General features: G+C 50.1%; 3 protein-coding genes across 3 annotated transcripts; 2 read left to right on the top strand and 1 right to left on the bottom strand.

Annotated features, from left to right (window-relative positions):
- Nucleotides 1–6807: 6807 nt before the first annotated feature.
- BRWD3 (bromodomain and WD repeat domain containing 3) lies at nt 6808–25230 on the top strand. Its single transcript, XM_072124513.1, has 40 exons — nt 6808–7077; nt 7146–7204; nt 7608–7637; nt 7727–7786; nt 8681–8831; nt 9276–9374; nt 9500–9660; nt 9739–9960; nt 10246–10346; nt 10681–10751; nt 10843–10943; nt 11026–11066; nt 11891–11995; nt 12078–12231; nt 12475–12609; nt 12971–13099; nt 13179–13404; nt 13635–13793; nt 14040–14223; nt 14952–15045; nt 15129–15275; nt 15982–16058; nt 16145–16313; nt 16506–16622; nt 17100–17207; nt 17569–17693; nt 18160–18242; nt 18426–18537; nt 18634–18695; nt 19008–19163; nt 19242–19362; nt 19447–19572; nt 19934–20015; nt 20267–20323; nt 20415–20555; nt 20794–20946; nt 21657–21820; nt 21895–22022; nt 22102–22251; nt 22361–25230. Exons 1-40 carry the CDS (start codon nt 7068–7070, stop codon nt 23143–23145), a joined length of 5355 nt encoding a protein of 1784 aa, XP_071980614.1. The 5' UTR covers nt 6808–7067; the 3' UTR covers nt 23146–25230.
- A 9758-nt stretch (nt 25231–34988) lies between these two features.
- On the top strand, nt 34989–36058 carry LOC140076971 (syntaxin-3-like). The gene has a single exon (XM_072123785.1). The coding sequence runs from the start codon at nt 35135–35137 to the stop codon at nt 36020–36022; it is 888 nt and encodes a 295-aa protein (XP_071979886.1). The 5' UTR covers nt 34989–35134; the 3' UTR covers nt 36023–36058.
- Nucleotides 36059–45462: 9404 nt separating this feature from the next.
- Nucleotides 45463–54444, bottom strand: TENT5D (terminal nucleotidyltransferase 5D). The gene is made up of 3 exons (XM_072123387.1): nt 54335–54444; nt 48839–48939; nt 45463–46708 (listed from the first exon to the last, which is right to left on the bottom strand). Exon 3 carries the CDS (start codon nt 46685–46687, stop codon nt 45512–45514), a length of 1176 nt encoding a protein of 391 aa, XP_071979488.1. The 5' UTR covers nt 46688–46708; nt 48839–48939; nt 54335–54444; the 3' UTR covers nt 45463–45511.
- Nucleotides 54445–56512: the final 2068 nt, after the last annotated feature.

Genomic DNA, 56512 nt, shown 5'->3' with positions numbered 1-56512 from the left:
TCCCCGACTGTACGGAGGCCAATCCTTCATCATTGTCTACTATGATCTATGTACAGACTACCAGGCCCTGGAGACAACTCCGGTATTTGATGCTTTACACTGCAGCACTGCTCTCTACAGATGTTTCCTGCACTAATTGGTATTTCTAGCTTTCACATAAAAGTCACTGCTCATAAAAGAAAGTAAAAGAAACAAAATACACACAGAACCCACCATATCAAACCACTAGGGTTCTGGCAATGCATCTGGGCAGTAAACACAGAAACGCGTTTCGGACCAGTACTAGGTTTTGTCTTGATCTCTCTGTCATAGCAAGGTAGTGATGAGACGCGTGACTATTGCACAGGTGCCTTCAGCTGCCACGATAACAGGCCACTGTACCACACATCTCCTTAATATAGAGTTCATCATATTATTGGTCATAGTCTGTGTTGTGTTGGTTCACTTTTCTTAGATCTGCAAAGTTGCTGATTATTGGAACGCACAGATTTAGAGCATCGCAAACATACTGAACGGGTGACAATGCTGGCCACAAAATGCCACCAATTAACCGCACCAGTGATTATTGTCCGTAATAAATAATTACATTTATTTTTTAATTTAGACTCATCACTATTGTAATTCATATATACATGTATATTTGTATATATTTTAATTCATATTGGATGTATTTAGATATGATAGTAATTGTATATATATATGTGAGGATGGATTATGGTCATATAAATGTAAAGCATGTATTTTTACTTTGAAAGGATCATCTTCTTTGGATTTGACCAACACTATATGTTTGTTATAATTTAATTTACCTGCAGCGCATTCTCGCGGGACGCATGCGCATACTGGTGGCGTGTACGGGGTTCCGGATCATGGTGACGTGCTAATGATGCACGTCGCTCATCCTACGGGGTTCCGGCCTCCGGATGCGTGTGTGGTGACTGCGTTAATGCGCACGTGAACGCACCGGATCCATCCCTATACAGTTTAGGGTTAGTACAATTTCATTGGCCTTAAGTCAATTTTGTGGGCAGTCCTTCCTGTATATACTTGCCACTCACGGGCTGGTGGTCCGGGAGTCAATTCACTCTGGTAGGCACTTATTGTATAGAACGCCTGGATTGGCAAAAAATACTGTTTGTACTGGTTTGTATGCATCTCTCCCTCGATTTACTTACACTCACCGGCCACTTTATTAGGTACACCATGCTAGTGACGGGTTGGACCCCCTTTTGCCTTCAGAACTGCCTCAATTCTTCGTGGCATAGATACAACAAGGTGCTGGAAGCTCCTCAGAGATTTTGGTCCATATTGACATGATGGCATCACACAGTTGCCGCAGATTTGTCGGCTGCACATCCATGATGCGAATCTCCCGTTCCACCACATCCCAAAGATGCTCTATTGGACTGAGATCTGGTGACTGTGGAGGCCATTTGTGTCCAGTGACCTCATTGTCATGTTCAAGAAACCAGTCTGAGATGATTCCAGCTTTATGACATGGCGCATTATCCTGCTGAAAGTAGCCATCAGATGTTACAGGGTACATTGTGCTCATAAAGGGATGGACATGGTCAGCAACAATACTCAGGTAGGCTGTGGCGTTGCAACGATGCTCAATTGGTGCCAAGGGCAGGTCCAAGTGATACAAGGCAGGATGGATCCGCGCTTTCATGTTGTTGACGCCAAATTCTGACCCTACCATCCGAATGTCGCAGCAGAAATCGAGACTCATCAGACCAGGCAACGTTTTTCCAATCTTCTACTGTCCAATTTCGATGAGCTTGTGCAAATTGTAGCCTCAGTTTCCTGTTCTTAGCTGAAAGGAGTGGCACCCGGTGTGGTCTTCTGCCTCAAAGTTGGACGTACTGTGTGTTCAGAGATGCTCTTCTGCCTACCTTGGTTGTAACGGGTGGCGATTTGAGTCACTGTTGCCTTTCTATCAGCTCAAACCAGTCTGCCCATTCTCCTCTGACCTCAGGCATCAACCAGGCATTTCCGCCCACAGAACTGGCGCTCACTGGATGTTTTTTCTTTTTCGAACCATTCTCTGTAAACCCTAGAGATGGTTGTGTGTGAAAATCCCAGTAGATCAGCAGTTTCTAAAATACTCAGACCAGCCCTTCTGGCACCAACAACCATGCCACGTTCAAAGGCCTCAAATCACCTTTCTTCCCCATACTGATGCTTGGTTTGAACTGCAGGAGATTGTCTTGACCATGTCTACATGCCTAAATGCACTGAGTTGCCGCCATGTGATTGGCTGATTAGAAATTAAGTGTTAACGAGCAGTTGGACAGGTGTACCTAATAAAGTGGCCGTTGAGTGTACATTGCAGGTGTTATCCTTAGTGGTAATCTTCGTAATAAATGGCTGCCCATACCGTAACCTCATTGGATCACTCGATTCACATGGTTGACATCTGCAAACCAATCATGCCATAGACTCAGTGTCTTGGCCCTGTACAGCGAAAACATCTACATATCTGCTGCGATATCACCTCTCCAACATACCATGCGCCAATGAATATGAGCATTTGTCCACTTCTGTAGGTAATAACAACTCCAAAATAAATTGGAGGCAAAAAAACATTTTGCATTTCTAGTTTTGTTACGTGCATTTACCAGCAATGAATATACTGTACACATGAATATATCATACATATCAATAAACACCACACACTAATACATACCAGCTCTGCCTTCTACCTCTGTTTTCCTGGTGGACTCCTCACAGGTGTTCTGCTCCAACGGATACACAAGATGACTCCTCCACAGCCGCCATTTATGTCCTCCTTGTAGCAATTACCACCATAACTGCCCTCCATGTAAATGGGGATACCAGGTGCGATACCGGATCCTAAATACAGACAGTCCCCGGGTTACATACAAGATAGGGTCCAGAGGTTTGTTCTTAAGTCGAATTTGTATATAAGTCGAAACTGTATATTTTAGAATTGTAGATCCAGACAAAAAATTTTTTTGCCCCAGTGACAATCGGAGTTTCAAAATTTTTTGCTGTAATGGGACCAAGGATTATCAATAAAGCTTCATTACAGACACCTTACAGATGATTATTGCAGTCTGGGACCATAGTAAAGCATCCAGAGAGGTCACCAGAGGTCACAGTGGGCAGAGGGGTCCGTCTTTAACTATGGGCCGTCTGTAAGTTGGGTGTCCTTAAGTAGGGGACCGCCTGTATATCACATCATGTAAAAGTCTGGTGTGAAGGTGTCGCATTATACATATGACAAACCCATGATGTGCTACTGCCACCATCTGGACACATGACTGTACTGCAGGAAGAACATTGAATAAGGTGCTAGTTACAGTGTATTTTCACATGGAAATTGGATAATTTTAAAAGCATCTTGGTTTCCAAGCTGAGAAAACCACATTATAATAGAGACTTTCTTATAAGAGAGCTGCCTTATAGCTCTGGGGTCAACACTTCTCCCAGCACAGGTCCTTGTGGTCTCCGCTGCTCCCAGTACAGATCCTTGTGGTCTCCGCTCCTCCCAGTACAGATCCTTGTGGCCTCCACTGCTCCCAGTACAGATTCTTGTGGTCTCCACTGCTCCCAGTACAGGTCCTTGTGGTCTCCGCCGCTCCCAGTACAGGTCCTTGTGGTCTCCACTGCTCCCAGTACAGATCCTTGTGGTCTCCGCTGCTCCCAGTACAGGTCCTTGTGGTCTCCGCTCCTCCCAGTACAGGTCCTTGTGGTCTCCGCTCCTCCCAGTACAGGTCCTTGTGGTCTCCACTGCTCCCAATACAGGTCCTTCTGGTCTCCGATGTTTCCAGTACAGATCCTTGTGGTTTCCGATGTTTCCAGTACAAATCCTTGTGGTCTCCGCTCCTCCCAGTACAGATCCTTGTGGTCTCCGCCGCTCCCAGTACAGATCCTTGTGGTCTCCGCCGCTCCCAGTACAGGTCCTTGTGGTCTCCGCCGCTCCCAGTACAGGTCCTTGTGGTCTCCGCCGCTCCCAGTACAGGTCCTTGTGGTCTCCGCCGCTCCCAGTACAGGTCCTTGTGGTCTCCGCCGCTCCCAGTACAGGTCCTTGTGGTCTCCGCTGCTCCCAGTACAGGTCCTTGTGGTCTCCGCCGCTCCCAGTACTGATTTGGCAAACTCTGTGCAGCGATGCGGAATGTGTTGATGCTATATAAATAAAGGAATTATATATAGCTTGAAGAAGGCTCCAGGTCTAAGGAGCCGAAACGTAGCTTTACACATGCTGGAATAAACGAGTATTTTTTTGTTCACATTGAAATCTAGGAGTGCTGCCATTTTCTCTTATTCTACATGTGGAGGGACTTTGGTCCAAGTCCTGGGAAATGCACCTGAGTTGTATTAGTTCTATAGTGAATGCTGCCACAACTTTTGTTTGCAATAATATATATATATATATATATATATATACACATACATACATACATACATACATGGTTATGTCCAGAAATATTTGGCTAGTGACACAATCTTCATGGCTTGGGCTCTGCTGTGGTGTAATAAAGCTATGGTGCAATTGTAGATTTTCAGGTTCAATTCAAAGGGTTGAACAAAAAATATCCTGTCAAACCTTTAGGCTATATTCACACTGCCGTTGCCCACCCCTACCGTACCGTAGCGGGCAACGGCAGTGTACGGGGAGAGGAGGAGGAGCTCACCCCCGCCCCTCTCCATAGGAAGTAATGGCACACGGCGCCGTATTACAGGTAAAGATAGGACAGGTGCTATCTTTTTCCCGGGTAAGGAGCGGTACGGTGCAGCACCGTACCGCTCTCGTAGGGCGCCGTGCGCCCATTGCCGTCTATGGAGGACGTATATCGCCCGTATATACGTCCTCCATACGGTCGTGTGAATGTAGCCTTAGGATTTTAGAAACCTTCTACAAAGCCTGATTTCTATGGTTTCATGCACAAAGCAGTGAATTACATGGGGCAGATGGGGACACAATGACAAATCAGAGCCCGATTTGGGTGAAACTGACCTCAAACCGTTGTATTCACTGGAATATAAAATATAAGAAACAAGCAAAATAAGATGTACAAAGAAGAATGGGGGGAACCTCCAGCCTCTAGATTTGTAAAGCAGCAGCAAAAGGTGGTCCTGCAAATACTAACTGAATACATCAGCACGACACACATATCAATTTCTTTACCTTTTACCACTTGATACTTTGTTTCTTAATCAGATAAAATATTACAGAATTACATGGAAGTTTGTGTTTGTAATGTTGAAATATTAATAAAAGTTTAATGGGAGTCAAGACTTGCAACTTGCTGTATCTAACAATTGAGATGATTACCAGGCGTTAGTATCGTACATTCATACCACATGAGCCGCTCTTCAATCCTGTGCAGTCACCCTGTCACTAAAGTGTTTAAGATACAACGGTCAGGGACTGTTCTCAGCTCCGCCAATACTAGTGGATGGCAATCAACAGGGCCGCAGGATCCATGGATTGTGTATTATAGTTGTGCTCTGTGTGGTAGATATTGGGTGAAGAACCTGAATTGATACATTACATCTGACCGGTCAGTAACTACACAGCGCTCGACATCAATTGCCTCATCCGCAATTACCAGAACCGCTCCAGCTCCACTACACCTGGACCACAACCTCTACGGCTCCTCTATACCTGTACTATAACCGCTCCACTACACCTGGACCCTAACCGCTTCGGCTCCGCTACACCTGGACCCTAACCGCTCCGGCTCCGCTACACCTGGACCCTAACCGCTCCGGCTCCACTACACCTGGACCCTAACCGCTCCGGCTCCACTACACCTGGACCCTGACCGCTCCGGCTCCACTACACCTGGACCCTGACCGCTCCGGCTCCACTACACCTGGACCCTGACCGCTCCGGCTCCACTACACCTGGACCCTGACCGCTCCGGCTCCACTACACCTGGACCCTGACCGCTCCGGCTCCACTACACCTGGACCCTGACCGCTCCGGCCCCACTACACCTGGACCCTGACCGCTCCAACTCCACTACACCTGGACCCTAACCGCTCCGGCACCACTACACCTGGACCCTAACCGCTCCGGCACCACTACACCTGGACCCTAACCGCTCCGGCTCCACTACACCTGGACCCTGACCGCTCCGGCCCCACTACACCTGGACCCTGACCGCTCCGGCCCCACTACACCCGGACCCTGACCGCTCCGGCCCCACTACACCCGGACCCTGACCGCTCCGGCCCCACTACACCCGGACCCTGACCGCTCCACTACACCTGGACCCTAACCGCTCCGGCACCACTACACCTGGACCCTAACCGCTCCGGCACCACTACACCTGGACCCTAACCGCTCCGGCTCCACTACACCTGGACCCTAACCGCTCCGGCTCCACTACACCTGGACCCTGACCGCTCCGGCCCCACTACACCTGGACCCTAACCGCTCCGGCTCCACTACACCTGGACCCTGGAGTAACAGTAGGATATAGAAAGATCCAGTGCAGTGTGAACAGGCCCCTGTACCCGCGCCTGCGGCAGTGCTGTGTCACACACAGAGGCTCAGCATCACCTATTAGACAGTCTATGTGTGTGAGGCTCTGCTGACCGCGCTGCATGCAGGGAGAAGAATTTATGTATTATTGTCGGGGCCTCCTGGGACTTGTTGTCCGCCAGCAGCTGCCAGTCCTGCCTGAGAAACATCTGTGCGTTCCACTATGCGCTCCACATGACTACTCCCTATACCATAGAGCTACGAGCGTGCTAGATGGGCTGGCCCCTCTGTGTGTGGTGGTGATAGAGCTGCGGGCGGGGTGTAGAGCGCCCCCCTGCGTGTGACGATAGAGCTGCGGGCGGGGTGTAGAGCGCTCCTTGTGTATGGCGATAGAGCTGCGGGAGCGATGTAGAGCGCCCCTTGTGTGTGACGATAGAGCTGCGGGAGCGGTGTAGAGCGCCGTCCCGTGCCCGCAGCGCCCCCTGTGTGTGGAGGAGCCGCGCTGTGTCTCAGTGTCAGGCCGGAGGGGGCTCCGTGTTCCCGGGCAGCGCTCAGTCCCGCGGCCTCTATGGGCGCCCCGGAGCCGTGATCCCGCAGTGCAGGCGCCATGGAGGCCGGTAAGTACCGGGGGAGGGGGCGGGCTCCGGGTCACCCGCAATCTCTGACACCCGCTGTCTCCCCGCAGAGCTTTACTTCCTCATCGCCCGCTTTCTGCAGTCAGGACCGTGCCGGAGATCTGCCCAGGTGAGAACGGACAACACCCGAACCGGGTCACCCCCAGAACCGGGTCACTCCCCATATATAAAATAGAAGATGAATCGCCCGAACCGGGTCATTCCTCCCTCCCCTATAGAATAGAATCACTCGAAGCGGGTCACATCCACTCATCATCCACCCGCTCCGGGTCACACGATCTCTTCTTGTCACTTCACTTATTCTTTATCACCCGAATCGGGTCACTTCACGTTTACACACGGATTCTCCAAAAAAACTCGCTGCGGATCACCATTATGTGTCACCCTATGATCTCCGTTCCGGGTGTTTTGTAGCTGTGCCCATTCCGGGCCACTCGTACATGACGCCCGGTTCCGGGTCACCTCACACCCGTCAGTGCAACCTCCCGATAACCTGTGTGTTTGTGTTGCAGGCGCTGGCGGAGGAGTTAGAGGAGCACCAGGTAGGTTACCCGCTGGTGTCTTGGGTGGGGGGGGGGTTGGTTGTCGGTGTTGGGCGCCCCCGGTCTCACCGTCTGCTCTCTCTCCGCAGCTGATCCCGGAGCGCCTGGACTGGCAGGGGAGCCGGCACCAGAGGACGTACCCGGACCTGGTGAGCGGGGGAAGGGCGCGTGTTCCGGGTGTTACCGGGTCACTATTATTGTCCATTGTGAAAACCGGGGGTCGTGTGAGGGCAGCGGCAAGGGATGACGTCACCGCCGCTCGAGCCAATCACAGAGCCGCTTACATCAGGCAGTTATGTGACGAGGTCTCTGATTGGTCTTTGCCTCATAATAGCCGGCACCGGGCCGAGACTCCCGGGAGGGGGAGGGGTCACTGCCGGGACCTCACTGACACATTGTAACGAAAGAGAAGCCCCTTAGGTGACCAAGGGAACAAGAACAAGCTCACACTGATGTAATGACACCAAGGCAGGTCACAGGGAGAGCTGGGTGACAACTAGTATAATAGTCTCTAGGGTCACCCAGCTTTCCTGGAGTCTTAAAGTTATATAAAGACTCCAGGTGCTAGGCCTGCACTACAGGGGCTACTACAGGGCGATGGGGGGCAACATCACTGCCAGGGGTTGTGCAGGGGGTATCTAACGTGATCTGTGAGTCAGGTACTCACTGGAGGACGTATCTAACCTCTGATTTGAGGGGGACGTATCTAACCTCTGATGTGAGAGGGACATATCTAACCTCTGATGTGAGGGGGACGTATCTAACCTCTGATGTGAGGGGGACGTATCTAACCTCTGATGTGAGGGAGACGTATCTAACCTCTGATGTGTGGGGGACGCATCTAACCTCTGATGTGTGGGTTGGATACTTACTGTGGGGGGTGGGTAATATCAAACCTCTGATGTGTAGGTCGAGTATATGAGGGGGGTCTGTATCTAACATCGGATGTGTGGATACTCACTCTTGGCTGTATATAACTTTTGGCCACCCCCTCTGCCGCCCCTCCTGATCCTTGTCTCTGTTTTCTCTTTCTCCCCGTCTAGGTGGCCGCTAACTCGCATATTGCTCCGAACTACCTGCTGCAGATCTGTGAGCGCATAGGACCCGTCCTAGAGCAGGAAATCCCGCAGAGCGTCCCCGGGGTCCGCAGCCTCCTGGGGGTGGGGAAACAGTCACTCCTACGCAGGGCAAAAGGTAACTTTGAGGGGGAACTTAAGATGCATGACTGAGAGTAGGAGGAGAGCGGTGAGGGTCCTGGTGCTTTGCAGTGGCGCGGGGGCCGTGCAGTGACTGGAGGTGGCGCGGGGGCCGTGCAGTGACTGGAGGTGGCGCGGGGGCCGTGCAGTGACTGGAGGTGGCGCGGGGGCCGTGCAGTGACTGGAGGTGGCGCGGGGGCCGTGCAGTGACTGGAGGTGGCGCGGGGGCCGTGCAGTGACTGGAGGTGGCGCGGGGGCCGTGCAGTGACTGGAGGTGGCGCGGGGGCCGTGCAGTGACTGGAGGTGGCGCGGGGGCCGTGCAGTGACTGGAGGTGGCGCGGGGGCCGTGCAGTTCTCTGGGTTTGGGGGTAGGAGATGAGGGGTGCTGCATTGAAGATGGCAGATTTGATAATTACTCGGATGTTCTAATACATTTCTGTAGAATTTAGAAATTCGTCATGGAAGCCGTCAGGATACGCGGCTCTGCATCGGGGTCGCCCCCCAGAACTTCCCGCCAATTATGGAAGGCCACTCAGTGTGGGTGAGTTACATTATCCATGGATGTTGCTGTTAATGTCTGGGGGATGGGGGCAGCTCCATACAATCCCCCTTCTATTAACCCTTGGTGGCACAGATGATGACCCCCATGTCTTCTGTCGTTTGCAGTGAAAGTCGCCTCGTCACGGTCACTGACCGGCTGCAGCCGCTTCCAATACATCTTCCCCTGCTCGTCCTATCAGCACATGAAGATGCACAAGAGGATTCTGGGTCACCTGTCGTCTGTGTACTGCGTGGCATTCGATCGCAGTGGGCGGAGGATCTTCACAGTGAGTTCTACGTTGCCCTTGGACACGCCCACTAAAGCTTCTCCCCTGCTGCCACTGTACAGTGTCTCTGTTTTGCAGGGATCTGATGACTGTTTAGTGAAAATCTGGGCCACGGATGATGGGCGACTCCTCTCCACGCTACGAGGGCACTCCGCCGAGATCTCTGACATGGCTGTCAACTACGAGAACACACTGATAGCAGCCGGAAGCTGCGACAAGGTGGTACGGGTGTGGTGTCTGCGAACCTGCGCCCCCGTAGCTGTGCTGCAGGGTCACACCGCCTCCATTACTTCCATACAGGTGAGACAAGACAGCAGAGGATGACTGCAGGACAGGGGATACAATCTATTACTCTCTGTTATATGCCTTTTCAGTAGAGATATACAGAGCCCCCTCCATGACCTAGGGCTGCAGGGGTTTCTCTGTAACATCCATGGTGTGGGGCACAGGGGGTGCTGTATATGGGTGGGTTTGTTTCTTTACCAGCAGTGGGATCTGTGGGTGTCTCGCTGACTGCAGCATATTTCTCAATTTATAAGCGCAGAGCATTGATGTCATCACTGATTCTCTTATTTTCTTTTTCAGTTTTGTCCATCCGCTAAAGGTAAAACCCGATACCTAACGTCCACTGGGGCCGACGGCGCCATCTGCTTCTGGCAATGGAACGTGGACACCATGACTTTCAAGTAAGACTCTAGAAATGTCTGAGAATCCTTTTGAAGCCAAATCTCCCTCATGTTTGTTACAATGTATCAGTGAAGGTAAAATGTATCTGACTGGAATACAGGTGGAGAGGCGGGGGGTGGAAATGTATTAATACTGACGTTGGTTCCCATCTCAGTTTCCAGGACCTGCCTGGAGTAGATCTCATCTATAACATTCTGGCACAGGCTTTAGTGAATATAGTGGGCTACCTGGGGTCCATGTCCCGTGCCTCCCTCCCTTTTCAAAAAAGGAAGAGGGGGGGGAGTTACAATTGCCCATATAATAGTGTAACGCAGGACTCTTCTGACTTTGCAGCGATCGACCCCTGAAGTTTGCGGAGCGCTCCAGGCCGGGCGTCCAGATCTCCTGCTCCTCCTTCAGTTCAGGTATCTCTCTCGGTAGTGATAATGTAATGCTGTGCTGGGGGTCCTTCCGGTGTGAGACAATCACTCAGTCCTCCTGTCTTCTTTCCTCCAGGTGGGATGTTTGTAGCTACAGGCAGCACAGATCACGTCATCAGAGTGTATTACCTGGGCTCTGGCGAGCCAGAGAAGATCGCAGAGCTGGAGGAACATGTGGTAAGAGAAATGCGTCTGCTGACCCGGTTCACGCTGCTCTTTCCGCTTTTCCCCTCTAGTCACATCTCTGCTTTGTTTTCAGGATAAGGTGGTCGCTGTCCAGTTCTGTAATACAGGAGACCGGTGAGTCCCGCAATATAAAACTGAGCTCTGGAGGGTGAATCCAGATTATTGAGCTTGTCTGCTGTAAAGGATTTCGATTCACTCCAGAGCTGAGCTCACAACATTGATGAAAATTTGATGAAAGAGAATTTTCCCTTTTATGGTGATTGGAGGAAACCTACCATCAGGGATCTACCTAATAAGATAGATCGAATGGTAGGTTTCTGCTATTTACCTGACCCTGTCTAATCTTTACATTGAGTAGTTGCTGAGAAAAATCTTTTATTTATGCAAATGTACTGGGTTGTGGAGTAGTCTCTCCGAGGCGCGGGGGCCAAGGCTGCTTTACAGCTCGTTAGCCTCAGCTGATGCCACCTACCAGCGCCTCCTCGGCACACTCGTGCTGCGGACTTGTCCCGTGATCTGCCCAGAAGCTCCAGAGCTGAAGGGTAGCACCTCTTTTTTTTCGTGTACGATCTGCATACCACATGCGCAGATCTTTGGCCTCGGGGCAAGATTGCGGAGGGGAGCAGGGGCACGTAGAGGAGGTGCTGTTAGGTGGAATCAGCTGAGGCCATTGTGGTGTGGAGTAGCCTTGGCTCCCGTGCCCTGGAGAGGCTAGTCCACAACCCAGTAGCCTTTGCCGATCATTTGCATAAATAATAAAAAATTCTCAACAATTACTCAATGTTAAGATTAGACATGGACAGTGTGTAGTAGCCGATTATGTGATCTTTCTCTGGTAGGAGGGGTCACTAGTTTTCAGGGTATGTGCTCCAATAAGTAATGTATGTTTGTGGGGTGGGGGGTGCAGTGTATATAACGTTCTCTTCCATCTCCTGTAGTCTCAGCTTTGTCAGTGGCAGCAGAGATGGGACGGCTCGGCTCTGGCAGTATCAGCAGCAGGAATGGCGGATGATTGTGCTGGACATGAGCACCAGGATGAGTGGGTAAGAGGCAATGCTGCTCACATGGAGTTACAGCAGATCGTGTAGAGGCCGCAGATCGTGAGTCTGAACTTTATATCTTCAGGAGCAACACGACCGGCGCCGAGGACAAAGGGACCAAGCTGAAAGTGACCATGGTGGCCTGGGACCGTTCCGATACCACAGTCATCACCGCCGTCAACAACTTCCTACTGAAAGTGTGGAATTCCCACAGCGGGCAGCTCCTCCACATCCTAACTGTGAGTGATCGATACTTCTAACGCCCCCTGCTGGCTGAGGCATTCAGAGCATGATTTGTTCTCAGGGTCTCATTCAGTCATCCAGTAATCCTCCTAGATTGTAAGCTCTGATGAGCAGGGCCTTCATCTCATCAAGTTATTACTCTGTAATGTCTATAAAGTATACAATAATAGTGTGATAGGGTGAGGTGAAACTGAGTTATTGACTACCCATTATGTTGTCACTGCCTCATCTCTCTGCAGGGTCATGATGACGAGGTCTTCGTGTTGGAGGCGCACCCCTTCGACTCCAGGATCCTTCTCTCCGCCGGCCACGATGGAAATATTTTTGTCTGGGATCTGGAGAAAGGCATAAAGATCCGCAATTATTTCAACATGGTGAGTATGTGCTGGAGCAGCGCTGGTTCTTAGTGGTAGGGGGGGGGGGGGTTTATCTCTGTCCATGTCTGCTTGCTGTCAGTGAATGTGCACCCTGTGCAAACCTATTGTGCAGTCTCTAAAGGTCAGGGGCAGCTCTGGTTATTAGGCTGGCGGTTCTCTATGTAGATCTCTGCTTGCTGTCAGTGAATGTGGACCCTGTGTAGACCTATAGTGCAGTCAGTGTTCATCTACTGTATTGCAGATCGCAGGTCAGGGGCACGGTGCGGGTTATCTCTGTCCATGTCTGCTTGCTGTCTGTGAATTTGGACACTGTGCAGACCTTGTACAGTACAGTCAGTCTTTGTCTCCTTTGTTACAGATTGAAGGTCAGGGGCATGGCGCGGTGTTTGACTGTAAGTTCTCGCCAGACGGGCAGCACTTCGCCTGCACAGACTCTCACGGGCACCTACTGCTCTTTGGGTTTGGGTGCAGCAAAGCCTATGAGAAGGTGAGCACCATGGGGGTCCTGGGCCCCAGTTTCTGCTGTTATCTCCTCTCCCCAGCACTTACCCCTGTGTCTTGTGCAGATCCCCGAGCAGATGTTCTTCCACACCGACTTTCGTCCGCTGATTCGTGATGCCAATAACTACGTCCTGGATGAGCAGACGCAGCAGGCCCCGCATCTCATGCCCCCACCATTTCTGGTGGATGTAGATGGAAATCCACACCCTACCCGCTACCAGCGCCTGGTACCAGGACGGGAGAATTGCAAAGATGAACAGCTGATCCCACAGCTTGGTTATGTCTCTAATGGTAACGTCTGAACCCCTTCTAGTCTCTGGGGTGCACACATGTGGGTTGTGATGACTATGGTGCTTTAAATGTAAGAACGGCTGAAGGAGGGGGCTCTGTGCTGTTACCCCTGCTGTATAGAGGTGATGAATGGGGGGTGTAGAGTGGAGCCCCCACTGCGATATTGCATTGGGGTGCATGTAGACATGCAGATGTAGAAGACCTATTGATGTATACATTCCTATGATCAGGTAACGGAGATGTAGTAGAGCAAGTCATTGGGCAGCAGACGACCGGGAACGAGGAAAGCATCCTGGACGGGCTCATCCGAGAGCTGCAGAGAGAGCAGGACCAGAGACAGACGGAGGACGACCCACCCGGGGAGAACCCCTCATCTGTCAGCATCGGATGTAAGTGGACCACAGTCCCAGTCCTTACAGTGGGAGAACCCCACACATCGATAGACAGTACTATTTTGCTTGTCTGAATACACCAGATGTGACTTCTCTACCTTCTGTGCATGAGGACTGCTATAGCTGAGTAACCTGGGAGCCCTATTAATCGTTCTGACGCTTAGTGTGATCTTATACCCGGCACCCTAAGGTCTCCCCTATTTAATGACACATCTCTCACATTCTTCTTCTTGTGTCCTCCAGTTGTGAGGAGTCACAGTCAGGATCTGTCATCGCCACCCAATGTTGGCCTGCGACGCAGTGGACAGATCGAAGGAGTCCGCCAAATGCACGACAACGCCCCGCGAAGCCAGATGGCAACTGAGCGAGATCTAATGGCATGGAAAAGGAGGGTGGTGGTGAATGAACTGAATCCTGGTGTCAGCAGGTAAATGGGGGAGCGCACTGTATAACCACAGATGGGGGAAGTCATACTTGATATAAATATCCGTACACAATGACTGCACTAGTAGAACAGTGAGTGCAGCTCTGGAGTATAATACAGAATGTAACTCAGGATCAGTACAGGATAAGAAATGTCATGTATGTACACAGTGACTGCACCAGCAGCAGAATAGTGAATTCAGCTCTGGGGTATAATACAGGATGTAACTCAGGATCAGTACAGGATAAGTAATGTCATGTATGTGCACAGTGACTGCACCAGCAGCAGAATAGTGAGTGCAGCTCTGGGGTATAATAAAGAATGTAACTCAGGATCGGTACAGGATAAGTAATGTCATGTACACAGTGACTGCACCAGCAGCAGAATAGTGAGTGCAGCTCTGGAGTATAACACAGGATGTGACTCGGGGTCTGTACAGGATAAGTAATGTCATGTATGTACACAGTGACTGCACCAGCAGCAGAATAGTGAGTGCAGCTCTGGAGTATAACACAGGATGTGACTCGGGGTCTGTACACAGAGGTAGTCTCTTACTCTGACTTGCTCTTTGTTCCAATCATTTTGCTAGTTCTCATCTCCTCCCCGTTGCTCTGTTTGGTTTTGTGTCCAGTTGGGGTAGAGTCTCAGCCCTCCATGACTTCTGCCTAGCACATTGATAAAACAGCTGGAAGACTACTCCATTTGTTGATCCATTGTACTCCTTATTGCAGGGTGCAGGAGGATTGCCGCTCTGCTAAGGGTGACATGGAGGTCCATCTTTACTCCACTGAGAAGAGGCGGAAGCCTTCGCACCCAGCGCAGAGGGTAAGAATCGGTGCAGAGTGTGTGTAGCACCTGCCAGTCTGTGATGGAGGGGCTCACTGTGTCTCCGGTGCTTTCCCTTTCAGAGTGAATATCAGGTGTGCAGCGGCCGTGCCCTACGGAGGGTCCAGAAGAAGCGTCTGCACGCCTACCAGACCCGATCCAACATGGAGCAGGATTCTCAGGCCAGCACCGCTACAACCAATGGGGAAGATTCCCAAAGCTCCCCGGAGGTATCCACACTGCTAGGTCATAGGGGGATAGGGGGTCAGTCAGTGGTCAGTAAGCCTCCTGCTTTGTTGTCAGTGACTAATGAATTGTTCAGGTCCTGATCTTTACTCGTTCTGCACACAGCGCTGCCAGGAGATCAACCTGGAGCTAATACATTGGGATAGACTGTAGTGAGCTGCAAAAGTCTTCACACCCCTAGAACCTTTCTTCAATATCTAATGCTACAGCCACAGTGTCACATGTTTTACGGGATGGTGCGACAAAAAGTATCAAGTGTTAGCGTCACATGAAGTAAATGATCCACTCTTTGCCAAATTATAAAACTGAGCCCTGTCTTGCATATAGCCCTTATTATTGGGGGAACCTCAAACCTTTAGATGTGCAAAGCTGGGACAAACATCCCCCATCAGACCTGTCTTGCGATGAATACTGACACATGGATCATTTTCTCTCCACTAATATTTGACACTTTCTTTTGATACTTTGATGCTCTATATCACAGAAAATATGGAGATAATAGATGGAATTTTGTGGCTGTAACATTTTATAATGAGGAAAAGTAAAGAGAGTAAAGCAACCTACCGTGTGTGTGTGTATGTGTATTTAAGGAATGGTATTTCCATTCAGTGACATCAGGCAGAGATGGTGGAATGGGTTTGGTGTTGTAATTGGCCTGTTTTACAAGTGTCTGCTTCTTCTTCCCTGTAGGATGAGGAGTCGCGAGCGTCCAGTGATGCGTCTGATGGTGAAGCGGCTGCTCCGTGGCAGACAGAGAGCTCCTCCAGGTACTGCCCCGGGTGCTCTGTGCTGTGACGTTGGATGGGTCAGTGCTGGCTCCTCCATAGATTCTTACCCTCCTCTGTTGTTTCAGCGACACCTCCAGTGATTATTCTGACTGGACAGCAGATGCCGGGATAAATCTTCAGCCTCCGAAGAGACAGACCCGGCAGACGACGCGGAAGATGTGCAGCAGCTCTGAGGACGAGAACCCCGCCAAGGAGGAGGAGCGCCAGCGCAAACGCAAGCAGACCCGCAGAAAGGTCCTCACAGTTGCGTCATGTAGAGATTTGTCTGTTCAGATGTTATCCGCTTCTGGGAAAGATGGGTGATGGCGCAGCCTCTGCTGGAGCTTCCTCATGGCTCAATAGCAGATCTGTCAGTGATGGACTTTGGGAGGTCTGGCCTTCTGTGGATCCCTGGTGACTTTCTTTGTCTTTTCTGGATCTTTTTAGAAGCAGAACGAGTTCCTGTCCATGGAGGGAGAACCCAGTGAGGAATGGATTCCGCCCCAGTGGATCCTGGACACCATCCCGCGGCGCTCTCCATTTGTCCCGCAGATGGGAGATGAGGTATCTGAGAGACTTGTAACAAAAGTGACTTTCAGCGCTCCGGCAGTGTGCGGCTCTCCTGGCCTGCTGGGAATTGTAGTTGATAAAGATTATTGAGCTCTTGGCTGTGTAGAGGTTGGTCATTGTCCCCTGCAGAGAGGAGTTAAAGGAATTTACCATCTGAATCCATCCTAATAAACCAGGGACGCTTACTGATAGATCCCGGGACCATGACTGTGGTATCTTCTTATATTTCTTATCCATGGCCTCCGTCCTTCCAAATCAACTTTTGTTATTATGCTAATGAGTGGATTGTTACAGGCTGTTACACTGTACAGGAGCGTTCCAACTCTACACCTCTAGTACTACTCCCATCCTCCATAGACTGTATTACGCTACACAGCTTGTACTACTCCCATCCTCCATAGATTGCGCTGTGCTGCACATCATATTGTAAATTGTTAACCCTTGCTGAACCGCTCTTCTCTTTCCCTACAGGTTATCTATTTCAAGCAGGGACATGAAGCGTACGTGCGTGCCGTGAAAAAGGCGAAAATCTACAGTGTGAACATGCAGAAGCAGCCGTGGAACAAGACCGAGATCAGGGTATGTGCGACCCTTTCCTGCTAACCATCTCACCATTTTTTTCTTCTATGCATACTGGGTCCCAGTGGGGGTTCGTCATAACTAGAATTGGGGGTCCAGTGTAGTCTCCTGTCATTAGTGATGGGACATGATAGGAGTGACCCTGGGCTGCAGTGTCAATTCTGCAGCTACTCTGTCCCAGGGTGTCCAGCAGGTGGCGCAGCGGCCTCGGGTTTGGAGAAGGAACCTTTCTGCTCCCTATTTTGTACCTGAGCTTTGTCCCCAAGTGGGGAGGATTGTGAGGGGGACCCCCTGTGCTGATCGCTCTGTCGCCCACCATCCACCACTCTTCTTATTATACACTCTTCACTTTATTTCCCAGGAGCAGGAACTATTGAAGATTGTGGGGATTAAGTACGAGGTGGGCCCCCCGACACTCTGCTGCTTGAAGCTCGCCTTCCTGGACCCCACATCCGGTCAGATGAGTGGAGACTCCTTCTCACTCAAGTAAGTGACCTGAGCCTGGACCCCAGGAGATGTCAATCATTCACCAATTCCTGCAGCTTAAGGAGTCTAGATAGTCCGCTCTCGAGGACAGGAATATACAGCGGTATATATTGAGCTGACCTGTGTACTGCACTGCAGTGTAGGTTGCTGCTATATCAGGCTTACAATGTAATATGTGGATAGGTTCTCCCTCTGGGGGCCGGAATAAAGGTAATGCTGCTCATTTTTGCCTCTATGGAGTAATACATCACAGAGAACCTTCCTTATCGCGGTGCAACTACCTGAACATTTTATTGTATGATAATCCGATAACACATATCCAAGATTCTGACACCTGTGATGGGTCTATGGGCCTCTCCAGCATAGCCGTCCTCATCCAAGGGGAATGGGGGGAGTCATACTCCTTCAATGAGGGCCGCATCAGACCCTGATTGTCCATTGTTATCTTGTGTCTTGTTGCCCCTAGATATCATGACATGCCGGATGTGATCGACTTCCTCGTCCTCCATCAGTTCTATAAGGAAGCGCAGGAGAGGAACTGGCAGATTGGTAGGTCCTGATGTCCCTCTGGTCCCTTTCTTGATATGTACACATGCACTTTTCTGTAATGTCATGTCCTTTTATGTTTCTTTCTGTGCTGTGGCGTAAATAATTTCCCATTTGTGGGATTACTTAACTTTTATCGTGTGTATCCGCTCCTTGTTTCTCACCTGCTGATGTCCCGGTCTGCAGGTGATCGCTTCCGCAGCATCATTGACGACGCCTGGTGGTTTGGGATGGTGGAGAGTCAGCAGCCTTTCCAGATGGAGTATCCTGACAGTCTGTTCCAGTGTTACAGCGTCCAGTAAGTGTGTCCTCCGTTGGAATGGCTGCGGTGGCGCACTCTGGAGGGGTGGCCTGCTGCCGCGCCCGAATTGTAACATGTGTTTTTTGTTTCCAGCTGGGACAACAACGAAAGGGAGAACATGAGCCCCTGGGACATGGAGCCGATCCCGGAAGACAGTACGATCACAGTATATAAGTGGGGGGGAGTGTATGAGTGAATTTGACTGTATGTAAGTGTAAGTGATAACCATGTACTCCTAGTTGATTACAAACACTTACCTGTCACTTCTACCATGAATGAATGTGGGCTCACACCTTACGAGTTGTATGAGTGGAGTGTACACTCAGTAATCCATAAATGATTGGATGGGTAAGGATTGGTGTGCATGTGCTTGTATGTTGGGGGGTATACTTGTATTGCTTGTATTTGGGGGGGTGGGGGGAAGAGGGTCAGTCTTTGTGACACCTTATGATCTCTGCTCTCTGCAGTTTCTCTTCCGGATGAGGTCGGCGCAGGCGTTCCGGTCACCGCGGAGGAGCTGACCTCTCTCCAGTACAAACCACAGGAAGGAGAGTGGGGCGCCAGGTCCCGGGATGAAGTTTCGGAGCGGGTCATTCAGGGGATTGACCAGCTGATTGCCCTTGGTGCGTGTCCCGCTACAGTTCTCCATGTTTGGGGTAGCTGCCCGCATGACCACTGACTTGGTTGTTTTGTGTTGTCAGAATTCGCCAGCCCGTTCAGTGCTCCGGTGGATCTGTGCGCCTATCCCTTATACTGCACGGTGGTGGCCTATCCGAGCGACCTGAGCACGGTGAGGAAGAGGCTGGAGAGCCGCTACTACAGGTGAGAGCAGGACCCTCATCATCAACCTGGCACTGGGAGAAGCCCCTCTAAGGAGTCAGATTCCTCATGTACTGTGTCTCCCAGGAGAATCTCTGCGCTGATGTGGGAAGTGCGATACATAGAACACAATGCCCGCACCTTCAATGAGCCCAACTCTCCCATCGTGAAAGCAGCCAAGATTGTGACCGACGTTCTGCTGCGATATATCAGGTATTTGCAGCCCACAGTTGCAGCGCACCTTGTGTGATGGGTCCTGCCCCCAGCTGCAGCGTGTCCCGTGTGATTGGTCCTGCCCGCGGCTGCAACACGCCCCATGTGATTAGTCTTACCCCCAGCTGCAGCGCGCCTCATGCGATTGGTCCAAACCCTTGCTGCAGCATGGCTTGTGTGATTGGTCCTAACCCTAGCTGCAGCGCGCCTTGTGTGATTGGTCCTATGCCCAGCTGTAGCTCGCCTCGTGTGATTGGTCCTATGCCCAGCTGCAGCGCGCCTCGCGTGATTGGTCCTAACCCTAGCTGCAGCGCGCCATGTGCGATTGGTCGGACCCTCACCGCTTCTCTGCTGTTTGTAGAGATGATGAGTGCATGGACATCTTGGAGATTTACAACCAGGTGAAGAACGAGGCAGTCAGTGATGTGGAGGAGGAGGCAGAGGTGAGACATAGACACGTATTATCAGATTTATCAAGCAGTCTGAAAGTCAGAATATTTCTAGTTGCCCATGGCAACCAATCACAGCTCAGCTTTCTTTTTAGCAGTACTCATGAATATTTTAAAGGGGAGCTGTGATTGGTTGCCATGGGCAACTAGAAATATTCTGACTTTAAGACAGCTTGATAAATCTGCCCTGTAGTGTCCACCAGCGTGAGTCTTGTACACAGGAGCTTACACTTTGTGTTATCCAGCAGAGTGCAGCAGCGGACATGGAGTCTGATGGTCCCGGGACCTCGGCCGGGCGAACAGTGAGTAAACCTCTGGTTAGTAGATGTCTCTTACTATAATGGACCTGCAACCTGAGCCTGGCGCCATTCTTATTACAATACTCCCCAGCAGATCACACGCCGCACCAAGAGGGATCTGCTGAGAACCAATCCCGATTCATGGAAGGACAAGTGCAAGGAGCTGCTGGACCTGATCTATGAGCGGGAGGACTCCGAGCCCTTCAGACAGCCTGTCAATAGGGTCTCCTATCCTGTAAGTGCCCACTGTGTGGCTCAGAAGGTCTCTCGGACACAGATGGAGTGGGACGCCAATTATGGGGCCACGGGGGCCATGCAGCACCAATTATGGGGCCATAGAGGCGTTACATCTGAGCGTATTCCTCAGGTTACGGTCACGTGTAATGCTAGCGCACGGGAGCGGACCTTCAGTGTGACTGCACCCCGAGGACTGGCGTGTGTATTCTCAGTAATGTGTGATGTCATCATTTTAGGATTACCAGGACATCATTGAAAATCCAATGGATTTTAGCACAGTCAAATCCAAACTAGAGGCCGGAGACTACAGCGACCCGCTGGAATTTGGACAGGACGTACGGCTTATCTTCAGCAACTCCAAAGCTTACACCCCAAACAAAAAATCCAGGGTGAGATCCATAATATATCCAGTATGAATATCCAGAAAATTTAGATTTTCCCATCTCATACCAGCGCTGTACCCCCCCCCCCCTCATACATGTTACTGTCTATATAACCAGCGCTGTACCCCCCACATACATGTCACTATCTGTATAACCAGCACTGTACCCCCCCACATACATGTCACTATCTGTATAACCAGCACTGTACCCCCCCACATACATGTCACTGTCTATATAACCAGCACTGTACCCCCCCCCCACATACACGTCACTGTCTATATAACCAGCACTGTACCCCCCCCACATACACGTCACTGTCTATATAACCAGCACTGTACCCCCACCATACATGTCACTGTCTATATAACCAGCACTGTACCCCCCCACATACATGTCACTGTCTATATAACCAGCGCTGTACCCCCCCCACATACATGTCACTGTCTATATAACCAGCACTGTACCCCCCACATACATGTCACTGTCTATATAACCAGCACTGTACCCCCCACATACATGTCACTGTCTATATAACCAGCACTGTACCCCCCCCCACATACATGTCACTGTCTATATAACTAGCGCTGTACCCCCCACATATATGTCACTGTTTATATTACCAGCGCTGTACCCCCCATGAGATCTCCCGGGTTGCAGTGCACTGGACCTGTTTCTCAGTCACGTGACTCTTCTGGTGCTCCTCCCCTTCCCTGTAGATTTACAGTATGACGCTTCGATTATCTGCACTCTGTGAAACCTACATCAAGGACATTATATCGGACTACAAGCTCGCCATGCAGCTGCAGCAGCGCAAGAGACAGCGCTACCGGAAGAGGATCCGCAGCAGCAGCAGCTCCTCCGCCTCCAGCAGAGCCACCAGGTATGTGCGGCCCCGTCCACATCGCATCCCACTGCCTCCAAGTCCATTCCCTGAAGAGATTTGTTTCTTTCTAGTCCCATAAGGAGGCCACGGAAGATGCAGCAGAGGATCCTGCAGAGCGCACCCCTCACCCGTCTACGGAGCAGCTCTTCCTCATCGTCGTCATCTTCCTCCTCATCCTCGTCCTCTTCCTCCACTGAAAGTAAGACTGATTATTCCGATCCCACGAGTGCAGTGTCCTGTATGGGGTGTATGGAGTCTTGACTAATCTTGTGTTGTAGTGTCAGACTCTCCGCTGGATCCAGGACGCGTCTCTGTGGATGAGGCGGTGGATGAGCCGCCACCGTCTCCCGAACCAAACACCCAGAACAAGAGCGACTCCGAGGTGGAGCCAGCGAGCAGCTCCAAGGCCAAGTCCTCGCCAGTGTCGGGTAACTATCCAGAAGTCGGGGGCTCCCAGTAGTGGGACCTTCTCTTGTGACTTTGTGTCGGCCTCTCTGCATTCCTGTTCCGCTTACCAGTGTCTTTGTTTTCCTGCAGCCGAACAGAGCAATGGGCCCCTAACAAATGGCGACCGGAACAACAACAACAACCCAAAAGCCCGGAGAAAGCTGCTGAGTTCCTCCGAAGACGAAAGCCAAGGAGAAGATGATGAGAAACTGGAGCAGGATAAAGCGGAAAAAACTGATCAGCCGCCCCACTCCCCCTCAGTAAGCAGCCGCTCCGAGTCAAGCCTAAGCTCAAAGAGCGGATCCAGTTCTGAGTCAGAGTGCAGCTCAGACCCCGACTCCTCTGCCAAATCAGACCAGGACTATGTGGACGGAGACCACGACTACACCAAAGTATCACGAACAAAGCTGAAGAGGAAACGGGCCAACGCTGCCAGCGACAAGAAGTCCAAAGGGAAGGGTCGGGGCCGAGGGAGGGGAAGAGGTCGGGGGCGGCCAAAGAGCTATCCCCTAAGAGGTATCGAAATCAAGAAGGGGAAAGGTCGGGGCAGAGGAAGGGGAACCCCAAAGAAAGAAGCTCCCCACAGTCCGCCCTTAAAACATTTGTCGGACGAGGACATCGAGGACCAAGACGAGGAGGAGGACGACGGAGACGATAGCGACTACACTGAGCGAGATCGGAAGAAACCACGGATCAACACCCGGAACCAGGGCAGGAGAACGGTCCTGTACAACGATGACGACGACTCGGACAATGAGGCTGAGGGCTCACAAGGGGTGGATGACCCCTTAAATCTCGGCACCTCCAGGTCGGGAAGGGTGAGGAAGATGACGGAGAAGGCCAGGGTCAGCCACCTGATGGGCTGGAACGGCTGACGGCGGCCATGCTCCCGGGATTACACTGCAGGGATCTTACCATGTAGGATTTGTGGTCGGACTGTTTTACTTGGTGCTTTCTTTTTGACGCTGTTGTCAAAGTATTCACTCCCCATCAGCCTTAGACTACTTACCGCTACGGAAATCCGACACTACAGACGCGGGACGCAGCACCGCCGGCCGTGTATTATAGCGTCCTGCACCTTTTATAGAGATTTTATATGGGGTTTTTGTGACTTTATGCCTAAAAGTACAGAAGTTTTTTTTTTTTTGCACAAGACTCCGGATGGCAGCTCCTAAATGTTTACAGTTTTTAAATTTTTTTTTTTTTTAGTTTTGAAGGGGGAGGGGCATCACAATATACAAAACTTCCAATGCCAAATGTATTAGCGCCGGTGGATGAGTGTTGTTTCGGCTCTGTAGTGCCTGTGCCTTTGTACATATGATTTTTTTTTTTTGCTTCTGCGCGTTGCGACTGGGGGATGGCAGAAGCTCCGGGGGCTGTTTTTACATTTGCATTGGCAGCTTCAATCTACCTCTGACGGGTCGTGAAGACACAAGGACGCAGGTCCCGGGGGCTGTAGATATGTGAGGTGCACTAGGGGCAGCACGTAGTCATGGGGGAGGGGGGTTCCCAGGGTTTTGCACTCCGGAGCTGCACATCGCATGACATTTGTTACTGTTGCATTAAGTGGATATTTATTGTATGTGTTTGGTAGCAGTCGGGCCTGGTGCTCCTCTCTGGCTTATTGTGGCTGCTTCCCTTTCATCCTGGTGCTGCCCTCGTCCTGGGTCAGGAGTATCCTGTGGATCGTAGACGACTGATGAGGGCCGGTGCTAAGAATTCGTATCTGGGGGGGCTGCGCCAATATCTCAGTGAGGGGGGAGTGTACAGACGTGAATGCTCGACCGCTGAATCCGTGGTCGTGTAGCCATGCCAACAAATGGCCCCTCCCACCGCGCTTTTTCCGAGTTTACGGTTGTTACTCGCAGAGTACGTCCGTGGACGTCTGCAGGTGCCCCATACACGTTTACAGTCCTGACTTATGGACACTTGGTGCTTGGTATTCGCCGTGGTGCTCACAGTCAGACGTGTAAGGGCTTCCGGATCCTCCACCACCAGGAGATCTCGCATTGCCTCGCTGAGTTTCTGTGACTCTGTATCCGCACCAACTACACTCCGGTTTGGGTCACTTTTATTCTTGTGACTCAAAAATTCTGCTTCTAGAAGAAGTCCTGCTGATCCCTTCCTGTGTTCCCCCTTTTTGTATGTTTGGGTTCTCCGCCACTTATTTTTTTGCAGGATAAATCTACATCACATAAGCGAATCTCTTCTGCTGTACTTAAAGGGAACCCGTCAGCAGCTTGTAACCCACTAAACCAACAGCCGCGCCATGACATGACCTTTCTAGAATTTCCTCTTTTCTGCAGATGAAGATCCGATTCCATACTATGTATTTTACCCCCTGTAGCACAAACCTGATGGAGTTTTGATCTGATACCAGAACCATGGTTCTGTGTACTTTATAGACCAATAAATGGGGGTATGAAATAACGCCACTCGTGATGAATCGGGTTCAGACGCTGCAGTGGGACCATCCACTTCGATGCCTGTAACTTGGTTTTTATAGCAGCTTGAAGAATAGTTCTGGTATTGTATTGAAGAAGAGATTGTTCGCTTTACAATCGCACTTGGCTTGTGGTTCTCTGCGCTACAGGACCAGAGGTATGTGCTGTTAAACTTCCGATTCCCAATGCACATTCCAAACTCTAATTTTACTTGCCTATATCCCTGGTTCTGTAGCTCCTAGAACCACAAGCCTGGTGTGATTTGAAAGGGAAAAACTGGGGCTTTAGTTTCTATAGAACCTGTGATGTAGAAGTCTAAAGTGTCGCTCCCCCTCCAACCTCTGAGACTGACTCGTCTCTGCTGACTTCACATGAAAGAGGGAATTCTAGAAAGGACCTTTCATCCCTGACCTGATGGGGATAGTAGAATAACGGGGTAAAAGCTGGTGGCAAGTTCTACCATCTGAATCTATCCTGATAAACACAGGGCAATTACTGGGAATCTTCTATTTGTTATCCATGGCCTCCTTCCTTCTGAAATCAACTTTTATAATTATGCTAATGAGTCAAAAGATCTCTGGGCGGGTTTTACCAGAGCCCCTCCATGCTGTAGCTTCACAGGCTGTGTTAGACTTTCTCTTCCCCCACCTGATGTAATGTAACACGGGGAGGGGGTGCTCCTGCACAGTGTAACAGCCTGTAAAGCTGCAGCACAGAGGGGCTCTGGTAACACCCCCAGAGCCCTTCTGACTCATTAGCATAATAGTAAAAGTTGATTTTAGAAGGACGGAGGCCATGGATAAGAAATATTAGATGATACCACAGTCCCGGTGCCTGGATCTATGAGTAATGTCCGAGGTTTATCAGGATGGATTCTGAGGGGAGATCTCTTTTAAGTTACTTTGTGTTCTTTAGTCGCATCTTGTCATCGTGAAAGCAGCTTTGGGTGTGACTGGAGTAAAACTAGATTTACTCTGGAAAAATGCTTGTGTTTTCCTGTGGATCTTCTCTGATGTGAATAAGTGCCAAGACGTGTGTGGGGGCTCGGGGCGCGGCCGCGGGATGTCGCCACTCGCCATTGGAGGTTTCTGGATCTTTGTGTGATCTGGGACGCAGGGGGTCTTGTATTACACAGTGATGGGCGCCAGGACCCCCTGGGATTATGAGGAAAGGGCAGAAGCCGCAGAACCTTCCATTATATGTTGAGCGGTTGTGGAGGTAGTGGAGGTAGTGGGTCTGGTACCATTGTGTTCTGGGGGGCAGGAGCTGCTCCCCATTATGTGTTTCCTTTATTTGTGCCATATTTGAAGCCTTGTATCTCTGATTGGCGCGGTGTGTGTTTGGGATTATATGAGGTTGCGCTGGGGACTCCTATGTGGATGGGGGGTATTTGTGTCTCCTACAGTGGGGGGGGGTCTCCACCTGGTGCATTGTGGGTAATCATTTCATGGGGGGCTCATATCATGTACAGACAGAAGGATCTCTCCTCTGCCTCCGTTTTTCCCTTTGTTATCCCAGATAAAGCAATAACTTTCAGAGTCTGCCATGTCGCCCACTGCGGATGGAGTGTAGCGCAACAACTAGACCTGTTTGCCATGTGTGATCAGGCGTTATGTGCTGTACAGTGAACTGCCTCTCTGTGCTACACAGAGGTATTATGTGCTGTACAGTGAACTGCCTCTCCATGCTACACAGAGGTATTATGTGCTGTACAGTGAACTGCCTCTCCATGCTACATAGAGGTGTTATTTGCTGTACACTCTCTCTCTCCGTGCTACAGAGGTATTATGTGCTATATAGTGCACTGCCTCTCTGTGCTACACAGGGGTATTATGTACTGTACATTACATTGCTTCTCCGTGCTACACAGAGGTGTTAGGTGCTGTATAGTGCACTGCCTCTCCTTGCTACACAGAGGTATTATGTGCTGTATAGTGCACTGCCTCTCTGTGCTACACAGGGGTATTATGTACTGTACATTACATTGCTTCTCCGTGCTACACAGAGGTGTTATGTGCTGTATAGTGCACTGCCTCTCTGTGCTACAGAGGTGTTATGTGCTGTACAGTGCACTGCCTCTCTGTGCTACACAGAGGTGATATGTGCTGTACAATACATGTATTCCCTACTGTATAGCAGACTACCTTTCTATTCCACAGACATGTATTTTTTTGCTGTACAGTACACTGCCTCTCCATGCTGCACTGATGTGTATTCTGTACACTGGACTGTCTGTCTCTGCTGCAGATTAAAGATGATGGAAGGAGTCCTATAGATGATGTGAGGAGCCTGTCCCCCTCCAGTAGTGTCTGCGCCCCTGGATGCCCCCCCACTATTCCCCGGCGCTTGTTTCCTGCTTGGATACAATGTGTCTTGTTGTGTTATTCTTTTCCATAGAGCGAGGATCATGGGTTTATAATTTATAGGGTGGTGATTATTATGGGGGTAGATTTGTTGGGGCTGCGGCCCTGATGTGACCACAGTATTTGTGCCCCCCATGGCGCTGGGGGTGGGGGGGGTCTCTGCTGTACGTCCGGCTGTCTCAGGTTCTTACTACTTCAGGGATGTTTTTTATGGCCGCGTCGTCGGCCGCACCAAATGTTCTATTTATATGCAATGAGCGCGCGCCGTTTTGTAAAGAACGTTGTACATTTGTAAAGTCGTGTTTTCTAGATCTTTAGTTTTTTGTACTTTTTCTTTTGTCTTCCCATAATCTTTCTTTGCTCCTCTGTAGATGTCGCCGGAGCCTTTCGCATACAGGATGTTTAGGAATAGACTAGAAAGGAGGGAAGATACAAAAAAAAAAAACTCCACAACTGGAAGATTCAGGTTCTGTTCTAGGGGGTTGTGTCTCCTGTAGATCTGAAAATCCATATAAATTGAGAATTTTAGATTTTTAGACGTTCCACGTCCCCCTCCCCCGTCGGTGTCTCATATCAGGCACGTGAAGTGGACCAGAGCCGCTCTGAATCGGTTTTTAGGATGAAGTGGCGAATGTGCGTTTCGTCCCTTTTAGGATTCTTTTTTTTTTTTTTTTTTTTTTTAACGCTTCTGTTTTATGATTTATTTATTTTTTTTAATTAAAGGTTTCACAAACAAAAACGCAAGTGTTTACGTGTGATGATTGTGAGGGACGTCCGTCAATAGATAATTACACCTACTCAATTACACACACGGTTATTAAGGATTACCTTCTTCCACTGCATGCTTAGGGTCTGTCACAAGTACTTTAGGTAAAATAGAAACTTCCTCTTATCTGCAGCATCCTCTGTGCCTCTCCTCTCGTCCAGAATTATCGGCAGGATCATATAGGACATTATAGAGAAGTACTGATGGAAATAAAGCACTTGGGGTGAGATAGAAACCTCCTGTTATCTCCAGCAGCCGCTGTCTGCTTGTCTCCTCCATCATTCAGAAGCATCAGAAGGGTCCGATAGGACATTATAGAGAAGTAATTACCTGTAGGGTTGGAAATCAAACACATTGGGTGAAATAGAAGCTTATTATTATCTGCAGTAACCTCTGTCTCTGTATCTTTGTCTCTCCTCTCATCCACAATAATCAGCAGGGTCATATCAAACATCATAGAGAAAAGCTGACCTGTGCTGTTGTGAATAAAGCAATTAGGGTGAGATAGAAACTTCCTCATATTTCTTGCTGCCTTTTTGTGTCTCACCTAACACTAAAAAGCAGGATCATATAAGAGGTTATAGAGATTGTGGACCTGCACTGCTGGAACTTAAACACTTTTAGTGAGAAAAAAAAACTTCCCATTATCTGCAGCAGTCTCTTTGTATGCCTGTGTTACCCCTCCATCATGCAGAAGCATCAGCAGGAATAATAGAAGACATTATAGAGAAGTACTGATGGGAATAAAGCACTTGGGGTGAGATAGAAACTTCCCATTATCTGCAGCAGTCTCTTTGTATGCCAGTGTTACCCCTCCATCATGCAGATGCATCAACAGGAATAATATAGGAATAAGACTTTATAGAGAAGCATTGACCTGTACTGATGGGGATAAAGCACTTGGGGTGAGATAGATCTTTCTCATCTCAGCAGCCTCTGTCTCTATCTTACCCATATCATACCCTGCCCTCTGGACTCCTAAACCCCAAACTGAATGATTATTTAATAATCCAGATACTGTGTTAAGCTGATGGAGTAGAATATTGGGGGGGAGCACAGGGTGGGCTCACACAGGGCAGTTGCTGCATTATGGGGGGGGGGGGGGGGGGGCACAGGGTGGGGTCACATGGGGCAGTTGCTGCATTATAGGGGGGGGGCACAGGGTGGGGGTCACACGGGGCAGTTGCCGCATTATCTGACATGTTTCGGCACAGCTACTAACAATCAAGCGTTTCCAATTGATTCCGTCACTGATCCCAGCGGACGTGCGATCCCCTCAGGAGAAGCCGTGAGCAGAGGATTAACCGTAATGACCGTCACTGTAAACATTGGAACTGGAGCGGATAATTAAAGGGATGTGGGATTACTGGCTCCACCCCCAGTCATAGGCCAGATCCTCTAATTATAGCCAATGAGTGCGACATGGGGGATGGAGGAGGATGAGAGTTGTAGTCATGGACCTCAGAAGGCAGGTGGCAGATCCCACGTCATCACATACCACTGGTAGAAATTCCTCCAGCAAGGATCAGCGGTTTCATAGTGGGAGGAGTCTGATGGGGGGTTCACAGGTGTCATCATCAGTGGCTCCATAGTGGGAGGAGTCTGATGGGGGGTTCACAGGTGTCATCATCAGTGGCTCCATAGTGGGAGGAGTCTGATGGGCGGTTCACAGGTGTCATCATCAGTGGCTCCATAGTGGGAGGAGTCTGTGATGGGGGGTTCACTGGTGTCATGATCAGCGGCTCCATAGTGGGAGGAGTCTGTGATGGGGGGTTCACTGGTGACATGATCAGCGGCTCCATAATGGGAGGAGTCTGTGATGGGGGGTTCACTGGTGACATGATCAGCGGCTCCATAGTGGGAGGAGTCTGTGATGGGGGATTCACTGGTGTCATGATCAGCGGCTCCATAGTGAGAGGAGTCTGTGATGGGGGGTTCACTGGTGTCTTGATCAGCGGCTCCATAGTGGGAGGAGTCTGTGATGGGGGGTTCACTGGTGTCATGATCAGCGGCTCCATAGTGGGAGGAGTCTGTGATGGGAGGGTTCACTGGTGTCATGATCAGCGGCTCCATAGTGAGAGGAGTCTGTGATGGGGGGTTCACTGGTGTCATGATTAGTGGCTCCATAGTGGGAGGAGTCTGTGATGGGAGGGTTCACTGGTGTCATGATCAGCGGCTCCATAGTGGGAGGAGTCTGTGATGGGAGGGTTCACTGGTGTCATGATCAGCGGCTCCATAGTGAAAGGAGTCTGTGATGGGGGGTTCACTGGTGTCATGATCAGCGGCTCCATAGTCAGAGGAGTCTGTGGTAGGGGGGTTCACTGGTGACATGATCAGCGGCTCCATAGTGGGAGGAGTCTGTGATAGGGGGGTTCACTGGTGTCTTGATCAGCGGCTCCATAGTGGGAGGAGTCTATGATGGGGGGGTTCACTGGTGTCATGATCAGCGGCTCCATAGTGGGAGGAGTCTATGATGGGGGGGTTCACTGGTGTCTTGATCAGCGGCTCCATAGTGGGAGGAGTCTATGATGGGGGGGTTCACTGGTGTCATGATCAGTGGCTCCATAGTGTGAGGAGTCTGTGATGGGGGGTTCACTGGTGTCATGATCAGCGGCTCCATAGTGGGAGGAGTCTGTGATGGGGGGGGGGTTCACTGGTGTCATGATCAGTGGCTCCATAGTGGGAGGAGTCTGTGATGGGGGGGGGTGTTTCACTGGTGTCATGATCAGCGGCTCTATAGTGGGAGGAGTCTGTGACGGGGGGTTCACAGGTGTCATGATCAGCGGCTCCATAGTGGGAGGAGTCTGTGATGGGGGGGGGTTCACTGGTGTCATGATCAGTGGCTCCATAGTGGGAGGAGTCTGTGATGGGGGGGGGGTGTTTCACTGGTGTCATGATCAGCGGCTCCATAGTGGGAGGAGTCTGTGACGGGGGGTTCACAGGTGTCATGATCAGCGGCTCCATAGTGGGAGGAGTCTATGATGGGGGGGGTTCACTGGTGTCATGATCAGTGGCTCCATAGTGGGAGGAGTCTGTGATGGGGGGTTGACTGGTGTCATGATTAGCGGCTCCATAGTGGGAGGAGTCTGTGATAGGGGAGTTCACTGGTGTCATGATCAGCGGCTCCATAGTGGGAGGAGTCTGTTATAGGGGGGGGGTTTCACTGGTGTCATGATCAGAGGCTCCATAGTGGGAGGAGTCTGTGATGGGGGGGGGTTTACTGGTGTCATGATCAGCGGCTCCATAGTGGGAGGAGTCTGTGACGGGGGGTTCACAGGTGTCATGATCAGCGGCTCCATAGTGGGAGGAGTCTGTGATGGGGGGGGTTCACTGGTGTCATGATCAGCGGCTCCATAGTGGGAGGAGTCTGTGACGGGGGGTTCACAGGTGTCATGATCAGCGGCTCCATAGTGGGAGGAGTCTGTGATGGGGGGGGTTCACTGGTGTCATGATCAGAGGCTCCATAGTGGGAGGAGTCTGTGATAGGGGAGTTCACTGGTGTCATGATCAGAGGCTCCATAGTGGGAGGAGTCTGTGATAGGGGGGTTCACTGGTCTGATCAACCCCACAGCAGGTCACTACACAACACGGGGAACTCTGCAGCGGTAGATGCAGCTTGGTAAGGCAGGAGTTAATTGTTTAATGTGATGTCATTCCATCGGCCAATCACACCTGTTATCTTATTGTATTGTAAGCTGGGATGTAATTGGAGGAGTAAACACCACCTGACCAGTGGGAGTAAGAAAACCCCTGGTCAGGAAAGTTCTAGAGGCAGTCAGTCAGGGAGTCTAGTGAGGTGAAGCAGACTAGACAGAGAGAACAGTTGATCAGAAAAGTCTGACAGGCGTCAGTCAGAGGAGAGAGACAGAGAAGGGTCAGTGAGACCAGTCAGACAAAGCAGAGTAAGAGAGCCAGCTGACTGCCTGAGCCGCTCTGAGGAGTTAGAAGAAAAGGGATATCATCCTACCTTCAAGGGTGATATCTGAAGTAACCCAGGACAAGCTGAAGCATCCTACTAGGACCCAGCTACCTCCCAGCCTGCCCTCTGCATCCAGACTGGTGATCAATCCCTGTGGTTCCCTCTCCAAGTGCATCCCCAGCATCCTACCATTGTTAAGATTCGTTTGGCACGTTATCCACTGTTCCTGTCGGTTCCAATAAAGAACTGTAAGTTGCTTTTAGACAACGTCTGCCTCCGTCTGGTCCCTGCTACTACGGCTGTCACCATCACGGGCACCCAGTCCACTACACAGAGACTCCAGACCCCAAAGGGTTGCCCCAGGGAGAACCGCTATAGCAGCCTCTCCCTCATCATTTCTTGCCAACACCACCCTGCTGGAGACCTGCCAGGCTGTAGGACAGCCCTCCGGTTCCCCCGTACCAAGCACCGTGACACTGGGACACATGACATAAGGATGGGGAACCAATCAGAGCTCAGCTTTCATTTTCCCACAGCTGTTTATAAAATGGAAGCTGAGATCTGATTGGTTTCCATGGGCAACTAGAATAATTTTACCTCAAGAACTTCTGATAAATCTCCCACATCTCCTTCATTTATCATACGATCTCCCCTGCCGGAGTCTTTCATTAAATCTTCATTATGTTTGCTCAACGATGACGCACGCCCAGGGATGACGTACAGGCAACGCAGCCAAAAGATGAGCCTAATCCAATGCCTGCACCTCACACTAACGTGTCAGTCCACACTGCTGCTCTTGCATCCTATTCACCACCCCAGAAGCTGAACTCCACAATCTAATCCTATCCTGTGTGATACTGTCTGCTGAGCTGTGTATCTAATCCTATCCTGTGTGATACTGTCTGCTGAGCTGTGTATCTAATCCTGTCCTGTGTGATACTGTCTGCTGAGCTGTGTATCTAATCCTATACTGTGTGATACTGCCTGCTGAGCTGTGTATCTAATCCTATCCTGTGTGATACTGTCTGCTGAGCTGTGTATCTAATCCTATCCTGTGTGATACTGTCTTCTGAGCTGTGTATCTAATCCCATGCTGTGTGATACTGTCTGCTGAGCTGTGTATCTAATCCTATCCTGTGTGATACTGTCTGCTGAGCTGTGTATCTAATCCTATTCTGTGTGATACTGTCTGCTGAGCTGTGTATCAAATCCTATCCTGTGTGATACTGTCTGCTGAGCTGTGTATCTAATCCTATCCTGTGTGATACTGTCTTCTGAGCTGTGTATCTAATCCCATGCTGTGTGATACTGTCTGCTGAGCTGTGTATCTAATCCTATCCTGTGTGATACTGTCTGCTGAGCTGTGTATCTAATCCTATTCTGTGTGATACTGTCTGCTGAGCTGTGTATCTAATCCTATCCTGTGTGATACTGTCTGCTGAGCTGTGTATCTAATCCTATCCTGTGTGATACTGTCTTCTGAGCTGTGTATCTAATCCCATGCTGTGTGATACTGTCTGCTGAGCTGTGTATCTAATCCTATCCTGTGTGATACTGTCTGCTGAGCTGTGTATCTAATCCTGTCCTGTGTGATACTGTCTGCTGAGCTGTGTATCTAATCCTGTCCTGTGTGATACTGTCTGCTGAGCTGTGTATCTAATCCTATCCTGTGTGATATTGTCTGCTAAGCCATGTATCTAATCCTATCCTGTGTGATACTGTCTGCTGAGCTGTGTATCTAATCCTATCCTGTGTGATACTGTCTGCTGAGCTGTGTATCTAATCCTATCCTGTGTGATACTGTCTACTGAGCTGTGTATCTAATCCTATCCTGTGTGATACTGTCTGCTGAGCTGTGTATCTAATCCTATTCTGTGTGTTACTGTCTGCTAAACTGTGTATCTAATCCTATCCTGTGTGATACTGTCTGCTGAGCTGTGTATCTAATCCTATCCTGTGTGATACTGTCTGCTGAGCTGTGTATCTAATCCTATCCTGTGTGCTACGGTCTGCTGAGCTGTGTATCTAATCCTATGTGTGATACTGTCTGCTGAGCTGTGTATCTAATCCTATCCTGTGTGATACTGTCTGCTGAGCTGTGTATCTAATCCTATCCTGTGTGATACTGTCTGCTAAGCCATGTATCTAATCCTATCCTGTGTGATACTGTCTGCTGAGCTGTGTATCTAATCCTATTCTGTGTGATACTGTCTGCTGAGCTGTGTATCTAATCCTATCATGAGTGATACTGTCTGCTGAGCTGTGTATCTAATCCTATCCTGTGTGATACTGACTGCTGAGCTGTGTATCTAATTCCATGCTGTGTGATACTGTCTGCTGAGCTGTGTATCTAATCCTATCCTGTGTGATACGGTCTGCTGAGCTGTGTATCTAATCCTATTCTGTGTGATACTGTCTGCTGAGCTGTGTATCTAATCCTATCCTGTGTGATACTGTCTGCTGAGCTGTGTATCTAATCCTCTCCTGTGATACTGTCTGCTGAGCTATGTATCTAATCCTATCATGAGTGATACTGTCTGCTCAGCCATGTATCTAATCCTATCCTGTGTGATACTGTCTGCTGAGCTGTGTATCTAACCCTATCCTGTGTGATACTGTCTGCTGAGCTGTGTATCTAATCCTATCCTGTGTGATACTGCTGAGCTTTGGATCTAATTTTATCCTGTGTGATACTGTCTGCTGAGCTGTGTATCTAATCCTATCCTGTGTGATACTGTCTGCTGAGCTGTGTATCTAATCCTATACTGTGTGATACTGCCTGCTGAGCTGTGTATCTCATCCTATCCTGTGTGATACTGTCTTCTGGGGCTCAGCGTGTATTGCAGGGGTCCTCTGGATTATGTAGCACATTTCAGGGGGCTGTAAGTTGCGGGGGTCTGTTCTGGGGTTCTGGACCTCTAGGTTTGGCTGGACTATGGACCTTACTCCAGAACATCCCGGCAGCGCTCCTCTAGGCTCCTCCGTGGTCCATATGGATGGGGCTTCCTCACGTTACGCACATTATGTGGGGGGGGAGCAGCTGTGACCTCTGTGCCTGAGGCTGTGGGTGACCTCTGACCCTACACGGAGGAGGACGTCTCCCAGGTTAATCCCTTCATCACCTGCTGGGAGACACGACATCTATCCCGCAGCAGCACCCGTACCACCCACTTCTGGCATCCACCACCTGAAACACACGACATGTGACCAGAAGAGCAAACCGTCCCCGAGCCAAGACTCCTCCGTCAATATTTGCCCGGTCTGGGAGGAAAAAACTTTCCCGCAGCTCGACTTGACGCAGCAGAGCTGGAAGCACACGGCAGGATGAGCTCATGGAAAAGCTGAGTGAGTGCGGCGTCGCTGTCACACATCATGAAGGACAGGTTGGAGGAGCTCAAGAACCGAACCGGCCGGGACCTCCTGGACTTTGAGGACCACCTAGCCTTTGACAATCCTGTCTTCCAAGATGGAGAGACCAGCAGCATGGACGTCTTCTTCCAGGAGGTCTCCGGCCTTTCTCAGGCCCTGAGCAAGCTGAAGACCCTGGCCGAGAGCATCGAGAGCAAACAAGAAGAAGTTCTGTGCAGCACCACCGAGGCCAAGATCTGCGAGGGCAAGAAAGAACTAGGACTCATGAAGACCCTGCTCACCTCGGAGGCCAAAGCCCTGCAGGCTCAGCTCAGCCTCATGAAGAGCGGCCTGGCCCAGGACGACAAGAACTGGATGGCCGAGCACCGCATCCGTCAGAGTCAGTTCACCGTCCTAACCAACAGGTTCCGGGAGGTCATGTCCCAACATTACATCAACGAGACGCGCTACGTGGGGAAACTGAAGGAGCAGATCGTGCGTCAGGCGGAGCTGGCCGGCCTGGACCTCCAGGAGGAGGAGATCAATGAGCTGATCGGGAGCCCCATGGCACCGCAGATTGTGGGCCACGACCTGGAGATCCTCAAGGCCAAGCAGCACCTGGCCATGGCCCAGGAGAGACACAAGCAGCTGCTGGACCTGGAGGCCCAGATCACTGAGCTGCACTCACTCTTCATCCAACTTGATCTGCTGGTGTCTGAGCAGGAGGACATTATCAATAGCATCGAGTACAACGTCTTGAACACCATGGACTACATCTCCCAGTCCAACCAGCAGGTGAAGAAGGCGCTCAAGTACCAGAGACAATCACGGCTCGCTGCCACCATATCTGCAGTGCTGGGACTATGTGCCTGCTGCACCTGCCTCTCCTGCATGACCGGAGCCATGCGCTAACACCCGCAGGACACCCAACATGGTGCTAAATGGGTGCCGGAGTGCCGGAGCGTTATAAGAGGAGCTCAGTTACATGATGGAGACGATGCTGCTAACCTACCTGTCCTGGCTGATAACAGGGAGTAATAGATTGTATCCCTCCTGTACAGTCTCCTCTCCCCGGGATGTAATGGCTGATAACAGGGAGTAATAGATTGTATCCCCCCCTGTACAGTCTCCTCTCCCCGGGATGTAATGGCTGATAACAGAGAGTAATAGATTGTATCCCCCCTGTATAGTCTCCTCTCCCCGGGGTGTAATGGCTGATAACAGAGAGTAATAGATTGTATCCCCCCCTGTACAGTCTCCTCTCCCCGGGATGTAATGGCTGATAACAGAGAGTAATAGATTGTATCCCCCCTGTACAGTCTCCTCTACCCGGGATGTAATGGCTGATAACAGAGAGTAATAGATTGTATCCCCCTGTACAGTCTCCTCTCCCCGGGATGTAATGGCTGATAACAGAGAGTAATAGATTGTATCCCTCTGTACAGTCTCCTCTCCCCAGGATGAAATGGCTGATAACAGAGAGTAATAGATTGTATCCCTCTGTACAGTCTCCTCTCCCCAGGATGTAATGGCTGATAACAGAGAGTAATAGATTGTATCCTCCCTGTACAGTCTCCTCTCCCCGGGATGTAATGGCTGTTAACAGAGAGTAATAGATTGTATCTCCCCCCCCCCCCCCCCCCGTACAGTCTCCTCTCCCCGGGATGGAATGGCTGATACCAGGGAGCAGTAGCAGATGTGGATGATATTTATTTGTTGTATTCTTATATTTTATAGATAAAGTTATTATAACACAATGTACTGATCTGTGTTGTTGTGTTGCGGGGGGGGGGGGGGGGGGGGCTCGGGGGGCTGTATACTGGGCAGGGCAGTATTGTGTATGCAGCTTCTGTGCTGGGTAATGGGACAATAGTCTGTATATGATGTGAAAATCTTTATTCAAGCAAATACATTCAGTAATAAGTTGTACACAATATATAGACAGTTCCATGAATATATTCACCTACACAACTGTGCTGCAAGTGCATTATACAGAAGATTGTATGGACTGTAGGTGATTTACAAATAGTCTGGATTACAGAATTTGGTTACCGGTAATCAGGATTACAGGATAGGGTTACAGGTAGTCAGGATTACGGGTCAGGGTTCCAATGGTCTGGATTACGTGGTGGCGTTACAGGATTACATCTGGATTATGGGTTTGGGTTACAGGTAGTCAGGATTACGGGGCAGGGTTACCGGTAGTCTGGATTATAGGTTTGGGTTAGCGGTAGTCAGGATTACGGGGTAGGGTTATGGTAGTCAGGATTACGGGTCAGGGTTCCAATGGTCTGGATTACGTGGTGGCGTTACAGGATTACATCTGGATTATGGGTTTGGGTTAGAGGTAGTCAGGATTACGGGGCAGGGTTACCGGTAGTCTAGATTATGGGTTTGGGTTACCGGTAGTCTGGATTATAGGTTTGGGTTACCGGTAGTCTGGATTATAGGTTTGGGTTACCGGTAGACAGGATTACGGAATAGGGTTACTGGAAACCCGGATTATGTGGTTGTCTGTGTCTCCTGCTCTCGCTGGGAATATATCTTTCTATCACCGGCAAATAAAATGATGTCATGTGATCAAATAACGACTGAGAGGATCGGTGGTATCCAGGCAACAGCACAAATATTTACTTGGGGAGGCGCTGGGTGGCGCTACAGGGATGGTGCGAGTTATAGGTCATTCCTGTATATAATCTCCTGCGCACATGCAGCACGTAAAGACACTGAGACACTGGGCCAGAATAATCCTAGAAAGTGCCAGGCCCCAGTAGCCATAGGTTGTGCCGGTCTCAGGTGGTGCGTGGCCATAGGTTGTGCCCGTCTCAGGTGGTGCGTGGCCAGTGGTTGTGCCAGTCTCAGGTGGTGCGTGACCATAGGTTGTGCCCGTCTCAGGTGGTGCGTGGCCAGTGGTTGTGCCAGTCTCAGGTGGTGCGTGACCATAGGTTGTGCCCGTCTCAGGTGGTGCGTGGCCATAGGTTGTGCCAGTCTCAAGTGGTGCGTGCTCAGTGGTTGTGCCAGTCTCAGGTGGTGCGTGACCATAGGTTGTGCCAGTCTCAGGTGGTGCGTGCTCAGTGGTTGTGCCAGTCTCAGGTGGTGCGTGACCATAGGTTGTGCCGGTCTCAGGTGGTGCGTGACCATAGGTTGTGCAAGTCTCAGGTGGTGCGTGGCCATAGGTTGTGCCGGTCTCAGGTGGTGCGTGACCATATGTTGTGCCGGTCTCAGGTGGTGCGTGACCATAGCTTGTGCCGGTCTCAGGTGGTGCGTGACCATATGTTGTGCCCGTCTCAGGTGGTGCGTGGCCATAGGTTGTGCCGGTCTCAGGTGGTGCGTGACCATAGGTTGTGCCAGTCTCAGGTGGTGCGTGACCATAGGTTGTGCCAGTCTCAGGTGGTGCGTGACCATAGGTTGTGCCAGTCTCAGGTGGTGCGTGACCATAGGTTGTGCCCGTCTCAGGTGGTGCGTGACCATAGGTTGTGCCGGTCTCAGGTGGTGCGTGACCACAGGTTGTGCCGGTCTCAGGTGGTGCGTGACCACAGGTTGTGCCGGTCTCAGCTGGTGCGTGACCACAGGTTGTGCCAGTCTCAGCTGGTGCGTGACCATAGGTTGTGCCGGTCTCAGCTGGTGCGTGACCATAGGTTGTGCCGGTCTCAGGTGGTGCGTGACCATAGGTTGTGCCGGTCTCAGGTGGTGCGTGACCATAGGTTGTGCCGGTCTCAGGTGGTGCGTGACCACAGGTTGTGCCGGTCTCAGGTGGTGCGTGACCACAGGTTGTGCCGGTCTCAGATGGTGCGTGACCACAGGTTGTGCCGGTCTCAGGTGGTGCGTGACCACAGGTTGTGCCGGTCTTAGGTGGTGCATGACCATAGGTGGTGCCGGACTCAGGTGGTGCGTGACCATCGGTTGTGCCGGTCTAAGGTGGTGCGTGAGAGGTAGACACAGCCCCGCCCCCTGCCTATATATCCTGTGTGAGAGGTAGTCACAGCCCCGCCCCCTGCCTGTATATCCTGTGTGAGAGGTGGTCACAGCCCCGCCCCCTGCCTGTATATCCTGTGTGAGAGGTAGTCACAGCCCCGCCCACTGCCTGTATATCCTGTGTGAGAGGTAGTCACAGCCCCGCCTCCTTCACTTGATATGTCGTGACCTTAGGTAGTAAAATGAAGGGGTGTGTAACTCACTGGGGGGGGGGGGGTGTCTTATTACTATTGATCAGGGTGGTAAGAAGGTTGCGTTTCCTTCTCTGGATGAATAGTAATTCCACCTTTAGTCTTCATTGTGGGGATGATGAGAGTAATGACTCCATGGCCCAGCGCTCCACCAACATCTCATTTATCTGTCACAATAGTTACACATTAGTCGTTAATTAGGGTAAGTTATGTAAATGATATTCTCTTTCTTCTTGTGTTGGTAACGAGCCTGTGCCATAGAATTGCAGCCACATGATTATCTGCCCCGTGTGCTGCATAATGTGCCGCTGTGACGTCTGCCCGGCCTCGATACCGGCCGCTGAGAGAAGGCGCTTGGCAGCGCGCTGTGACTTAGTGTTGAGATGATGGGGCCGACTTACGAGTTCCATAATAACCCCAATAACTACACCCCCTGACTGCTCCCTCTGTACCCCCCTACATCGACAACCCCCTGACTGCTCCCCCTGTACCCCCCTACATCGACAACCCCCTGACTGCTCCCTCTGTACCCCCCTATATCTACACCCCTGACTGCTCCCTCTGTACCCCCCTATATCTACACCCCTGACTGCTCCCTCTGTACCCCCCTATATCTACACCCCTGACTGCTCCCGCTGTACCCCCTATATCTACACCCCTGACTGCTCCCTCTGTACCCCCCATATCTACACCCCTGACTGCTCCCTCTGTACCCCCCTATATCTACAACCCTTACTGCTCCCTCTGTACCCCCCTATATCTACACCCCTGACTGCTCCCTCTGTACCCCCCTATATCTACACCCCCTGACTGCTCCCTCTGTACCCCCCTATATCTACACCCCCTGACTGCTCCCTCTGTACCCCCACCAGATCAACACCCCCTGACTGCTCCCTCTGTACCCCCCCTATATCAACACCCCCTGACTGCTCCCTCTGTACCCCCCTATATCAACACCCCTGACTACTCCCGCTGTACCCCCTATATTGGCCCTCCCCGACTGCTCCCGCTGTACCCCCACCAGATCGACACACGACGGCTCCCGCTGTACCCCCTATATCTACACCGACTGCTCCCTCTGTACCCCCACCAGATCAACATCCCCCGATTGCTCCCCCTGTACCCCCACCCACCCTATATCGACACCCCCTGACTGCTCACTCTGTACCCCCCGCACCCTAAGTTTCTCTCATTATATCTGATTCCTCTGGATTTCACCTAAACCTCAGTGACTGCATCATCACCATGACAATGAGGCCGGCGCTTGGCCAGTGGAGGGTCTGAGTGACTCGCTGCCTGTCCTAACACTAATGACATAATTAATGTCGCTGAAGTCATATCATTTAGTATCGCTTTGTTTCCAAGACAACACAAGATAAACAGAACAATTATAATACAAATATATGACATGTAACCGTTGCCATAGAATCCGATACATCATGGAAGTGGAGCCGGAGCGAGGGAAGTGTCAGGAGCAGAGCACGGCGATAGTGCCTAGAAGCCACGGAGCGAGGGATATGTCAGGAGTAGAGCATGGTGATAGTGCCTAGAATCCATGGAGCGAGGGAAGTGTCAGGAGCAGGGCAGGGCGATAGTGCCTAGAAGCCATGGAGCGAGGGAAGTGTCAGGAGCAGAGCACGGCGATAGTGCCTAGAAGCCATGGAGCGAGAGAAGTGTCAGGAGCAGGGCACGGTGATAGTGCCTAGAATCCATGGAGCGAGGGAAGTGTCAGGAGCAGAGCACGGTGATAGTGCCTAGAATCCATGGAGCGAGAGAAGTGTCAGGAGCAGGGCACGGTGATAGTGCCTAGAAGCCACGGAGTGAGGGAAGTGTCAGGAGCAGAGCACGGTGATAGTGCCTAGAATCCATGGAGCGAGGGAAGTGTCAGGAGCAGGCCACGGTGATAGTGCCTAGAATCCATGGAGCGAGGGAAGTGTCAGGAGCAGGCCACGGTGATAGTGCCTAGAATCCATGGAGCGAGGGATGTACCAGGAGCAGAGCACGGCGATAGTGCCTAGAATCCATGGAGCGAGGGAAGTGTCAGGAGCAGAGCACGGCGATAGCGCCTAGAAGCCACGGAGTGAGGGATGTGTCAGGAGTAGAGCACAGTGATAGTGCCTAGAAGGCACGGAGCGAGGGATGTGTCAGGAGTAGAGCACGGTGATAGTGCCTAGAAGCCACGGAGCGAGGGATGTGTCAGGAGTAGAGCACGGTGATAGTGCCTAGAAGCCACGGAGCGAGGGACGTGTCAGGAGCAGGGCACGGTGATAGCGCTAAGAAGCCACGGAGCGAGGGATGGAGCAGGGCAGGGTGATAGTGCCTAGAAGCCACGGAGCGAGGGAAGTGTCCGGAGCAGGGTAGGGCGATAGTGCCTAGAAGCCACGGAGCAAGGGAAGTGTCAGGAGCAGGGCACGGTGATAGTGCATAGAAGCTACGGAGTAAGGGATGTACCAGAAACACGGTGATAGTTCCTAGAAGCCACGGAGTGAGGGATGTACCAGGAGCAGGACACAGTGATAGTGCCTAGAAGCCATGGAGCGAGGGATGGGTCAGAAGCAAGGCCTTGTTCAAAGCACCAACCTGTCATGTTACCTCAGAGTGATGGGGTTTACTGGATGGGATCCTGGTCTTGCTGCTCCCCAGGAGTTCCTTCAGTCATATACCCATGGTGGTACCATGTACGGAACAGGCAAGAGTTTTTTTGTAACTCTCTTGATGTGCCCCCTCCAGGGTCTCGCTGGAGATATTTTGGTACACTCAGTGCTTATGAGCAATCAATACCATGTCTCCAGAGTCTCTGATACAATTATATAGATGGCACAGTAATTCCGAGCGGAGAGCCCTGGAGACCAGCACAAGCCCGAGCTTGCCCCCTCCCGTGTACTGCTCTCATCCACCCCACTGCTAGGCACAGGGTACCACATCTTAAAGGATTGCGATGGCGGTTGATGTACAGACGGCGCACAATCTGAGCTCAGATCTACAGACAATACAAGAGGCTCATAAATCACCATTCAGACAGAGCTGTAATAACCACATTACAGTCCGCCCGCTCGTCTTAAAGCTTTATTATTGGCTAAGTATAAATCAGATTTCATACAACGTCTGAGAAATCTTCACAGGATATGTACAGGATTCAGGAACAATGTAAGGTGCAGATCAGTCGCCCTGCAGCAAAAGAACTCAACATGTAAAGACTCCACAAGAACCAAGGCCCAGGGCGCCGCGAGCCGGTGAGGATAGCCGGGGCACCAGAGGAACATTACCATGCAGCAAGACTGGCGCAGACAACAGAACCATCACTATAGATATTAATATGGACAGGGCCATGTAGCCAACACAGCCATGTGGTCACCTCATAATGTATCCCATAACAGGACCATGTAGTGAACCCACTGCAGACAAGGTCACAATGTGCTGGACCACTAAATTGAATGTTACTATGCCATGGCTTGGTGGAGGGAGCGTCACCATGTTGTGGCACAGTGGAGGGGGTGTTATTACAGGGAGTCTATGCCATATACCTCATCTATGAATTGTTTTGAATTTATGCACCTCGTCCAAGTCCCCAACCCCCCCCCCCCCCTCAGGAGATGAAATAAAATCCATGATCGGTCTCTCGTTTATATCAATTATGTCAGAGATTTCAGGAAGAGGACTACTCCCACAACATAAGGGTTCTGTCCACGAGGGTCTGAAAACTGCAGAGGTCAATTATGAGACATTCAATTAAAGGGGTTGTCCAAAAACTTTTTTTTAGCAGCCTGTATGAGCAGGTATAAAAATAAAAAAATAAACTTATAAATGATCACTCTCATGCCTCCGTCATCATTGCTCTTTACAGCCTAACACGACTGGGGAACCATCAATGTGACATCAGAGGTGAGGACAGAGTTAAAGAGGACCTGTCACACCCGGAAAACCCCCCACCAGATTAGCTCCCCCCTCATCCTGTCCCCAGCCCCTTTATATTTATTGAATTTTTATTAAAATTGTGTTTTGGATCGTTTTAAACGATCCGACCTCTTATCAAATAAGAGGTCGGATCGTCGTACAAGTCCCCCTAGCAGTCTGCCGTATTCATTAAGAGGCGTGGAGGGGGTGTGTCGGCCGGCCCCCTAATGAATACGGCCGACTGCTAGGGGGGACTTGTACGACGATCCGACCTCTTATTTGATAAGAGGTCGGATCGTTTAAAACGATCCAAAACACAATTTTAATAAAAATTCAATAAATATAAAGGGTCTGGGGACAGGATGAGGGGGGGGGGGGGTTCGGGAGTGACAGGTCCTCTTTAAGTAAAGGCTAGGATACAAATATCATATATCCGGACAACCCCTTTCAGTACCTGTAATAGTGTCATGTAATAAAGTTTCCAGAAATTTCTCATCTATAACAGAAACCACCGCAGCCCCTAAACCCCAATTAGTAGATCCCAAGTGACATCGTCTTTTCTACTCTAGTTACATCCAGTGCTGCAGCCGCAGGAGATCAGTGCATTATCGAGGACAACCAGCAGAACTTTGAAAGCAGCTTCGGATGTGATTGAAGTAGAATACATGACAAAAAAAACACGACAAAAACATGACAAAGTATCTGCAAAAGGACTGTAAAATGATGCAAAATGTAGTATAACCCTTTAAGTCCAGAACATGAACAATAATATCAACAAGAACAAGTTTGCACATTCATCATCCGTAAAAAAAATAGCTCCCCCGCTAGCACAGATTTATGTACAGGTCACTTCAGACAAAACAGTAGAAACATTCACATTGTTGGGCCCCCAGGCAGAACATTGGGGGTGGGGTCCAGTATTGGGGTACCCTGCAGAGATCCACATATCACGTAGGACACACAGGCACTTGGATCTCTTAAAACTTCTCTTTGGCAAAGAAAACTGAGCAAAGAACGTGGTCATGTCCCTTGTGGTCAGAGAGGACATTGCACAAGGTGGGGGTCATTATCTAGGAAGCGCACAGAACTATACATAGGAACCTGTTACATGGGGCACCTGAAGTGTCACTCCCCCCCCCCTTCGGCACCCCATGTGCATAGGGTGCTCTGGAGTTTCTTCTAATCATTAGGAAAGTATGGGAACACCTTGTACATCACATAAACCTATCCAACTTCCCATTGACGAATTATGAGGGGTGGATTCTGTCTTATACTTAAGTCACATCCTGAGCTGCATCCACAAGCCTCTAGGTTACTATGACCTGGAATGGGTCAGACATGTGCTGGAAGGACCATTCCTACCTGCGCAGAGCCGATGCACTGATGATCACTACATCTCCCATGATGCACAACAGCAGAACCAGTTGTTCTGACAGGTAAGAGAAAATCTTCAGTATACTGAATGCAGCTCTGGATGTGAGTAGTGAAGGAAAATGTATAACATTACCAAGAAATGTACTCATACCCTTCAAAGAACCCCGACAACCATCTAATGAGTACAGTGCTTTATGGATCGGCCACGTGGAACTTCAATGCCTGATCCTCCCTGGAAGTGGCTCCATCATAAACACACACATGCTTATCCAAGCTGAGTATGTACCTGTATGGGGGCAGCTATCAGGTGATCCTAAGACCCTAGAGCTGACAGCACACAGTCGTCTCACTCCCCAACCCCTCAGTCTGGGTAACACACAACACAAAAGGTCCAACATAACATAGAAAATCACTTCTCACTACTGAACCCACAAACAGCAACATAAGACGACCATAATGACACAAGTCCCATCACGTGGCACCTCAGCATTGGCACTCAATAAAAATAGAAGGGGTTGGTCAAAGCATCTGAGGACGGACAGCAGACATCCCCCGCTGCAGAGGGAGGGAGTCGTCACATCAAAACACGGACTCAGGTGTGAATAGCGTTATACAGGTCACCTACAGAATGCACCTCCATAAACATCAGTTAGATGTCTACATACATTACTAAGGAACAGCAGAATAGTGAGTGCAGCTCTGTTCCAAGCATTCAATACACAAGCTGAGCTAAGCTCTTAAAAGGTGTCTGTCTACAAGTTGGGTCACTGTTTCAAGCAGAATTGTAAGTGCAGCTCTGTGTAATTCATGTACAGATTGGGTCCTCTGTTCATGTAGGACTACTCTATATATGTAACCTGTATAACACTATCCAGCCCCCCCAAGTCTGTACATAAAGTGATATTTGCAGAACAGTCATTTCTCATCATGCGCTCAGGTACAGCTTTATTTCACAGTCATCAGCTCCCTACACCAGGCCGCTCTGCAGGTGTATGTGAAACTGGTAGGGCTGGTAGAAGAAGGCTGACTGTCCTTGAGGGATGTAATAGTTGTTGAAGTTTCTGTCGCTCATGTAGGGGGCGGGCTGGTAGTAACACGTCACGTTGGCCGTGTTTGGGATGATGTTCTGTTCTCCGAGGACTTTCAGAGCTAAGATGGTGATCATATTAAGAGTCTGCCGACGCTCGTGGCCCATTAGACACACTGTGCTCTCATTGACCACGGAGCGCAGAGTCATCAGATAATCATACTTGCTCTTCTCTTCTCCAATAAAATGATTGCGCAGGTAAGACTCGATTTTCCTCTGCTGTTCAGTCACATCAGGAAAGTCAATGAAGAACCTGGAACACATGTAGCGCTCCAAAGACTTGATCGCCGTCTCACTGGCTGGCTTGTAGTCACGAACCAAGAGGTTGCTGTATTTGAGCAGTCCGCCCCCTCGGATTTCCTCAGGGTTCCTTGTGGCGATAAGTTTACACTTAAGATGTTCCATTGCTTCCTGGAAATCTCCATACATGCTCTCAGCTAGCACAGCAGGGTAGTTCTCTGGGCTAAACTCTATGTCCTCGTCTGTGTAGACATTGAGGATAGAGTCCAGGATGATCTGGAAAGAGTCTACGCTGAACTCAAACTGTCTGCGAAGAGAGTTGACAAACTTGAGCTCCACATTCTTACCACTGTTGTTGGATAGAGAGATTAAGCTCCAGCGGTCATGGTCTGTGGATACCTTCACCATCTTTTGGACATAGGCCTCGTTCATGGTGAGGGCAGTGATCTTCTCTTTGTTGACACATTTGGGAAGAAAGTCCAAGAGAGAGTCCAAGACAATGTCCTTCACTGTCTGGAAGGCCTGCTCGTTTGGAAGCTCCACACCAAAGATGATGTCCAGGTCTTTGCAACTGGTCCCGTTCTGCTGCATGAGGATGTGACTGGCCGTGGAGCCATTGAGGCGGATGTCTCGTATAGTTATCTTCTTCTTTATGAGCTGCTCCTTCACCATGTGGATAATGTCTTTGGGTTTCACCTCCAGGGTGGGGAAGTTCCCTCTGCCGTGGATGGGGGTGACCTCAGTCAGAACCTGATGGAGGATGGTGATTTGGTCCTGGCTGAGATTGCTGAATCTGCAGTCCGACTCTTCGGTCATGGTTGAGGATCAATGATATAACTGTGTGGGAGAAAAATGTATCATTATATTTAAGAGGACTTCGGAGAGATTGACCTTCTCAAAAATAATATTTACCCCAATTTATCCACTAGCCAGTTACTGGTTGCTTCGGTTTCTGGAAACTCCTAAATGGTGGGCACCTCGGATCTCAGGGGAGATGGCTCTGAAGCCCTAAAATTCTAATAATTTATAATGAGGTTCCTATAGTTACATTACAACAAAGCATCTGCTGTAAACAACTGCACTATCTCTATTCTTCTCAGTTTCTGCTCCTTACAGTTTCTGCCGCCGGCACCAATGACTGATGATGGATTTTTCGATGTGAATGACAAGTGCTCTGTCCGGAGCTGATAAACAATTTGGTCCTGAAGCGTTCAGAGCAGATTAAACTTCATCCCTTGGAGGCAGCACAGAACGAGATCTAAACGGCAGATCAGCTCCCTGGTGTCTGCAGATAATTACAGGTTAATGAGAGGCAGCGTAGGGGCGCTGGTGATGCCTGGACCCCAGGGGCTGTGCCGCTTAACTCCTGACAGGGTTTGTCTCGGGGGCAGCTGAGAAGGAGCCGCCCCCCTTATCCTGCACTAAGGGAGAATATGTGACTCCATAATAAATCAGCAATACTAATGGCAATGTTATGGCAATATAGTGAAGAGTCTATACCATACACACCACTACAAGGGGAAGAAGTTCATTAATAGTCACTAATCTCCCTTTCATCTCTGGACTCCTGGAACTCTTGCTTTTCTGCTTCTATTCTCTGATTCCGATTCCCTTACAATCAGGTTTCGGCAGACACTGCCCTGACATCAGTGCCCATAAATCTCTGTACAGATAAATCATAGGGTAACTATTTTCTATGTCATTCTAAAGGAACTCTCTGCAGAATTCAATAACAGATCAGGACCAGCTCCCCTGCAGGATGATCCACTCTCACCCTTTAAAGGGCACCTACCACCACGATTCTACCTATAAAGGTAGATCGGGTGGTAGGTGGATGTAAGGGACGTGAGGATAGCTCACGTCCGCTAACTTTTAATAAACTTTATTCCCCTAATATGTAAATGTACTTATGCGGCCCCAGTAGCCACGTTACTCCTCCTACCCTGTGTGTTTGGCACGCAGCTCCTCGTAGCTGCGAGCCCTCGCCCGACATGCTGGCGTTCTGCGGCTGAGCAGCCACAGCTCTGAGGCCGGAGCTACTGCGCACGTGCAGAACTCCAGCTTGTCGGATGCTGCGCGCCGCACACACAGGGTAGGAGGAGTAACGTGGATACTGGGGCGTGGAGTAGTCGCGCTGTGTAGCCTCGTGCCTGGCTACTCCACGCCCCAGTAGCCACATAAGTAAATTTACATAATAGGGGAATAAAGTTTATTAAAAGTTAGCGGGGACGTGAGGATTAGCTCTAAAAAGAGCTATCCTCACGTCCCTTACATCCACCTACCACCCGATCTACCTTTATAGGTAGAATCGTAGTGGTAGGTTCCCTTTAAGGGGTCGTCTGGGACTTACCTATTCAAGAGACTGTAGTGCCTAGGTGACCGCTGCAGTCTCTTTACTTCTTTCCAAGCACAGCACCGTACAGTGTAGAGTGGCTGTTGACTTGGTATCGTAATGTATATGATGTGGAGGCGGTGTATATACGCTTGTACAGCTGTGTACATATGCTATCATAAAAGAGGGAAATATTATAAGCTCTTGTGATCAGGACCCTCACTCCTCTTGTGTTCCCCTTTCACCTCATAGATTGTAAGCTCTTGTGATCTGGACCCACAATTCTCATGTGTCCCGCTATCTCCGCATACATTGTATGCTTTTGTGATCAAGGTCTCCACTCCTGGTATCCTCCTATCTCCTCATAGATAGTAAGTTCTTGAGTGCAGGGCCCTCACTTCTCTTGTTTCACTCCTTCTTCCTCCTAGATTGTAAGCTCTTGTGAGCATACGGCCTCCGCTCTGTAGCTGTTGTTGCTATATATAAAGATTATTAAGCAGCATCGTCACAGATGAGATGCCAGTGAATTAAATCTGATGGTCAGCTGCTGCCATCCTGAGTTTCGATAACTTAAGGCTGGAGGCAGTGAGGGGTTAAATGTCACTATCCTGATACCTGCGAGATGTGGCACTCACCGGAAAGGTCTCTGCTGCTTGCTGTTTAGCGGAAAGATTAGTCCGATGACTCATGAGAGTTCGGAGAGATCCTCGCTATGTCACAAACAAATCGGAGTCACCTACAAAGGGACGAGAAGACGGAGTAAGACAGAGAAACGAAGCATCAGGAAAAGACACTGCAGAGCTGCGTTACTGTGTCACAGTGACATCCAGCACCAGGGATTATAGCTGGATATATGACACATCTGCACAAACACTGATCCTGCTCTCATCTACAGGTGGCAGCATGGAGCACAAAGCACAAGCTTTGGTAGGGGTACAAAAATCTAAACTTATTCCTGTTATGTTTTATTCCTCAGTACTATTAAGATTTCTGCTTGCTGTCAGTGAATGGGGACATTTCTTAGAGGCTGAAAACCTGGCCTGACCTAGTCCTGATCACACAGATCACACCCCTCTGATAGCAGCATCTCTCAAGAGGGGGGGGGGGGGGATTAGGTATGTAAATCAAACAACTCACAAAGAGAAGCTTTCTGACAAAGTTAGGGACATGAGAGGTGAGCATAAGTTCGAGATCGGTAAAAATGTTGACACACAAGGTCGATAGTAAGTTCCTACAGACCGATAAATCTTCATTCACAGGTAACTGTACGAGAAATGAAAAAACAGAGGAAGAACCTGAAGGTGCCCATTGTACAGAAGGTGATGGAAGACGTACTAGACGTTTAAGCAGTGTCTTCTCCCACCAGCAACGCCGTGTGACCCACACTCCACCAATCATGCCGACCCTCTCACAGGGTCTCCAGGGGTTTACATTCAGTTTTTGTCATTCTCCCTCCCTGAAGGATGGAAGTGATTGCATCCTAACACCACCTGTCTCTCTAACATTTTATCGTTCGTATTGATTTCCCTCCATGACACTAATAATCTTACAACCACAACTTGCCTCATGCAATATACATCTCCTTTAATATGCAACCGCCTCTAGGGACACGTCTACGAGCAGCTGTACGACCTAAGCCACAACGGTAGGAGCTGCCATCGAGGAAGAGTCATCACAATCAGGAATAAAATCCACCATACAGTTATGAGAAATTGATTACCCCCATTATGGATCTGGACTGTTACACAAACAGTGTTAGTAAACACGAATACTCCTGCCCACCGCACAGGAGGATAACGGGATGGGGACTGGGTAAAGAGTTCAGAAGGGGAAGAAGAAAATTTGACAGTGCAAGAAGTAGGGTCCATAAGAGGGGACAATGTGATATAATATGACATTGTTTGTGGTCTGGTAAGAGAAGGACAAAGACGATAATGGGGGAGATTTACTCACCCTTCCATCCGAGTTCACCGAAAGTGCATTGTCCGTGTATAATGCACTGTGCCGCGATTCACTAAGATCGTGCACCCGAGATCCCGTGCGACACAATCCCAGCGCAAACCCGTTAAATATGAAAATGTCAGAAAGTCCGATGAAAGTGCGATCTGCGACCCTTAGTAAATAAGCCTCAATGTGTTGTGTCAATGGATTGAATAGCCCAGACCAGGAAGCAGTGCAGCCCCCTTGTAAGCTATCATTGTTAGCATTCCTGGTCCTCAAAGCTATTGATCTTCTTTCCTATCTACCTTAATCGAGGTGGTGCGCGTAGGGGAAAGATCTCTGTGAGGGTCCACAGCTAAACACCAAGAACCTTTACAAACTGTAGCACACCAAACACAAACACTTCAGAGACAATAACAAAAGTCTACTATGGTGCTGGCTAGGTCTCCAGATCAAACATCCACTCATTGGTACCTCCCAGTGTCTATCTATATGAAATCCTTCTCTGTTTTTCCTCTCATAGACTGATCCCTCTGCTCCGGGCTGCACAGAGAAGCTTGAGCCTCCGCTCTGCAGCATTCTGAGCATCTTCTTGCAGAAATGAAATCTGAGAATTGATGCCAAGATTCATGCCATGAGCTTTCTGGAGCACCAGCGGATGAGGAGGATGTTCCTGGCAGCTGCTCTTAATGAAGTATCACAAGTGGCGGCAGCAGCAGCATCATTTCACAGTCCGCTGCATCTAGAGCGGATCACTGATACAATCCAACGCTGCCGTCATTAATATCCTCCAAGCTCGTATGGGACAGAGCCAGCCGCTTCTGGAAGCTGTCCCTGTGTTGATACAATAACACGCGGCTCATTCACAGATCCGCCAGCAGCATTGTACCACGTACTCACAGCGCCGTCACAACATTCATCATCATTAACGAGTGGAGCAGGAAATCGACAGCCATACACAAGCAACAGAGCTGCCACTATATACAGTAAGAGTTATACAAGGCTGTACCCCTACTACATAGCACTGGACCACTGCTACCCCTACTACGTGGCACTGGACCACTGCATCGTCGCTACTCCTACTACATAGAGCTGCATCGCCGCTACTCCTACCACATAGAGCTCCATCGCCGCTACTCCTACTACATGGCACTACACCACCGCTACTACATAGCCCTGGACCACTGCTACCCCTACTACATATCGCTACACCACTGCTACCCCTACTACATAGCCCTGGACCACTGCTACCCCTACTACATATCGCTACACCACTGCTACCCCTACTACATAGCCCTGGACCACTGCTACCCCTACTACATAACATATGTTACAAAGCACTGCACTTCTGCTACTGCTACCCCTACTACAAATTATTACACACAATAATGGGACACATTTACTTACAGGTCACTGGAGTTCACAGAAAGTGCCTTGTCTGACTATAATGCACCGTCTGGCGATTCACTAAGATCGTGCGCTCGATATCCTGCACGTGTTGCTTCCCCACAAAGTTCACTACCTTTTTAGTGGTGCACCTAAGTTCTAGGGGTTTGCGACACAATTTGAAAGTTCAATACAGCACTCAGTCCGAATCAGTTGGACTGTCCGATGGCCCACCCCCTAATTTGTGTCACATGGAAGCCAAAAAAAAGGATAGCATGCAACATAATCCCAGCGCAGACACTTCTTAAATACCTGTACAAGCAGTTTTAGCCCTGAAAACAGTGCACGGTCCGACAAAAGTTCAGCGCGCAACCCTTAGTAAATGAGCCCCACTGTACCAGAGCTGTTCTTATAATACAGTACATACTGCACCACTGCTACAGGATAATATATCACCACATATACAATGTAGCACAGCTGTCATTATAATACACAATGCTCCGTGGCTACCAGGATAAAGACAGTGAAATCACATAATATTAAAAAGTATCTACCACAACTACCAGGACAATATATCAGGTGTTACAACTACTAATCAGTATCCAAGCAATGTCCCATCTGCGCTGCACGTGGAAAGTTAGAACTCGTGTAAAATAAATGTGAATGTGCACGAGGAGTCGCTCCAGAATCCATCAGGAATTATAAAACATTTCTCCCAGAAGACAGGGACGGTGCAGCGACCAGGCTCAAATACGAGAAGGGCCATCGCTGAGTGGGCTCCGACCAAAAACGCCAGACAACTACACAGGACTCTTCTGCTGAATTCAGTGACAATAACGCTGCGGATATTACACGCTGTATGGCGGCATTACTTACAGCCATTCACCGTCGTATCCAGTCACAAATCAGACGACACATCCCAGCAGCCTTATGAATCATTGCTCTATTACAGCCACTGTATACTGTTGTTTACTGGCGGTGCAGATATTTAACCCTTCAGAGCCAGGAGTGCTCCAACAAAAACATGAACAATGTGACTCACACAGTCCCTAAGTCCCAGGCGCACACATTGCATCCCATCTATACATAACAGGCGCACACATTACATCCCATCTATGCGTCCCAGGCGCGCACATTGCATCCCATCTATGCGTCCCAGGCGCGCACATTGCATCCCATCTATACGTGCCAGGCGCACACATTACATCCCATCAATGCGTCCCAGGCGCGCACATTGCATCCCATCTATGCGTCCCAGGCGCGCTCATTACATCCCATCTATACGTGCCAGGCGCGCGCATTACATCCCATCTATACGTGCCAGGCGCGCGCATTACATCCCATCTATACGTGCCAGGCCCGCGCATTACATCCCATCTATACGTGCCAGGCGCACACATTGCTTCCTATCTATACGTGCCAGGCGCACGCATTACATCCCATCTATACGTGCCAGGCGCACACATTACATCCCATCTATACGTGCCAGGCGCGCGCATTACATCCCATCTATACGTGCCAGGCGCGCACATTGCATCCCATCTATACATGCCAGGCGCGCACATTGCATCCCATCTATACATGCCAGGCGCGCACATTGCATCTCATCTATAAGTCCCAGGTGCAGACATTACATCCCATCTATACGTCCCAGGCGCGCACATTACATCCCATCTATACGTGCCAGGCGTGCTCATTACATCCCATCTATACGTGCCAGGCGCGCGCATTACATCCCATCTATACGTGCCAGGCGCGCGCATTACATCCCATCTATACGTGCCAGGCGCGCGCATTACATCCCATCTATACGTGCCAGGCGCACGCATTACATCCCATCTATACGTGCCAGGCGCACGCATTACATCCCATCTATACGTGCCAGGCGCACACATTACATCCCATCTATACGTGCCAGGCGCACGCATTACATCCCATCTATACGTGCCAGGCGCGCACATTGCATCCCATCTATACATGCCAGGCGCGCACATTGCATCCCATCTATAAGTCCCAGGTGCAGACATTACATCCCATCTATACGTGCCAGGCGCACACATTGCATCCCATCTATACATGCCAGGCGCGCACATTGCATCCCATCTATAAGTCCCAGGTGCAGACATTACATCCCATCTATACATGCCAGGCGCGCACATTACATCCCATCTATAAGTGACAGGTGCAGACATTACATCCCATCTATAAGTGACAGGTGCAGACATTACATCCCATCTATATGTCCCAGGTGCACACATTACATCCCATCTATAAGTGACAGGTGCAGACATTACATCCCATCTATATGTCCCAGGTGCACACATTACATCCCATCTATAAGTGACAGGTGCAGACATTACATCCCATCTATATGTCCCAGGTGCACACATTACATCCCATCTATAAGTGACAGGTGCAGACATTACATCCCATCTATAAGTCCCAGGTGCAGACATTACATCCCATCTATAAGTCCCAGGTGCAGACATTACATCCCATCTATAAGTCCCAGGTGCAGACATTACATCCCATCTATAAGTCCCAGGTGAAGACATTACATCCCATCTATAAGTCTCATATATACAGTATATAGAGAAGCCTCCGTCTACGAGAGGCATGAGGTAGTACCTACATGTGATGTGAAGCACCAGGTACATTGAAATGTAAGATATGATGAAGCACCAGGTATGACGAGGTGTGAGGCATGATAAGATGTGAGGCACCAGATATGGTGTGAGGCATGATAAGATATGATGTGAGGCACCAGGTATGGTGAGGTGTGAGGCAGCACTTGTGGGTCTCACCTGCAGTCAGTCCCCGCACACCTCCCCGCAGTGAGCTCTCCCGCCTGTCGGGTGAGATGTGCGGGACCAGGGCCAGTAGTCGGCTATGTCCGGCCAGTAGTCGGCAGGAGCTGCTCCGGGCGATGTGTGAGGCGCAGAATTAGCGGAGCCTCCACCTCATCTACCTCATCATCTGTCCAGCGTAATACTGTCTCCACGGCAACGCGACGTCACAGCCTGTGGACCCCGCCCACAGAGGAACGTCCTAGAGAACAGCCGCCCACACCGCCTTGTCACAGCGCGGGAAGCGCCAAATCCTGTCAGAGTGCGGAGAAGGCGGGAAGCGCCAAATCCTGTCAGAGTGCGGGAAACGCGGGACCTTGTGCTGCCGGGGTCTGTCCGAGGGGCCTGGAGGCAGGAGCCGGGGACAGACAGAAGTCTCAGCACCTGTGCAGGGGGTCCTACAGTCTCTGTGTTGTAGTCTGAGCACTTTGGGGTCCTTGGTGCTTTTGGGCCTAGTGCCGCATACAGGGTCCTGTGTGGAGAAGGTCTATAGGGTGCATCTGTGTGACAGCGGTTTTGTATGGGAACATACAATTTATCATGGGGGCCTTTTACGCTGCACCATACTGGGCCCCATCTTTTTTGGACCATTTTTTGTAGAGTCTTCGGCTGTACATACGTCTTCCGTGGACGGCACCGCACTATTCCGTACAGGGCAAAAAGTTAGGACATGTCCTGTCTTTCCCCCTGTAATGGCCGTGTGTAATGCATTACTATGGCGGTGGTACGGGTGCATGAGGCCTTACCAAAAAATTTCATCAGCAATATCCTGTGGTGCCTGGCTCTGGGATGCCCAGGTCACTAAAAGACTGAGAGGTTTCAAATCCGAAAACTCCTGTTTTGGCAGTGGCTCTTCTCTCTGAGAGTCTGATTTTGGACAGCCCTTTACCAGTTATTTATTTATTTATTTTGCTTATATCTTTTTCTATCCTAGAACTTCCCATTAAAGCCCAGGCCCTACCGACGGATCGTGGTACTTCAAGCCACTACAAGTTTTAACAACTTTGGTCTGTTACTTGATTACACTTGCTTCAGTAAACTTTAGCCATCCATATTGTCTCTGGCACTGGACTCCTGACTTAGTGTGTAGACCCAGCTACATATCAGCTGAGTGAGAGAGACTTTTCAAAGTTCATTGTGTATTGATTCCCATTACATCCCATCTATACGTCCCAGGCGCGCACATTACATCCCATCTATACGTGCCAGGCGTGCTCATTACATCCCATCTATACGTGCCAGGCGCGCGCATTACATCCCATCTATACGTGCCAGGCGCGCGCATTACATCCCATCTATACGTGCCAGGCGCGCGCATTACATCCCATCTATACGTGCCAGGCGCACGCATTACATCCCATCTATACGTGCCAGGCGCACGCATTACATCCCATCTATACGTGCCAGGCGCACGCATTACATCCCATCTATACGTGCCAGGCGCACACATTACATCCCATCTATACGTGCCAGGCGCACGCATTACATCCCATCTATACGTGCCAGGCGCGCACATTGCATCCCATCTATAAGTCCCAGGTGCAGACATTACATCCCATCTATACGTGCCAGGCGCGCACATTGCATCCCATCTATACATGCCAGGCGCGCACATTGCATCCCATCTATAAGTCCCAGGTGCAGACATTACATCCCATCTATACATGCCAGGCGCGCACATTACATCCCATCTATAAGTGACAGGTGCAGACATTACATCCCATCTATAAGTGACAGGTGCAGACATTACATCCCATCTATATGTCCCAGGTGCACACATTACATCCCATCTATAAGTGACAGGTGCAGACATTACATCCCATCTATATGTCCCAGGTGCAGACATTACATCCCATCTATATGTCCCAGGTGCACACATTACATCCCATCTATAAGTGACAGGTGCAGACATTACATCCCATCTATATGTCCCAGGTGCCCACATTACATCCCATCTATAAGTGACAGGTGCAGACATTACATCCCATCTATAAGTCCCAGGTGCAGACATTACATCCCATCTATAAGTCCCAGGTGCAGACATTACATCCCATCTATAAGTCCCAGGTGAAGACATTACATCCCATCTATAAGTCTCATATATACAGTATATAGAGAAGCCTCCGTCTACGAGAG

The sequence above is a fragment of the Engystomops pustulosus genome, chromosome 9 (genome assembly GCF_040894005.1).
Source record: "Engystomops pustulosus chromosome 9, aEngPut4.maternal, whole genome shotgun sequence".
In the NCBI taxonomy this organism is placed as follows: Eukaryota; Metazoa; Chordata; class Amphibia; order Anura; family Leptodactylidae; genus Engystomops; species Engystomops pustulosus.
Note: the sequence above shows the minus strand (reverse complement) of the source record. Positions and strands in the feature narration are given on the sequence as shown.

Coding starts and splice junctions, on each gene's coding strand:
- BRWD3 (XM_072124513.1), top strand. Junction 7,638..7,726: donor AGGAGTTAGAGGAGCACCAG/GTAGGTTACCCG, acceptor CTCTCTCCGCAG/CTGATCCCGGAGCGCCTGGA. Junction 19,573..19,933: donor GTTCTGCTGCGATATATCAG/GTATTTGCAGCC, acceptor TGCTGTTTGTAG/AGATGATGAGTGCATGGACA.
- LOC140076971 (XM_072123785.1), top strand. CDS start 35,135: ATGAAGGACAGGTTGGAGGAGCTCAAGAACCGAACCGGCCGGGACCTC.
- TENT5D (XM_072123387.1), bottom strand. CDS start 46,687: ATGACCGAAGAGTCGGACTGCAGATTCAGCAATCTCAGCCAGGACCAA.